Source organism: Silurus aristotelis (assembly GCF_946808225.1).
Source record: "Silurus aristotelis genome assembly, chromosome: 22".
NCBI lineage: Eukaryota > Metazoa > Chordata > Actinopteri > Siluriformes > Siluridae > Silurus > Silurus aristotelis.
Window position 1 is genome coordinate 10,890,702 of NC_139595.1, and position 50,481 is coordinate 10,941,182.

Genomic DNA, 50,481 nt, shown 5'->3' on the forward strand with positions numbered 1-50,481 from the left:
TAATGACAATTCAGTGTTTGTGTATTAGCAGTAAATGGCACATCACATAAAGCAATCGAAATGCAATTATTATTATTGTAATTGGTTATCCTTATCATTTTATCTTTCTGAAATATTCTGTGAATTTCTAAACCCTACTTCCTTCCTTACCTACTCACTTGAAGTGCAGGGGGGAGTTTGTTTGTTTGATACATTTATGAATAGTACTGTATTTGTTTATTTGTTTTATTTATAATATAAAAGATTTTTTATTTTATCGTTATGTCCGGCATGCAATTTTTATCACTCATACATTAAGTTTAAGCATTTAAATATGATTGGCCTGTGATAGGGGTGGGGCTATCTTTGAATTATTCTTTCTGTGATTGGCTACTGAGCAAAGGCGCCGTTTAAACTTAAAAGAAGCCGGTAAAACTAACTCGATGAAGTTTGTTCATAAATACTTTGATTTCAATTTAGTGGTTTTAATTTAAATTTAGTTTAGAGAAGAATTATATCTCCGTGGGAAGTCTCACCAAAGTAAGTTAACGTGCAGCTTTTTTGAACTACCGCCGCATTATTTACATACACCCAGCACAAGAGCATTTGTATAACGTTATAAACAAGTTTATAACACTGTAGCAGTTAGCAATCCGTGAGATTAATTGCTTGATATTATCTTTACTCATTTTCCGTGAACAACAAACTGGACTCTGCCTGTTCAGTTGCGGTCTGTTAAAATTAACATTTTATAACAAACAATGAAACATATTTGTCCATGCTTGTCACGGTCGCTGTTCATTTTGCCTTCTAACGTTAACTTTTTTCTTTTTTTTAATAAATCAGCCTTTTTAAATAGCCCTTCACGGTTTGACAGTTTATATACGTACTGCATTTTATTCCGAATTTTAGCTTTGTTTACAGATATTTTCTAATTGTTTAAGAAACTCCCAGAGACAATTCGTTGTTACTTGTACATGATAAAAACAGATTTTCCACAAAAAGTATTTATAATCTAAACTTAGAAATCAATTTAGAAAAACAGCCCAAAGCTTAATTCCACTATATATATATATATATATATATATATATATATATATATATATATATATATATATATATATATATATATATATGTGTGTGTGTGTGTGTGTGTGTGTGTGTGTGTGTGTGTGTGTGTGTGTGTGTGTGTGTATATATATATATATATATATATATATATATATATATATATATATATATATATATATATATATATATACTGTATATATAAAATCCTCACAATATTCAGACATATGTCTAATATTTGTTTGCCACACCTTTGCATTTTCTTGTTTTATATTGTTGTCATTTTGTGGTTTGTAATTTAAAAAAAATTTACTTAGAAAAATATAATATATATATATAAATTGTATTTGTTACATTGGCTCAGTGTGCCAATATAATTATTATATAATTTTGGTGTGTTTAACAAAATGACAATCAACTGTTAATCTTCTTGTGCCAACTTGCGTGACACATCAGAGTCAAGAAAAGTCCTGAAATAAGTGTGAAATATATGCTTTCTCCTGAATATCCTCCTAAATCGTTGCTTGTTTTTGTAGATAGATCAGATGTAGGGCTGGAGCTGTCCAGAACTTTGTGTCTATGGCCAGAGTTGCACTATTCTTGTCATCTAAAAACTTATGATTGACTCACAGTTTTTTGTCTTGTTCTCTCACAGTTTTAGCTAGAACTGGAAGTATCTGACATGTTGCAGATATCCCAATAAGACATGCTGCATAAATATTTGTGGAGGTTTGTGCTCATTTGGGCCTAAGGGTTAAGGCCTAGGGTGCAGTCACAGGGTTAAGGTCAGAGACCCATAACAAGATACTCGATATCTTTCACTCCAACCCATGTAAACTTCATGAAGCTTGCTTTGTGCACAAAGGGCATAGTTCAAGGGACAATATAATGTCAGTGTCTTTCTATATATATATACAAGTTAATTATGCATTTTAGGTTTAAAAAGCAGTACAATTTCCTCTGTAAAAGCAGAACCTTTGGCAGTACAATCAAAGGGAAAACCAGTAAAGCAATAAAATGTAGAATTATGTATTACAGTAGGCTATAGTGATATAATACAAGGTTTAGACAAACAGTAAAGGCAGACTAACAGACTGTGCCTAAGAAATGAAATGGAAATAATTGTGTACTTTGCATAACCAAAGTTAACCAAACTACAGTGGGTGGGCCACACCTTTAACCTACTGTGTCTAAATGAGTCATTACAGTGAGGAATGTAGAGGTGTGGCAAACCTAACTGTCTACACAGTATGTGTATATTTGTGTGATGAACAGTGGTTGAGATACCAACAGGAGATTACAAAGCACAGTAATCAACTTAAGTCTGTTCTTGTGTAACCAAACTCCTTACAGAGGAACAACATGCTTTTGTGACTGCAAATATATTTGTGAAGCCTCTCCTTTCTTTAGACAACAGCAACTCCAATTTGTGCAGCAATAAAGCCATTGGTCCTTATGTGCAGCACTGTGTTGGCAAAAACAAAAACAACTCACAACAAATATCAAGCATGGCAGTGTAGGGAAGATTATTCGGCTTGTTTGTCACCACAGGACATGGGGTGAAATACAGTCATTTAGACAACAATGAACTCTCATTTAAACAAGTGTATTCTTGAGAATCGAGTTTTACTGAAGGTTTTGTGCTACAGGTACACTCTATGTTCGAATGTTTGTGGATACCTATATTAACAATAATTTTTTTTTTTTTAAATCTCATTCCAGATTTTGTGGTGACATGGCCACAATAATACACAAATGTATTATTAGATGATGTATTTTAAGCTGCATTTTTAGCAACAGCGCCCTCTAGGGTCACAACATACGATGGTCACAGAATCTGGTGTAACACCGGCTGACCCTGTACTCTCAGCCATTTTCAACATCTTCCAGTTATATTATCATCACACTAAACCGCAACTTGAGCAGCCTTACTAATCGATAACGGCATTCATTGACAGCGAATTTCATTGTCGATTATAATAGATTTTATTGTTTAGTTGTTGCAGCCCTGATTGTAGTAAAGGGAAAAAATCCAAGGTCAACTGAAACCACTCCAAACACTGGTGTTGTATTCCAATGTTGAACAAAGAATTCACAGATAATGATTCATTAATGCAATCTGAAAGTAGAAATAAATTAAATTAACATTAGATATTTTGAAGAAGGAGCTACAGTTTTTCTTGCCTTTCTGTGGCCATGAAGGGTTTAGTAAAATTTTACCGCACATTTTTTCTCTTGATTCTTTATACTTATTTGCATAATCGGTGTTGAAGCTTCTATACATTTATAACGTCAAAAGACTGCTATGATTCTCAAAAACAAGTCACCATAACAAATCTTATACAGAGACACAGCATGGCATGCTGTTCAGTAATTGTTGTCAATATGCACAGAATGAGGCTCCACACACATTTTGTGTTCTCTTCACAGAGAGGCCGAGAAGACTGCCCTGGATGCACACACACCCATGGAGACCCTTACACACCCATGCACACATTTGAAAACATCAAAAGTAACTGGGGTTCTGCATGTGTGACTTTACTTATCGCATGGACTGACAACTTCTACAGACCTCATAGAGGACGCCATTGGAAACCAGAGACATCTTTTTTTGGGCAAACTTAGTCTTTGGTATTTTACGGGGATTTTTCTCTGTTGCCGGAATTTCTTGCACATTATCACTTTGTTAATGATGCACTTCAATGGCTAAAAGTGGTTTAGTGGCCAGAATGGAGGGTGAGGAGAATTCAATTCGTCTTTTTTGCTACAGGTACGGACATCAACATAATTTAATATTGCATCAAATCAACATTTATTTTTGTTTCCAAGGGGCAAAAATTATATATATTAAAGCAAATAGGAGTTTCATGCTGTAGAAACGTTCTCATGTCATTTTCTTTATCTATTTTTGTCATAGCTAAAAGCACACACTCACACTGCTGAACTGTTTATAATGTACATTTCAGTGTTTCACAAATGAATTTTATTGCAGGGTAGAAGTATTGGGCTACACACATGACTTCCTCATACAATACCACAACTCCTCTCTCGGCACCCTGTTGTAAGCTTTCTCTAGATCCACAAACACACAATGCCTTTTGACCTTCTCTATACGTCTACATCAACATTATCAAAGCAAAAATTGCATTTGTAGTGCTCGTCCTCTGCATAAAACTATACTGTTGCTTACAGATGTTCACCTCTTCTCTCAGCCTGTCTTCCACTGCTCTTTCCCATAACTTCATGGTGTAACTGATCAACTTAATTCCCCTGTAGTTACTGCAGGTCTGCACGTCTCCCTTATGCTTAAAGATCGGTACCAGCACACTCCTCCATTCCTCAGGCGTTCTCTCATCTTCCAGGGTCTTATTAAACAATCTGGTTAAAAACTCCACAGCCATCTCTCCTAAACATCTCAACACTTCTACCGGGTCATTACATATTCTTGCTGCCGGGTCATTACATATTCATGCTTCTACATATGTCATAGGGTCCTACCAACTTTCCACTCTTCATCCTCTTAATCGTTGCTCTCGCTTCCTCCTTACTAATCCTATTTACTTCCTGCTTCACCATTTTCCACCTCATCCAACCTTCTCTCTCTCCCATTTTCCTCATTCATCAACTGCTCAAAATACTCCCTCCATCTTCTCAACACACTCTCCTCACTAGTCAACACATTTCCTTTATTGCTCTAACTTGCAGCACATCCTTCCCAGCTACCTCTGGCTGTACTTCCCACATCTCCTTGTACTTCTGCCTACTTTTCTCATCTCTCTTTCGATCCCACTCCTGTTCCTCCAACCTTATTCTACTTATTCTTTCCTGCACTTCCTCATTCCACCACCATGTCTCTTTGTTTTCCTTTCTCTTTCCAGATGTCACACCAAGTACCTTTCTAGCTGTCTCCCTTATCGCTTCTACAGCAGTTGTCCATTCACCTCCTCATCACTTCTGTTCCCGTCACTGACATGGCCATTGATGTCTTCCCCAATCACCAATCTTTCTTTTCTAGGTACACTCTCCAAAACTTCATCTAACTCACTTTTTTTTCTCCCCAATCTCACAACCCACTTGTGGAGCATAGGCACTGATGACATTTAAGACACATTTTCAATTTTCAGCTTCATGCTCATCCTATCAGAAACTTTCTTCATCTCCACTACACTCTTACTGTACTCTTCCAACAGGATCACCCCTACACACTTTCTCTCTTCACCCACACCATGTTAGAACAGTTTTACAATGTTCCTGGCCTTACTCCATTTCTATTTGGTCTCCTGAACACAAAACATGTCTACCTTTCTCCTCTCCATCATATCAGATACCTCTCTTTCTTTATCAGTTATTGTACCAACATGTAAAGTACTAACCCTATTCTCCACTCTCCTGGCTTATGCAACCCTAATGGCTGTTTTTTTTTTGTTTGTTTGTTTTTTTGGAATTACTACTTCTACTTTTTTTTTTTGTTGTTTTTTTGGAATTACTACTTCTATTATGATCTTGGGAAGACTGTCAAGTCAAGTTTATTTCTATAGCGCTTTAAACAACGGACATAGTCTCAAAGCAGCTTTACAGAACTGTCATGTGAATCGCTGCTAGCACTATGCATTTTGGATTCACTATTTTTTTTACTGTTTTGCTGTTTTTTTTATTTATGTATATATATATATATATATATATATATATATATATATATATATATATATATATATATATATATATATATATATATATTTTTTTTTTTTTTTTTTTTTTTTTTTCTTGATGAGAAGAGGAACAGACTTCACTGTGATAAAGCAGAGAAGCTACTCTTCATCAAGAAAAACCTGCCACTTTACCACAAGAAGTAGAATGGGCTTGTCTAGTTTTTAAATATTTATTATCCACTTTGCACATCTGCAATTCTTGGTGCATTTGTTGTTGTTGTTAAAGTTCTACAGTTAACATATGGGCTATGGCAGTCTTTGTTTTGATACACTATTATGTTGTAGGCCTACAGTGAAAATATTGTTATCTTTAAGCAGTTGCACTTGTTCTGAATGCACTTTGTTTTTATGAAAGAACATATTTAATTTTACAAACTTTCAGCAGGCCAGAGGGCCTGTACATTATTATTTAATGTACACATGAGTGCATTTAAGTTAAACATTTAAGTTTGAATTTTTATTTATTTTATCCTGTGCATTATTGCAATGTGCTATAAATAAATATTTTCATAATTTGTAATTGATTTATTCTTTGAAACTTTAATATTAAATTACGGAACATATATATATATGTTTTAATTTTGCATGTATTACAGCTCTAAATACTGTTTATTGCAGTACCTAAGTGCTTCCTAATCGCAGATTATAGTGAAAGGATAAACATGATTAGATTATTTTAGAATGCTGAGCATGGCAGTTTCTGTTTTAAGACAACTCTTGTCCTCAAATTAAGAACGATTACAGACAGCTCCTTAAAATGTGAATCAAATATACATTTTCTTATTACTGTTTTAAACAAGTTTTACTTAGTTAGTTTAGTTTACTTAAATTGAGTTTATTGATTTAGACATGGTGTGTTTTGATTATCACCTTAAGATAGTTTAGCCAGTACACTCCCTGTGGAAACTTTCAAAGACTCCTGCAAAACTGTCCAGTGCAGCTCAGACACTACCAAATCTTTTTAGATGTGCATCAGATGGTCTGTGTCTTGTGATTGTGTGAAGGGCAGCAGGTAGGTTGAAAATATTCAGTTTTCATATGTTATATGCCAGCTATACTGCTTAGTTCTTGTCAAATCATAAGGATGGAAGGTTTTAATATTTAAATGATTTGGCAGCACTAGAATAAATGGAGAGCAGACAGGTTTGTTTTCTTTGTGATGTTTTGTAAATAATGTAAATGTAATGTAATGTAAAAAATAGAGCCACCAATATATAAACAGAGATGATAATTGATTGTTTTTTCAGTGGATAATGACTATACTTCGTGGGCCAAATTTAATTTTTTTCCTTAATATGATACCTACACACAATCTAGGTATCATATTAAGGAAAAAAATGAAATCAACAATAATTATTTACATTATATGAACAAAGATACAATACCGTAGGTATTAGTGATCTATGGTGATGCTCATCACCATCAGAATTTACAACAGTTCAACAATATCATATAAAGTTTTCAATCTTTACATATTTGAACCAGACATAAGTATCATTCTGCTTTATTTAACAAAAGACATAAGTTTTTAGGAAAATCTCTAACACTGATGAATAAACATTATTTTATGGAATTAGGCTATTAAATAGCATTGTAAAACTGGTTTTGTCACTACTGTAAAGTTAGTAGTCATATGAGCCACCACAATCATTAAAAATATAGGGAAAAAAAACAGTGATTATAGACAGAGCTACTCTAAGATTATGCCTCAGCCTGTTCTTTTGCTTTGATTTAAGATGGACGACATTAGAGAAGCCCCTTTTGCAAAGATATGTAGTGCTGAATGTTAAGATTTTGATTCAGTGAGTGGTAAGAGACAGATACTATGTCTGATCACATGATTGCTCCACCAGCTAATACTTTTCTTTGCTTGGCAATGTGATGCATGTCCGTTCCTATTCATTGTTCCCCCATCTTGCATAAACATTTTTTTTTTTTTTTTTAGGTGCTTGAACACCTCAGCAAAATAGTCTACTCTTGCAAACCAGATTTCGACAATAATTAGCTGAGCCTTAAAACATTTATTATTCTCCAAAAGTAAGGCAACAATTTCTGTTTGTAAATCCGTGACAACACTTTTCCCTCTGTGAGCAACAAACTTTAATTGTTGCTTAACTATCATTCATTCATTTCTTTGACTGCTTATTTAGAGTTATTGGAGATAAAAGTTCCTGAAACTAAATTTCACAACATAGTATATAGTTCAGTTATCTTCCTATTAATACCACCTAAAAAGAAAAACTGCTTTTTTACTTAAGTTAAAAAAAACCCATTTAACTTACTTTCATTTAAGACTCCAAAAACTTTTTGGTAATCGGTAAACAAAACCAACTAGCCTCATAACTCTTACATAGCAAATTACTTATTGATTTGGCCAATGCCTTAATTCCAATGTTTTGTATAAATCAATTGTATAAGGATTAAAAACAATGGAATCTTGAATGATACATTTGTATCTAATAACTCCCTAACATCCTTTCAAACTAACATATTATTTGCTATTGTAAAGTTAGAGAAAGACTGACTATTATGCAGAATAAAAACAAAATGGCAGATAACCAGATAACAGGATACAGAAATATTCAAACCCAGTTGTAACTCAAAAAAGGTCAACTCAACATGTCCATGTAATTTGTGTTGGCAAGCAAAATAACTAGAAATTATGTAAGGGAGTCCTACCCAATTTTCTTTTCGGCAATAAAACAAAACTTTAATCTATTCCTTTTAATTCCAAACATGTTAGTTGCAAATCTATCATAAATAGTCCTTTAATTAATTATGGTCCAAATCCATCTTTGTGGTTACTGAGTGTAACCTTCCAGCATAACCTCATGAAGCTGTAGGCTGTTCATGTGGAGCCATCCTCAGCTGCACTGAGTGGTCACCTATTGAAAACAACTCTGTGCAGAGGTAGAGGTAGGATGAATCAGGCAGGCCTGGAATGAGGTAACCAATAGGATTACTAGTACCTCAGTAGCATGTATAGGTTGATATTAGGTTGATTATTGTAGTTGGGTCCCTGGTGGTCAGCTCTCACCGCTGCGGCCCGGGTTCGATCCCCGGTCAGGAAACCAACCCCAGCCATTAGGGTTGCACAAGCCAATGCACGCTTAGTGCCGGTCCCAAACCCGGATAAATGGGGAGGGTTGTGTTAGGAAGGGCATCCAGCTTAAAAACATGTGCCAAATCAAACATGCGGATGATCCGCTGTGGCGACCCCTAATGGGAGAAGCCGAAAGAAAGTATTGTAACAATAGTTGGAGACACAGTGGGATCAGAGTGCAAGTAGGGACTCCAGCAACACACTACCTATGACAGACATGATATAGGAGAAAGAGAGATACATTGAAGATTAGGTACCCTTATGGTTAGTACGGACTGCAGCAAGACTATCTACCCCATTTCCTGATCTTATAATGGTTTTCTTTTACTATTCTTTTTTTCAATTCCCCTAATAAATAGCCAATTTGTGTAAGCTTGTCTTGTGTGTAAGCCTTGCTTGTACAGTGGGCACAGTCCATAAAACAAGGGATGGTAAATTATTTTCAATATTTATTTGTATAGCCCTATTTTTAAAAAAAAATTTTCTTTTTTTTTCTTTTTTTTTTGACAAGTAATAAGATTATGTCATGTAGTTTGAACAGACAGTGTTTCCCCCCAAGGCCCACATGTGCTGCTGGTTTATCATGATCTTGTGGTCTTCTTTGCAGGATGAAGGCCTCCTGTCTGGAGCTTGCTTTGGAGGGGGAGCGTCTGTGTAAGAAAGGCGATTACGGTGCAAGTGTTCCATTTTTTGAGGCAGCAATGCAGGTGGGTACAGAAGACCTGTTGGTGCTGAGTGCCATCTATAGTCAGCTAGGCAATGCCTACTTTCACCTGTGTGACTACACCAAGGCTCTGGAGTTCCACCACCATGATTTAACTTTAACCAGGTACATTGTGTATGTTTTAACTTTGCTAGTAATTTTATTTATCTTGCTCATCAGGGACAAACTTACACTTATAAAGAATAATCTTATTCATTTTTATCATCACATTATCTGTGTGAACCTGCTTTGAAACAATATCTATTGTTGAAAGCGTTATACAAATAAAAATGAATTTAATTGAATATTTACATTTGGATACTTACCAAATTAAGTTATGCATATCCTCATGAATAATTATTATCTGATATTTTTTATACTTTGTAGGGTTTTAACACATGAATACACGTGAATATCTTTTGTCAAATTTGTTGCATTACTGCTGTTATGAATAAGTATTATACACCAAGATTCAACAAACATTTCAAACTTAATATATTTACTTATACTCCAATTAAGAACATGCACTTTTAAAAATGTAATAATGCTTTTCCCCTTTGTTTTTACTGCCAAAAATACATTTTATTATTATTATTATTATTATTATTATTATTATTATTATTATTATTATTATTTTATTCCATTTCAGAACAACAGGGGATATCCTTGGCGAAGCCAAAGCCAGTGGAAACCTGGGGAACACACTTAAATTGTTAGGACATTTTGATGAAGCCATAGTCTTCTGCCAGAGGCATCTGGATATCTGCACAGATGTTGGGGACAAAGTTAGTATATTACACCTCCACATAACACTACCATGTTATTATTCTGACTACAAAAATGTGAATGGATTGTGTTTTTACCTCTTTGTTAGTGTGAATGTAGACCAGAGGGGCTTTTAAAATATCCAAGGATCTATCTACATTAAAAATAATAATTTATATATACTTTATAGTGCACCCCCATTTCAGCTATCATTTTAGTATATCTTCTCAATGGACAATACTATAGAAATTAAATTATAGTAAACTGGATATATTTTAGAGTAGTCAATGTGCAGCTTGTATAGCAGTATAGATTTACTGTCTATATAGCTGGCAACAAAAGTGAGTACACCCTGAATGATAACATCATGTAACCATTCAAAGCCACATGTCCTTTTCATCATGTTTTTGTCTGCTTGACAGGACCATACAAATTTGTGTATCTTGTAAAAGAGGAGTTAAAACTTTGGTGCTTTGAGTACAATTCTCTCATACTGACCACTGGATTTTCAACATGGCTTCTCATGGCAAAGATCTCTCTAGGGATTTGAGAATAAGAATTGTTGCTCTCTACAAAGATGACACAGGCTATTTGAAGATTGTTAACACCCTGAAACTGAGTTACAGTACTGTGGCCAGGGTCATACAGAGGTTTCCCAAGATGGGTTCCACTCAGAACAGGCCTCGCAAGGGTCAATCAAGGAAGGTGAGTCCTCGTGCTGTGCGTCATGTGCAGAAGCTGGCTTTGAAGAACAGTGCTGCCAGCTTTGCTTTCGAGGTTTCAGATACTGAGTTGAGATTAAGATAAACCTGTTTGGCTCAGATGGATTACCTGCAGTCAGACATGATGGTGGTAACATCATGGTCTGGGGCTGCATGAGTGCTGCTGGTACTGGGGAGCTGCAGTTCATTGAAGGAAACATGGATACCAACATGTACTGTGACATTCTGAAGCAGAACATGATGCCCTTCAGAACAAGATGCCCTCTGCCAAACGTCAGTTTTCCAACATTAAAAACGACCCTAAAGACACTGCCAAGATGACAACTGCCTTGCTGAAGGTGAAGGTGATGGAGTGGCCATATATGTATCCAGACCTGAACCCTATTGAGCACATGTGGTGCATCCTCAGGTGTAAGGTGGAAAATAGAGCCAGGTGTCTAACATCCAGCAGCTCCGTGATGTCATTATGGAGGAGTGGAAGAGGATCCCAGCAAAAACCTGTGCAGCTTTGGTGAATTGCATGCCTGGGAGGATTAAGGCAGTGCTAGATATCAATGGTGCTCACACAAAATATTGATATTTTGGACACTGTTTTGACATGTTAACTTAGGGTGTTCTCACTTATGTTGCCAATTATTTTGACAATAATGGCTGAATGTTGAGTTATTTTCAGAGGACAGTAAATCTGTACTGTTGTACTGTATACAAGCTGCACATTGACTACACTGAAGTATGTCCAATCTTCATTTCTATAATATTTTCCCATGCAAAGATATAAAATGGTTGCTGAAATGTGAGGGGTATACTCACTTTTGTGAGATACTGTGTGTGTGTGTGTGTGTGTGTGTGTGTGTGTGTGTGTGTGTGTGTGTGTGTGTGTGTGTGTGTGTGTGTAGCCCTTAAAAATGTTTTATGCCTAATTTAACACACAAATATACTTCTAACAAAGTATAAACATAAAAAGTGATAAATTATAAAGAAATCAAAAAAAGAAATTTGTTTGTTATGATTGTACTTGCTGTTGAACTAGACATGCCATATTGCAGACAAAGGTCTCATGTGCGTACACCAAGTTTTTCTACTATTTCTTTATTTCAGTGGTTAGTCTTTCTACAACCTTGTTTTCAGCACTATCACTACACTTCTTGGGACACATGATGCAAAATTTATAGTGAAATAAAACAAAAACACTATAAAAACAGACAAATAGCACAATATTTACACAAGAGAATGATGAGAATACAGTCAGAACAATGTTTATGATGCGACTGAGCATGAATCGTGGGGACAGAGGTGACGAGCGATGAGCAGAATGTGTGAGTGGAACCAAACGCCTCAAAAGAAATGCTCGTCTTCCCAAAATATGCTTGTACTCCTACAAAGATTTTTACAACTAAAACCACTTGTACACCGATATTCTCGTACTACAAGGCACTCATACACCGGGTGTTATATATATAAATCAGGAAGGTTTAAGGCAAATAGATACCTTTGAGCTTGGCAACACATTCTGTGACAGCTGAAATATGATTGAATAGAAATTCCAAAGTAAGCATACACTTTCAGCAGTGCAAACAAGAGAAACACTATGAAATGAAGAGAATAGAATTGGAAAAAATTTAATACATATTAATGGACATAAAGGTATTAAAATGATTCTGTCAATAATTCTGATAGGCCAGCATAGAAGGCCTTGCTGGAGTTGGTGTGCTGCCACTGGGTTATAGAAAACCTCTAGTTGGATGTAGCAGTATCAAATGACCAAACTATGTACACAGCCAGGTTCTGGTAGAGGTTTTTGCTGAAGTGGGTGTGAATTGACAAGTTTGTCTTTGAGCTTAATCATATGGCAGGAGCAGACAGAAACATGATCCTGATCATCCATCCCAAAGAGATTTTGTGTAGATGTTGTTTGGTTCCCAGCTTCACTTGGTGTTCTTAATGCTCTGTGGTGACAAACACAAAGATCAGCAGGTTGAATCAGCCATGAACCACAAAAAATGTAATTGTCCATAACAGACAGTTCCAGTTGCAGTTTATTGTATGGCAGCAACTTGATGTCTAGTCCCATAGGTGAAGGAGGGCAGCCAATGGAAATCTTTGCAAGAAGCACAGCCAACATCAACATCAGCAGCAGATAGGGAATTACAGGTGAAACAGAGAGGCAACAACTTCATCCACATTGTCATCCAGAGCTGAAGCAGCAACATGATCTGCAAGAGAAATGGATAAGAGCAGCCAATTAATCAACAGGAGCATTTTGAGAGATCATTATTAAAGGACATATGAATGTCTTTCAGACCACCTTGCTACACATTGTCCAGCATGGCTAACACCTTTTGTCAGTGTCAGATTTTCTGTCTGTAAAGTGAAATGGGAGGTACACACTTCTTAACGGCCAACACACAAGCTAGTGCTTCCTTTTCCACAGTGGCATATTTATGCTTAACATTAGACACTATGTGGGCCATCAGGACTGACCCAAAAAAGAATGGTTTCCAGACCATAATTCGAAGCACATGTAGAGATGATGGTGTTTGGTGTGGGGGTCAAACAATGCCAAAGCAGGATTGCTTTTTAACAGTCGTTTTACTTCTGTCAAACTTTGTTCAGCTTCCTTTGACCAGCTGAATCCACTCACACCTTGTAGGCATGCATGGACTGAAGCTACAACAGTGGCTTAATCCAGAATACACCTACTGGTTCATGACATAAGTCCAATTAAGGAGTGCAGAGTAGGTGCATCCTTAGGTGCAGGAGTACTGCCTGTACATGTGACACATCAAGAAGAAAATCCTCTGATCAGTATGTGTATATGTGTTCAAATGTAGATGTGAGCTTTATTGCTATCTATTATGTGTGAGTTCAGGTGGGACAGGCCAGAGCTCTGTATAACTTTGGGAATGTGTACCATGCTAAAGGAAAGAGTGCCTGTAGCAATGACTCAGATCCTGGAAACTTTCCAGAGGAGGCCACTGCAGCACTTAATAAAGCAGCCGAGTTCTACAAGTGAGTGTACTGTATGTTTTATACTTATTATTGCTGTATGCTAAAATTAATAGTAATAATAGCAGATTAATTGTATCTATGAGATGGCTTTTTCTAAATGCTGGAGGGTAATGTTTACGAAACAACAGTCATTTCTAAATGTTAATATGCTATTACAGGGAGAATTTGCACATTCTCAAGGAGATGGGAGACCGAGCTGCTCAGGGACGTACTTATGGAAATCTGGGAAACACTCAATATCTGCTCAGCAACTTCTGCAATGCTGTGGCTTCTCACCAACAGGTGCCAGAACCAATTATGACCTGTTCCATTTTTAATTATTGGAATGTATACTGATAAACCAAAATATTATGACAACCTGCTAATACGCTGTTGGGCCTCCTGCAAGATCTCAGTTTATTTTTAGAGTAACTTATCTTTAAAGTTCTGTAAGTCTGATCAGCTGCATTACAAATTTTTTTTATTTATTTCATGCTTAGATGATAATATATAAAATGTGTTCCTGACAATTTACATGTAGTGATGCTCACAGTAATTCATTAAAAATCAATTGGAAAGCAAGTGACCAAAATGTTATTTGTACTTATTTCAGATGGAAATAAAGGTATTTTATAGTTTAAAATGTTTAGCAGAAGTGTCTAGAAAGTTTTAATGATGTCATCCATGAATTTGAGCCAAAAATGCTAAATTGGCTGTGCTCGCTGGAGAAAAGGCAAGGGGGGAATGATAATTTTGTTATGCTTTAGTGCTTTAGTAGGGTAGCATGTACAGAAGAAATCAGGCAATTTCTGTGCATTAAGTCACTGTAGTCTTGTGCGTTCAGACCAGACTAAGGCTAAGACCAGACTAAGGCTTGGATGATTTGTTGCCAATTTGTGGTATGTCCTTCCTCAGACCATTAGCAGTGGGTACGCACCTTTGCTGGTTGGATACACCCTATAAGCCATGGTGTTTAAAAGACCCCCCACCTGGTCATCTGACTATAATTTATTAGCCCTTGTCAAAGTTGTTTAACCGACCATGACATGTGCCACTCTTAACATAGTTTTTATTTGTTTCATTTGTGACTGGTCATAATGTTTTGGCTTCATTGGTGTGTATCAGCAGCTCAATTAATTTTTGGCGAAAATAGGGTAACTAAAATAAACAGAACAAGGATACACTCTAGTTTAGGAATGGATAATATAACTTGAATACTTTCAAATGTGTTTTGTAATAATTGGTAATGAATAAATATTTGTTTCTGCATATCGGTGATTTCTGTGTTTTTCCTATTTCCTCAGAGGCTCCTAATTGCAAAAGAGTTGAATGATCTGGCAGCAGAACGAAGGGCTTACTGTAACCTTGGAAATTCCTACATTTTTCTGGGAGAGCTTGAGAAGGCTGCTGAACATTACAAGTGAATCCACACTTATTTACTTCATTTACCTGTTTATTACCTTTACCCTAACTAGAACTAAATATGTCCCATTTACCTCATTGTTATTGCTATTTAATCGATTTTATGCAAATTATAGATTTTCTTTTTAGCACTATGCTTAATTAATTCTTTAAACATTGCTGTTGTTAGATTTGGCTATATTTGGTTTGGGTGGCTTGCCAATGTATTAGATTCCTCCAGTACGTAAAATAAGTAAGCTTGACAAGAGTGCTTGTTAAGAGAAGAATTTATTGAAGGTAGCAGTGTAACGGGTCTTCAACAGCGATGTTAGCTTGTCGGTCTTCAAAATATCTTCACCTAAGATCTGTCTGTGAGACAGATCTTTATACAAGAGTATAGAACTTTAAGGACTTCCCGTGGAGGATCCTCAATACACAAAACTGAATGTCCTTCATGTGTGTCGTCTGGCCCACACCCATCTCCTGTATGGGCCATCTTGATGAAACCCCCACAGATGCAGCTGATTGTATCTGAGAGGCAGTCACAATGTAAATGTATTTGATTAATGATAAACATAATCTTTCACTGTACATCTCTTATTTATTTATTTTTTGCTAGATAAAACCGACATACTGTTTGCTATAATCATATAAATAGCTGTCCATTACAAACCCTATTTTTAAGCCCTATTTATTTTTGTTCAAGATTTTTCTTATTAGAGCCCAAAGCCTGGAGGATGCTTGGCTTCTTCATCTTTGAAAGACGTATATGCTTGAAAATTGGTCAAACATTAGTACTCCCTCCCAGTTTGAACGGATGCAAAAATCAATATTACACAATCAATCCACTAATTCAATAGGCCCTCCCTACTAGAAACTCTCAAGAACCATGCTGCTTTATTTACCTTGATATTTTCAACTAATTTGCATAATATTCAAGACTTTTTGTGAGCTAAACTTAGGACCTTCACAAATTTGACAATAAACTGCTTAGCAGGACAGAACAATATGTCCACAATACAGCAATCAGTTCTAGTGAGATGGAGTCTACTTTACTTGAAATCCTGAAACTTGAAAGCATACTTAGAACAAAATATTCATGGTGATATTCACCTTCATCCCCTTAATACAAAGGGGCGATACTAAGGTTAGATATCTGGTTTTTTTTTTTTTTTTGACCTGCTTTGTTATAAACATGGTTTAGCAATTTGCAGCAGGCTTTTGATCACACTGTGCTGCAGCGGTTAATTTAAATAGAACTGCACAAACATAAACAAGCATTGCTGTCAAATAATAGGTGCAAGAATAGTTGCATCAAAATTCACATAGTCAAACTTTGGCAAAACAATCCCCTCATACCAAATTACAGACAGATTGCTCTCTTGCTTTCTTCCCCCATTAAGAGGAAACGCTTAAGTGGGCAACCAAATGGAACACCTTGGTAATTTATTAGCATTTGTATCTTTAAATATTTTAATATTGTGTAATTCTAAACTTTACATATACAGTTAGACCTTTCAACTTTTTAATGCTTTACTGTTGCATACATTTTAATATGACTGCCAACTTTAAATACATATTTAGCCCCTTAGTTCTTTCTTCTTGCAGTATTTACTGATTATGTTGTGTTTTTTTGCTATCGTTTTGATATATAATTTTTTTTTTTTGCAGGAAAGCTCTTCAGTTGGCGAGACAGTTAAAGGATCAGGCTGTGGAGGCTCAGGTCTGCTATAGCCTAGGCAACACCTACACTTTACTTCAGGACTATGAGAGAGCAATAGACTATCATCTTAAACACCTCATTATAGCCAAGGACCTTGGCGACAGGTATGTGCAAACACACAAAGACAATCACAGTACACTGCCAGATGATCATATCTGTAAATTGGTTATCTTAACAATGAATACACACATATACACATCTATGAAAATCAACTAATCGCTGCATATACTTTGTGTGCAAGTATGTGTGTATTTACATTTGTATTTACATGCATTAGTGTTGGCGAAGGCCGTTCCTGCTGGAGTTTAGGTAATGCGCACACAGCCCTCGGAAATCATGACCAGGCCATGCACTTTGCAGAGAGACATCGTGAAATCTCTAACAAGGTACACACACATCCAGATCTATTGTGTGCAAGGATTTTTTTTATTTGTATTTTTTTACCGTATTTTTCGGACTATAAGCCGCTACTTTTCCCCCACGTTTTGAACCCCGCGGCTTAAACATTGGCTAATATATAGATTTTTCCTGGGTTTTTCCCGGTTTTACAAACTTCAAGCCAAAAAACTGAGCGACATATTAGACCAATGAAATTTCTGAACGGAAACGAAAAAACGCACCTCACCTGTGTTCTGAGCTGCACGGCATCGGGAGAAAAACTTCCACCTGTGACGCACAACGATAACAAAAGATAAACTCCCCAGAGAAATACCTTACCTTGACCTACGAGTTTAATTCGTTCCGTGGACGAGCTCGTATCTCAATTTGCTCGCACATCAAATCAGTTTTCCATATTAAAAATACTTAAAATGGCATTAATCCGTTCCAACCCTCAAAATGACACCCCGTTTTTATGTTCCATGTTATTAAATTATGAAAATAAATTTCTAAATAGCAAATCTTGTATAAAAACATAATAGAAAGAGTATGTAAAGATATAATAAGGTTTTATTCAGTGTATTTTCCTTGGAGATGAGACGACTTGAGCTAACGAAAACGCCGGTGGGGTGTGTGTGTGTGTGTGTGTGTGTGTGTGTGTGTGTGGAGGGGGGGGGGGGGGGGGTAGAGGCGATAAGCGGAGGCGGAGGGAAAACTCGTTTTTTCCTATCACTCCTGTACACTACGTATCCCTAAACTTTAAAATTTTTAATTTTTCTTCTTTGCTTATCTTAATTTTCGTCACAATCTTCGCTTTCTGGCTTCGCTTCGCCATCTAGCAGTGGCGTCTCGAGCTCGTACCTCAATTTTTTGCTCGCGTAACAAAGCAAAAAAATTGACAGAGTGACCGCTCGTACCTCGGAAAACTCGTACATTAATGCACTCGTAGGTCAAGGTACCACTGTAGTTGTGAAAGGAAGGAGGAAGACAGTGAACAATGACTTACTTGGTAGGCTACTGTTTAGATACAAGCCGTTGTAGCGCGTTGAGTCTGGGTCAAGGGATAGCTCACTAAAACTCCAGTAGCAAAGAAATTGCAGAAATTACAGTAAATAAAAATAAATTGGACCACTTTCTCCTTTGAAAAATCAAGCCTTTGCTGAGATGTTTTTTGAGCTAACACTGATGAATTCAACTTGTAGAAAAATCTGAGGAAGTTTGATTTGAGTTGGACTCCAAAATCTCTCTTCCAAATGTCATGTGGCAAAATTTCATTTAAAATTAAAGTTGGCTGAAAAATTTGAGAAATGACTCAAAATATTGACACGCAAGTAATTTTAGATTTTGAGCAGTTTTAGTTATTATGAATTTTATATATTTGTGGTGATTTTAAACCAAACATTTTTGGAAACCCTTATGGTAGAGATTTTCAGTTATTTAAAAACTTTGGTCAGTTGCCATGCCATGCTGTTGCAGATTCTTAATTAAATATTTTTGCGTTTAATAAATGCTCTGTTTCTGAGAAGCGAGCTGTATAATGAAGTCATTCAGTGGCCAACTTGGGGTGCTTTCAGCATAGTGGACAATAGGACAGGGATCAGAGCACTGTTGCAGGCCACTCAAGATATTCCAATATCTAATCCATATCTTAATTGACCCACTTTGTAATAACAGTGGAAAAGTTGGGTGTCCCACTTCTGGTTTTGTATAGTGTATTTAAAAATTGCTGAGATATGTCCTTACTTTTTGTTTGTCAGATTTATCATTTATCAAAGCTTTTGTGAATTGGTAGGTACAAGATATATTGGATACATTGCAAGATGCTTTTCATTTCCTGTCTGTAGCGTTGCTGTCTAAATAACTCGCATGTTATGAACAAACCATCCGTGTTTTTACATTTCAAACTATACATAACAAAGCTCAGGATGTACATATCATGAAGTGAACAATATTTGGGGGGTATATTACAATATTACCTGCAATATGTGCAATACCACCTGTGTGCAATATTACCTGCAGTACGTGCGTAACCAATTACTAGTGGTCTCTTTTTTCCTTATTTGTATTTATACATTGTGTTATGTATATACTGTATACTATAGCATGTGTCTATTCTTTTATATATTTGCATTTATTTTTTCTTTGCTGCTGGAACAGAGAAATTTCCCCAGTTCTTCTTCTTTCGGCTGCTCATATTAGGGGTCGCCACAGCGGATCATCCGTCTCCACACAACCCTGTCCTCTACATCTTCCTTTTTCACACCAACTACCTGTATGTCTTCCCTCACCACATCCATGAACCTCCTCCTTGGTCTTCCTCTTTTCCTCCTTCCTGGTGGCTCCATCCTCAGCATTCTCCTACCAATATAACTCATGTCCCTCCTCTGCACATGTCCAAACCATCTCAATCTCGCCTCCCTCACCTTGTCACTAAAACGTCCAACATGCGCTGTCCCTCTAATAAACTCATTTTTAATCCTGTCCATCCTTGTCACTCCCAACGAAAACCTTAACATCTTCAGCTCTGCTACCTCCAGCTCCGCCTCCTGCCTTTTACTCAATGCCACTGTCTCTAATCCATACAACATCGCAAGTCTCACCACAGACCTATCAACTTTCCCTTTCATTCTTGCAGATACCCTACTATCACAAATCACTCCTGTCACTCTTCTCCACCCACTCCACCCTGCCTGCACTCTTTTCTTCACTTCCCTAACACGCTCTCCATTACTTTGCACTGTTGACCCCAGGTACCTGAACTCCTTCACCTTCTCCACCTCTTCTCTCTGCAACCGCACCCCTCCACTGCCCTCCCTCTCATTTACGCACATGTACTCTGTCTTACTCCTACTGACTTTCATTCCCCTTCTCTCCAGTGCATACCTCCACCTCTCCAGGCTCTTCTCCGCCTGCTCACTACTCTCACCACAAATCACAATATCATCCGCAAACATCATAGTCCAGGGAGACTCCTGTCTGACCTCGTCCGTCAACCTGTCCATCACCACTGCAAACAGGAAAAGGCTCAGGGCCGATCCTTGATGGAGTCCAACCTTCACCTTGAACCAGTCTGTCATTCCTACTGCACACTTCACTGCTGTCACATGCTGTCATCATACATGTCCTGCACCACCCTCACATACTTCTCTGACACACCTGACTTCCTCATACAATACCACAACTCCTCTCTAGGCATTCTGTCGTACGATTTCTCTAAATCCACAAATCCACAATGCAATTCCTTCTGTCCTTCTATATACTTCTCCAACAACATTCTCAAAGCAAATAAGGCATCTTATATACTGTTGCTCACAGATGGTCACCTCTTCTCTCAGCCTGGCTTCCACTACTCTTTCCCATAACTTCATGGTGTGACTGATCAACTTTATTCCCCTGTAGTTACTGCAGGTCTGCACAGCTCCCTTATGCTTAAAGATCTGTACCAGCAAACTCCTTCTCCATTCCTCAGACATCCTCTCACCTTCCAGAATCTTGTTAAACAATCTGGTTAAAAACTCCACTGCCATCTCTCCTAAACATCTCCATGTCATCTGGTCCAACCGACTTTCCACTCTTCATACTCTTAATCGCTGCTCTCACTTCCTCCTTACTAATCCTATTCACTTCCTGATTCACTAACTCCACATCATCCAACCTTCTCTCTCTCTGATTTTCCTCATTCATCAGCTGCTCAAAATACTCCCTCCACCTTCTCAACACACTCTCCTCACTAGTCAACACATTTCCATCACCATCCTTTATTGCTCTAACTTGCAGCACATCCATATATCACTCCTGCAGTAGTTTCCCAATCATCCAGCACCTCTTCACCACCACCAAGCTCCTGTCTGACCTCTTCCCTGAACCTCACACTACACTCTTCCTCTTTCAGTTTCCACCATCTTATTCTTCTTTCAGTCCTTACTGTCCTCCTCTTCTTCTTCGCCTCCAAACCCATCCTACAGACCATCATCAGATGCTGTCTAGCTACACTGTCCCCTGCCAACACCTTACAGTCTCCAATCTCCTTCAGTTTGCATCTCCTACATAGAACATAATTCACCTGTGTGCACCTGTGTGACCTCTTATAGGTCAAGCTATGATCCTTTTTCTTAAAATACGTATTCACCACTGCCATTTCCATCCTTTTAGCAAAATCTACCACCATCTGCCCTTCCACATTCCTCTCCTTTATGCCATACCTACCCATAACCTCCTCATCACCTCTGTTCCCTTCACCTACATGTCCATTAAAGTCTGCACCAATCACCAATCGTTCATTTCTAGGTAAACCATCCACCACTTCATCTAATTCACTTCAGAATCTTTCCTTCTCCTCCATCTCACAGCCGACTTGTGGAGCATAGGCACTGATGACATTTATCATCATCCGTTCAACTTCCAGCTTCACGATCATCACCCTATCAGAAACTCTCTTCACCTCCACTACACTCTTACTGTACTCTTCCTTCAGAATCACCCCTACCCCATTCCTCTTTCCATCCACACCAATGTTCCTGCCTTACTCCCTTTCTACTTGGTCTCCTGAACACACAACATATCTACCTTTCTCCTCTCCATCATATCAGCTATCTCTCTCCCTTTACCAGTCATAGTGCCAACATTTAAAGTACCAACCTTAACCTCTACTTTCCTACACTTCTCCTTTCCCTGTCGCCGGTGTAGACGTCTTCCACCTCTCCTTCTCCTCCTTCGGCCAACAGTAGCCCAATTTCCACCGGTACCCTGTTGGCCAACGATATCTGTGGCGGTCGTTGTTAGCCCAGGCCTCGACCGATCTGTTATGAAATTCTTAATCGTGACCCGCATATTCGATTTGGCACATGTTTTCCGCTGGATGCCCTTCCTAATGCAACCCTCCCCATTTATCTGGGTTTGGGACCGGCACTAAGAGTGCACTGGCTTGTGCCTCTCTAATGGCTGAGTTGGCAAATTTCCCCACTGTGGGACGAATAATGTTATATCTTATCTTATCTTATCTTATCTTAGTCCTGATCATGTGCCTCAAGCCTATCACATCTCACAGACCAAGAAGCTCTCATCCACAAACCTGAGGCTTAACTGCCAGTCTTAGTCTCAAACAACATTGGGTGGTAAACTCTTAATCTGTCAGTCTGTTTTATTTTAGCTTTTTTTTTAATTATATTTGACTTTCTCACACTAAGACCTGGGTCTCCCCACAGAACATAGCTGTGATGGCTGCTTTTTTTTCTGCTTATGCTTTCTTCCACACTTCACAAGAAACTGGTAAAGGTGGAGGTATAGATGTGTTGTTGACTTGGAGATGGTGCTTCACAACTCTTTTTTCACAATTACATTGTAATCTACTGCCCTCCTGGTCCCCTGTGAGACTTTCTAGAAGAAATGAACACACATCTCAGTCTTTTCCTTTCTGACAGTACTTTCCTTAGAAAGTACTGTCAGAAAGGAAGAGACTGAGATGTGTGTTCATTTCGTTGGAGAGCCTCCCCACTGACAAGCTTCAGTCAGCTTACCGTCTCAGTTTTTTTGCATTTCAAACTGAAATTTAAACCTGCCCTTTCTCTCACAAAGAAGGAAATGTCTTGAACCTAGTCTTCAGCCACCCTCACCAAATATAGACTTCCACGCAATTTTACTTCACATCTCTGATTATCACGTGGTATGCAGCTTCCTCCTCCCTGTTTTACATCAACCATTTACCAATAATACTTTCAATTCACCTAAATAAATTTTTATTTGTATAGTGCATTTACCAATGAATATTATCCCAAAGTAGCTTTACATAGATAAAAAGGTTCTAAGGTTATAGCTTATAAAGAATGTATACGTTCAGTTAAGTTAAGTTTGTGCCTTATATTTATAATTTTATCCCTTTAAAACTCTTTCCCACCTGAGAACCTTCTTCTCACTTTCCTAATCCGTGTACCTCCTCCGTCCTGTATCTTCTAAACCCAGAGTGGTAGTTTCCTGAGGTTTGCTTTAGAGGCTGACGCTTACCAGTATTGGGTTCTTCCGTTTGGCCTTGCCCTCTCATCGTGCACCTTCATGTAGTGTGTGGATGCAGCTCTGGTCCCCCTGAGACTTTAAGGCATCTGCATCCTCAACTATATCAACGACCGGTTGATATTAGCTCGATCATAGCAGTTAGCTGTCTGGCATTGAGATGTCGTTTTCACTCACATGAAGGCACTGGGGTTTTGGCTGGACGCCAAGAAGAGTGTGCTTTCTCCACTACAGAGAACCACTTATCTGGGCGTCATGTGGGATTTAACCACTATGCGTGCGTAGCTTTTCCCTGCCTGCATTGTGTCTATCCTTACAGCCCTCACGAAGGTCAGAGAAGGACAATTGCTTACTGTTAAGCCATTCCAGAGACTGCCCCGGCTTCAGCGTCCAGTGTGAGTCCACTTAGCCACCTGCACATGAGACCCATGGGTTCTCACGGAAGGGCAATCCCCTCCATACTATCAAGGTCACGTGGTGATGCTTACATGCCTTAGATGTTTGGAGAGATCCTGGGTTCCTGCCTCAGGCCATGCTGGGAGTTTCTGGTCGTCCCGTAATGCTTATGACGGATGCGTCATGAGTGGCTGCTCCTCCCAAGGTTTATGAGAAGGACCCCATCTACAATGGAACATCAATTGCCTAGAGAAGCTGGATGTGCATCTAGCATTGAAGCGTTTCCTCCGAGACCTCATAGACCACTACGTGTTGATCCGTTCGGACAACACCTCGGTCACACTCTCCCCTCTGGTTCTCTCTTACTCCTCTAGTCTAGTGGCTGGACAACATGGCTCAGGCATGGCTAAGGCTACGCCTGTATGCTTCCCCCCCCCTTGCGCATTTCATGACGGGGCAATCACTGGGCAGAGACCCTTTAGTGACTCGTATTCTCTGCAGCACCCGGAGGCAACGCAACCATCTGTGCCCGGTACGAGCACTGGACACTTATGTCCACAGGACGAGTCCGTGGAGGAAGATCAGCTGCTCGTCTGCTATGGCCCTCTGAGGAGAGGCCTCCCTGCTAACAAGCAGACCTTAAGCAGATGAATCGTTAATGGTATTGCATCCTCTTGTGTGTCCTCTGATATTCCCCCTTTTTTTGGGGTCAGAGATCACTCGAACCGGAGTGTGGCAGTCTTGAAGGCTTGGTCCTCTGGAGTGTGCCTCCAAGACATCTGCAATGCTGCGGGCTGGTCCACCCTGCTGACCTTTGTCAGGTTTTGGAACCTCAGTGCCACTCCTGGCCCCTTCGTCCTTTCGACCTAGCTGTGCTCATACATACTAGTCAGGGCCTGGTCAGTCTGGCGGTATTGGATACTCGTTCCCAAAGAGTTCCTTGAAGGGAATGTCTTTAGGTTACATACATAACCGTAGTTCAATGAGGGAACGAGACACTGTGTCTCTATGCCACATTGCATCTGCTTTTTATAGCTTCCTGGTCGTGACTTCACCGTGTTGCTGCGCCTTCCATTGGACAGATTACACACGTGATTCAGAGTGTGGAAACCGCGTAAGCGTTCCCAAAGCATCTCGTTTCATCAGGGAACTATCGTTATATACGTAACCTAAAAACGTTCTTTGCTGATGGCACTGCTGGATATTTCCTGATGTTCAAGGAAAGCAAGCATGGTGTGTCTTTTCATGTGCTGTGTGATGTGTCTGCATTTCTCAACATTGCCTGTTTATTTGTGCTTTTTCAAAATAGCTTGAACAGCACTTATTGAAACCCAAGTCTGTTATGAAAACTTTGGTTGGGAGAGACGTTGCTGGTGCTGTGTAACTACCTGTGTGTCTTGTTGTAGACTTTCTTCTACAACCTCACCTTAGTAGGAGAGTTTGGCTCCTCACTCAGTTTTAAGCCTTCTACACAACTGTTTCTGTTTTAGTTGATGACTATTTCAACCTACATATAAAATTAATGCTTATCAGTACCTGCTGGGTATAATTGGTTAATTATACACTCTTATCCTACAAAATCATTTTTCTTCTGCTAGATTACTTTGCTTTTTATAAAAAAAATTTTTTACAGCATTTCTTTACACAAACACGCACACAGACTCAGACAGACAATACTCGATTGAGAATAATAAATTGGCAATAGTCAAAAAGACAATGTTCTTAGCTATAAATCTGATTCAACCTTTACATTCCCTCATCGAATAATAGCCATGGTAAGACAAGTAAAAATGAATTAGCTCAAATGTAGGTTTTTACTTAATTACTTAAATTGTTAGAATATATTTATTGCAGAATACTTATCCATCAGAAGGTTTTCGTTTTGGTTGCCAGCACTATTATTTGATATGACGCTAAGTAACTATAACAAGCCCACATGACTGGACCTGCATGTCTTAACACTTAAAACCGGAAATAATAAAAACATGCTAGTTATGAAAAAAGTGCTTCATTGCTTCAATGTAACTGTGGTTTTTTTTATTTTTATTTTTTTTTATAAATTATTATTATTATTATTATTATTATTATTATTATTATTTTCATATTGAGTATTATTATTCTATTATTATTGGTTATACTTTTATTACAATATTAGTTACAAATTAATTTAGTTGTTCTTCCTAATAAGATTGTAGGCAATTTCATGAATTTTTTCATGATAGAATTACTTCTTAGTTTATAAATTGTATAAACATTTGTGGTTTCTTTTTAGACAGGTGACTGCTGTGGTGAGCTGACTGCTCGTATGAATGTGTCTGATCTCCAGTCTGTCCTCGCTCTCAGTTACAGTACAAACAATTCTGTCTTGTCAGAGAACAAAGAGATTAATTATAATCTGCATGGTAAAGTATCTACTCTGTTAACTACGTACCATAGCATAGTTGTCAATAGTAATGCAATAATGTTATATATTACAAAAAGTATTGTACCAGAAGTACAGCTAGTCCAACAGAGATTTGGTTTGTTTTCTGCAGGAGCAAGACCAAGGATGAGCAGACGTTTCAGCATGGAGAATTTGGAGTTGATGACACTTGCACCGGAAAAGCTTAAAGTGATTATTGCCTTATACACAGCAAGCATCAGATTATATGAAAACACCCCTGGCTAACACACTTTATTAACACATCAAAATAACTTTTAGACATGTTCCGATTCATGTGTTAGACATGTAGATTTGTCATTTGATTTGGGTCTTGTCTTGTGCAGTGTCAGAAGTGGGGCACTGAGGTTCTATGTATGCAGCCAAAGGCTAAGTTCTCCTCTAAATTCTTCTTCATGAATCGTCTACGAGGGAAGAAGAACAGCTCCAGCTCCAGTAAAGTTTTACAGGTCACCAGCAACACTCTAAAGACCTCTCAGAAGCAGCCAACTCAGAAAGTGAGTCTCTGTTGACCACTGTCTATGACTGAGCATTCAAGATTATTCAAACTCTGTGGGTACAGAGATTTTACACAGATTTTTATTCAGTGGTCATTCTACAGCTGGCAAGTCAGAAGTATTGCAGGTCCTTTACTTGACTTAACTGTCAGCTGTCAATTTTACCAATGATACTTTGAATTCAGAATATTAAAATGTTTTATTTGACTCCATGTAGTGTGTAAATGCGGATATGTTGGGCAATGAAAGCTTTCTTGACCTGCTAAGTCGTATCCAAGACAACAGAATGGATGACCAACGTTACTCTACTCAGAAGGTGCTAGGCCACCAGTCCAATACTATTTCTGACCCTTCCTCCTCATGTTCATCTCAACCCACAAATATGAAGAAGTGTAAGTGCAATTTCTATTATAGTTGATTGTTGAATATTTTGACCATGTTAAAACTATTGTAGTTTGAAGGACCGTGGGTGGTTGGGAGAGTTGTTCTTTTTAAAATGGTAAATGTATAAATACAATGCAATAAAATACATTTTTGGGGGGATTTAAGCTACAACATAATGCAAACATATTTTTGTGGAAACCTGCCCATATCACTAATATGTGCTTTTAAATTTCACATTCTTAATCAAGTCTGCCCTCTTCTTTTATCTCCTCACTTCTGTCAAGGGTTTTCATTAGATTTTGAAGCATGACTACCCGTATATGGATTTTTCCATTCAGCCTAAAGAGCATTAGAAATGTTAGTCATATATCCTAATAGATGTCCTTTTTTTATAGGTGCGTTGTCATGCTGGAACATCGTTGGATCTACAATATCCTATAAAGACATTCTATTCAATTATGTGCTTCCTATTTTGTAGCAACAGTTTGGGTAAAGCCTACATATGAGTGTGTTGGTCAGTGGTCCACAGAACTTTTAGTGTATACTTTGTATACTGGCCATCTAGTGTATACTTTATACACTATTTTTACAGTGGCTGTATTTCAGGAGCCAGCATAGGCATTGCAGGTTGTGAATTTCCAGAATTCCAGTAAATAAATCATTCTCGTGCTTGTTTTATTTTCCATAGCCTTTTCGGAATCTGCAGTCTCACAACGCCAGGACGCAGTTTTAGGAATCGTGGCTACTGTTCAAAGTAGGCGGCTAGAGGATCAGAGAGCTGTGGGAAGTGAGCCTGTGTTGTGTAAATTCCAAACAAACCCGAAAAGCAGCAGGCAGACTGTCCTCAGCCAGTTCATGACCAACCAGGATCCATCTGAACCTGATGATCGCTTCTTTGACATGCTGCTCAAGAGCCAGGTGAGATATAGCATATTGTTATTGCCTTTATGCAATTATGCAATTACATACATAATTACTAGTGTATAAAGACGCCACCCAAAAAATGCTATTTTATGTATACAGTACTGTAACTGTATTAACATTTTACTTAATTTTATAAATAATAATTATATTTTTATTAATAAATTTCATTATGTCAACATAAAACTCCATGAAAACAATTCCCTATAAGTTTTTGGTCTATCATGCTATACGCGAGAGACTGGGAAAAGCAGCGAAACAAATTATCTATGTGGCAAACGATAAACTGGGGTGCGAGATTCGAATCACGGTAAAGAATTACTGTATATTCCTTATTTGCAATAGTTGCATTGCCTGCTCAATTGGGTTAATGGCTAAATGTCTGCTCAATTATTAAGGGTTAATGATGTGACTAGTCAGAAAACATTCTATTTTTTTCATTCTGACAAAATAATTGTTGTGTTTTGGCTCATTGGCTATCTGCATTATGAAATTCCTCCCAATAAATTTGAATACATTACTCTGTAAATTGGCAGGCAGTAAGTTTTTGTAGACTTCTAATATTATTTTACTTTTACCACAATGATTTTATGGTGTTATATCAGTGAGCTTCCAACCCAGCCATTAGGTTTTCCGTTACTTTCATGAGCTTCCATGTCCAACAGCTCCAAGCTAATAAACTACTTTTTTTGTGGATTATCTTAGTTTTTTTCTGCAAATTCTAATTTGGTCTTTCATTTCTTACTACTAATGAGTGGTTTGCATCTTGTGATATGACTTCTCTATTTCTGTTCTTACATTTTTCTAACCTTACCTCCACCAAGTGGAGGTTGATGTTTTGGGTTTTTCCTTGACATATGTCAGTAGCATGTTCCAATATTTTTGATCATTTGATAAATGGGTGGGTTCACACGAATTATGTATTTTTTTAAACTGTTTCTAAACTTTTCTAAACCCATGTACATGTGGGGGGAGTCTTCTTTCAGTGTATGGCAATAGATTTCTTAAATGGATAGCGCAGCAACTGTTCCAACATTATTAAGGGTACAATGTCATTGCTTGGTAGTTCATTTGCATGCTGTTGGACAAGTATTGCAGTTTTGTTACAGTTTTGTTAAACTTTAAATAGTTAAACTATGGTTCAATCTTAGTAAAAAATAATTTATATTATAACATATACAGTGAGGAAAATACTGTAAGAGACATAATCTAAAAAAAAAAAAATCCAGACATCACAATATATGATTTTTTAACTATTTATTTGTATGATACAGCTGCAAATAAGTATTTGAACACCTGAGAAAGTCAATGTTAATATTTGGTACAGTAGCCTTTGTTTGCAATTACAGAGGTCAAACGTTTCCTGTAGTTTTTCACCAGGTTTGCACACACACTGCAGGAGGGATTTTGGCCCACTCCTCCACACAGATCTTCTCTAGATCAGTCAGGTTTCTGGTCTGTCGCTGAGAAACACGGAGTTTGAGCTCCCTCCAAAGATTCTCTATTGGGTTTAGGTCTGGAGACTGGCTAGGCAACGCCAGAACCTTGATATGCTTCTTACAGAGCCACTCCTTGGTTATCCTGGCTGTGTGCTTCGGGTCATTGTCATGTTGGAAGACCCAGCCTCGACCCATCTTCAATGCTCTAACTGAGAGAAGGAGGTTGTTCCCCAAAATCTCACAATACATGGCCCTGGTCCTCCTCTCCTTAATACAGTGCAGTCGCCCTGTCCCATGTGCAGAAAAACATCCCCAAAGCATGATGCTACCACCCCCATGCTTCACAGTAGGGATGGTGTTCTTGGGATGGTACTCATCATTCTTCTTTCTCCGAACACGTTTAGTGGAATTATGACCCAAAAGTTATATTTTGGTCTCATCTGACCACATGACTTTCTCCCATGACTCCTCTGGATCATCCAAGTGGTCATTGGCAAACTTAAGACGTGCCTGGACATGTGCTGGTTTAAGCAGGGGAACCTTCCGTGCCATGCATGATTTCAAACCATGACGTCTTAGTGTATTACCAACAGTAACCTTGGAAACGGTGGTCCCAGCTCTTTTCAGGTCATTGACCAGCTCCTCCCGTGTAGTTCTGGGCTGATTTCTCACCTTCCTCAGGATCATTGAGACCCCACGAGGTGAGATCTTGCATGGAGCCCCAGTCCGAGGGAGATTGACAGTCATGTTTAGCTTCTTTCATTTTCTAATGATTGCTCCAACAGTGGACCTTTTTTCACCAAGCTGCTTGGCAATTTCCCCGTAGCCCTTTCCAGCCTTGTGGAGGTGTACAATTTTGTCTCTAGTGTCTTTGGACAGCTCTTTGGTCTTGGCCATGTTAGTAGTTGGATTCTTACTGATTGTACGGGGTGGACAGGTGTCTTTATGCAGCTAACGACCTCAAACAGGTGCATTTAATTTAGGATAATAAATGTAGTGGAGGTGGACATTTTAAAGGCAGACTAACAGGTCTTTGAGGGTCAGAATTCTAGCTGATAGACAGGTGTTCAAATACTTATTTGCAGCTGTATCATACAAATAAATAGTTTAAAAATCATATATTGTGGTTTCTGGATTTTTTTTTTTTAGATTATGTCTTTCACAGTGGACATGCACCTACGATGACAATTTCAGACCCCTCCATGATTTCTAAGTGGGAGAACTTGCAAAATAGCAGGGTGTTCAAATACTTATTTTCCTCACTGTATATGGATGTTTGGAGAAAGTTCTCTCTCAGATGAGGATGGGTTCCCTTTTGAGTCTGGTTTCTTTTCCTTGCCACAGTTACCACCGGCTTGCTCATTAGGGATAAACTTATAAGGAACAAACCTAGAAACACTAACCTTATACATAAAAAATTCATAACCTATTTATTTCTGTAAAATGTAAAAGATGATGTTTACAAATGGCCTGAGAGCTCAATGATTCTAAAATGTCCCTTTTGAGTCCACTTGTATTAAGAACAGCAAAAGCACAGAGGCCATTTGATGTCGGTTCCCTTTCTTGTCCACATTAACAGCATTAAGTATTGTTTTTATAAAAGAAAAACTATGTGAAAACTCCTAAAACTTAACTTAGATACACTTAATTTGTTTAGTGACAGTCACTGTATAGTACTATATGGAATCTGCTTTTATGCTGTCAAGGCAGACAGTGTAGATATCATGTATATCAGTGTAGATTATCAAATATATTTTAAAAAGGAAATTGCGCATAAGTAATTTTTAAATCGTGTTCATTCTGTTACTAGGAAGGCTACTGGAATACTCTGCTTTTCTTATTCTTCCATATTCTTCCTTTCTCTCCCACTCTGTACTTCATTGCATTCTCTTTCTCTTTCTCAGGGTTCTCGTTTAAATGATCAGAGGTGTGCCCCACCTCCTGCCCTGATCCATCAACCTACTGTCCCTGATGAGGACTTCTTAAGTCTCATCATCCGTTCTCAGGCCAAGAGGATTAAAGAACAAAGGGCCGCTTTGCCCTCCATTGACTGAACACTATGCACATTCACAAACACACACTTTCCGCCATTGTACTAAGCACACATACACACCAGTTTTTTTTTTTTTTTTACACTTGTCGCTAACATAGAGTTTGTTTTATGTTTGTTTGCCAATTCCCATGATTTAACCAAGTATGATTAAGGCTAATATTTGCTTTTGTTTGAAACTTGTGACAATTGGATTATATTGCTCTAATTGACAATGGTATGATACCGCTCCCATTCAGGGCTCCCCATATTCCATGCCAAAGATAGTTGTAGTATTATTTGTATTTTTAGAACACCAACTAAGCTCTGACACATTTTAATTTTGTTTTTACTTTCCTGCCTGATGTCCACTAGAAGTTTTAAACAACATGATATGCAAGTTATGCTAGTGTTAAAGCATTGCTAACCCTAACCATGATGCACATGTTTATTTCTATGCTGATTATGTTGATCCTCCACTGATCACTCCACTTATCCCCATGAGGACTGTTTTTTGGAATTTGGGATTTTTTTTTTAAATACCACTTGCGACGGACTTCCACAGCACATGAAGCTGTTGCAGTGACACAGGTAGACTTTAGTATTTAAAGTTAGCTCAACAGAAATGCTTATATTTGACAAGAATGTTCTTAGTTTTTACTATGTTTGTTTTTTTATTGAACATAAAAGCACAGTTTACAGTTTTTACAGTTCTTTTTTAAACATAAGTAGTACATGAATAAGAGAGTTATGTTAATAGATGCATTTATATAATAGCAATTATGGCATTGATTAGTTGTCTCAAAAATGGTTGGAATTAGGTCTTTGTACATATTAACGTGTACATCTGGCATTTCAGTTGCGTAAAAAAATGCTTACTGCTCACATATTGAATATTATCTAGCTGTGTACCGTAATTTCCGCACCCTTATATAAGCCGCACCCACTGAATTTTACAAATATTTTAATTTTTTACATAAATAAGCTGCATATGTCTATTGATGTGTTTGCATAACCTAATGAATATTTGAAAGAGCGTTATCGTTTTTCAAAAGATTCGTTAGTTTATTTAACACGTCTTTTAAAACCGGATATCGCAAATGTGACAAACCGCGGTTTTGCTAACCACTTAGCACTTAGGTTTTTTGCGTCTGGCCATTTTTTGTACAGTGTGGGCGATTCAGAGCATGTGGGAAAGGCAACTGTGTGTAGAGCCGTTCGTACAGTATGTCTGGTACATAAACAGTTCTTACCCACATTTGTACAGTTCCCTGGCCATAAACCTATGCTTGTTATTAAAGATGAATTCCACAGAGTGGCAGGTTTGTCCTTTGTAGTAAAATCTATGATGCATATTTAATATTTAGTCATATTATTTATATCTATACATGTATTCATTATGCGCACACACACTTCATACTTCCATAACTTTGTTTCAGGGTTTCCAAATGTAATTGGGTGCATTGATGGCACTCATTCCTATTAAAGCTCCACCAATAAATGAGGGAGACTATGTTAATAGGAAATCTATTCATAGTATCAATGTGCAGGTAACAACTTAATTTTTTCCCTTCTTAAAATCATTAAAGTCATTACTTTTTCCACTAACTAGGTAATATGTGAGGCAACCCAAATCATTACCAATGTCGAGGCAAAATGGCCAGGATGTGTGCATGATGCCAGAATTTTCCATGAGTCATCATTATATAATATCATTATATATAGACATTTCAGCAGGGTATGTTTTGCTTTATACAATTGTTTTTTTTTCCTTTTTACTATATTTGTGTTGTACACTTCAATCATTACAGAACAGTACAATGGTTACTTGCTGGGGGACAGAGGATACCCTTGTCTGCCCTATTTAATAACACCCCACCCTGAACCTGAGCCTGGACCACAGACACGGTTTAACCTGGCTCACAGCCGAACACGGGCCAAGGTGGAGATGACTATAGGGATCCTCAAATCTCGGTTTCAGTGTCTGCGTGGGCTCCGGGTTAGTCCAGAGAGGGCATGCGACATTATAGTAGCTTGTATTGTGCTTCACAATATTGCCACTATAAGAGGAGAGAGCCACCCTCCTTGTATTGAGGAAGATGGCCCAGAGGAACACCTACAGATTTTAGAGGCCAACAGAGACAGAAGACTTGAGACAGGATCTGTCAAAATTACTTTTATTAATTTTTTTGCACTGGTCTGCCAGGCAATTTATTTCTTTATTTCCTGAAAAACAATAAAAGTTAAATGTTTTTTTATATTGCTTTACACATACATACACACACACTCTCACTCACACATCACTTTTAACATGCAACAGATTAATATTCAGTTCTCGCCTTAAGGCGATGCTCCAGTAATTCAATTTCAAGTGCTGCTTTTTTAATGAGGAGCCTTTTCTCTTCCATTTGAAGCTGTATAAGGTCCATCTCCATGTCACTTTTTCTTATTTGTTTTTGAAGATGGACCTTATACAGCTCCTTTGCTGGCAACTAGGAAGGTGGAAAAAATTTAATGAATGAGATTGTTTGGTCAGACAATGAAATTCAAATATGGACACCTGGACACAAATTCTTCCCCTGCTTAGATTGTGTGCTGAGGTTGAAGGACCCTCATCTGTGGGCAAATCCCTAGGTATGTACTGTGAAAGGACAATGACAGTTTGTTACTCTAATGCAAAAAGGTGCCATACATTATAGTGGTATGCATCATACCTCAGTGGATCTACCAGCATTGTCCACTTCTGTCACAGCAGATGTGGTCTCTTCATTGTTATCATCATCTTCATCCTACAGGAGAAATATTTAAGTATACATTATCTGGCAAAAAAAAAAAATAATACCTAAAAGCAACTAAAGGTACCTGACAACAAATCACAACTGTGAAAGACTGTTCTTTCTGGAGGGTCCAATAATACAATACGTCCATCAGTATCTATAAGAACACACAACCCATTAAATTCTCAATATTATCAAAGAAAATAATACATGAAAAGAGTAACATGTCAGACTAAGATCACAGTAGCCTATACATCATATGCAGTTAAATAAAATAAGCCTACATAAAAATTAATCTTGTTCAAAAAGCCTTTAAGTGACAGCGATAGTAACTTATTAGGACAAAAAATGAAAACAAATCAGAGGTAAACTTACATTTCACCATTTTTTCCACCATCACTTGTGGTGCATGGTGTGTGCGATGAACTGCCCCCTGGAATGCCAGCAACCACTGGTCGCCCTTTATTAAGGGACAGAGCCAGCTTCTCAGATGGGGTGAGGGGAGGTGGTGGTAGGCCCCCGCCAGTTAGACGGGCTTCAGTCTTCTTTCTATTAGCTACATGACAGAATGAATATACTAAATCCTGTTATAATAATAGTTCAGTAATTGTGTAATCAAATATTACCTGTTTGCAGAATGTTTTTGTGTTTCATTTTGAATTGGCTTAAAGTTATTTTGGCTCCAGAAGGATTACACCGAAATATACATTATTTTTTTAAACTAAAGAAATAAATGGCAGGAAAAGTAAATGCTTTCATAGTGATATAACAATCAAAAGGATGTATAAGTCATACTTTATTATTTTGCATTATAATAAAACGGGAGCCAATACCAAATTTGTAATTTAATACACCTCACGCATTTACTCTGTCCGTTATTTTTTGCCAAGCCAACTCTCTTGCTTTAGCCGATGCAGCTGTATTGCTTCTTTTTAATATTATTGGCTTAAACTCCTCATAAGCGTGCATTAAAACCTCCAACGCTGCCTCTGTGAAATACGCCGCTCTCTTTTTTTCGCTTTGAGTTTCCATGGTGACTCGTGAAATCGGGGATCCATTGAAAATGTCTTTATACATGCACCGTGCACATGCATTAACTCTGGGTAACCAGTTGGAGGTTGATTAAACTAACTCTTCTCAGGTGTTTTGGAACCGACATACTCATTGTATGCCTGCTTGGGGTAAATCAACCCAGAGGTTATGATTTATCAAATGGTAAGTTAACCAAGCTTTCTGGAATATCCCCCAGACGTCTCACACCATCATGCAGCTCTTCATAAACTCTCCCTCGGTAAATAACCGGCTGTTGATGTGCCTCTGGTTTCTCCTCTTCACTTTGTGATTTTGCTCTGGTGAAAAACATCTGCTGAAATGTCAGATTCTTCTTTAACTCTTTTACTTTCTGTATCTTCTGCTCTGCATTCAGGTTTTTCAGCTCCTCCTAATGTTTTGTCTCATAGTGGCGTCTTAGATTCAATTACTTAATTACAGCCACATTTGCTCCACTAATAAGAACTTATTAGTTCAAACTTACACTCAAAGAACATATTTATGGGGGGCGCTATCGAGCTTGTCATGGAGTAGGACGTGGTGTTAGGGGGCTCCGGTGGATTAATGTTGTAATTGTTATTATTTCGAGCTTTTCGCTTTTATTTTTGCTCTCAATCACTTGGTTTACCCTTCTTGTTTGTGTATTTGAATCTAGAGGTAATTATGATGTCTGGTAAAACTTCTAAGACCCGTAGCACAACTCAGTCGCAACTGCGGCCTGGTGCAACAGTTGCGGCCTCGCCTTCTCGTGATTCACCCCTGTGTGAAGGGCCCATTGTTTCACAGGCAGCTTCTAAGGCTGATATTGACTCATTAAAGTCAGAGCTGCTGTCCTCTCTGAGGTCCGAAATCATCGAGGTATTTAAGGCCGAACTACGTGCGTTGGAACGTACATTGGGAAACAATTTGCTGACAATAAAGTCGGAGCTGCAGGCGGTGAAGGCACAGCTGTCCAGCAATAGAGCTGCGAATGAGGCTGCGGTGCGGGAACTAAAGGGCACCGTGGTTGAAATCACTTTCTGTTTGCACCGATGATATCGCTGTAATGCAACGTGACATACACCGTCTTACTGCTGAGTACAATAAGCTGGAGACCAAATGTGAAGATCTGGAAGCTAGATCGCGGCGCAATAATGTCCGGATAATTGGTGTTCCTGAAGGGCCCAATAGCTCCACTACCGCGAATGTTGCCGTGCTGCTGAAGGAGGCACTGAGTCTGGAGAAGGAGCCGGTTCTGGACAGGTCACATCGCACTTTACAGCCCGTACCAAAACCTGGTAAACGACCACGAGCCATTGTGGCCAGATTTCACTATTATAGCGAATGTCTGGATGTCTTGCGGCGTGCCAAAGAACTGCAGCGAATTCAGTTTCAGGGTCTGAACATTTCTATTTTTCCAGACCATACGGTAAAAACCGCAAAAGCACGGGCTGCCTTTAACGATGTGCGGCGGCAGCTCCGTGGCATTAAAGGTGTGCAGTACGGGTTATTTTATCCAGCGCGGCTACGTATCACACACAACGGTGTTGGGAAAGATTTTCTTTCACCTGACGAGGCCAGCGAGTATATAAAAACTTTCCAAAGTGTGTCTAAAGTGTAAACATATTTTTTGTCGCGGTTGGTCGTGATGTTTGCTCCTAGTTTTTCATGTCACTGCACTATTCACAGACTCCGCGTGGTGATGCTGGTCTTTAACTTTTTATTTATTTATTATTATTTTTTGTTTGTTTGTTTGCTTTTTTTTAAGTGTTATTTTTACGGAAATCAAAGTGTGAGTGATCCTGAAAACTTAATGTTTGTTTCATGAACGCTTGGTTGATTTATGTTAGGAACTTATTTTCCTCTAGAAACTTTGTTTATATGCTTATGTAGACCGGGAATAAGCAGCAGTGAACTAGATATAGTTGCGCGTAATTTATGTTGTTTAATCTGCTGGAGCCTTCTCTTTGTTAAGGATGAGCTTGTTCTCCGTGTCGTTAGCACATTTATTTGTGTGGGCGGCAATGGGTTTCTTTTTTGGTAGTTTATGTTGCTGTCCCCTGAGGTTATTGTTAAGATGGGGACTCTACTTGTGTGTTGGGTTTGTGTTTGAGTGTCTGATGCGCGCGCACGGGGATGGGGATCCCCCTGGCTTCACAGGTCCTGTTTTCTTTTTTTGTGTGTAGTTGTTTTTGGATGAATGGCTGACAATAATACAGACTCACGTTTAGCTGGCAGTGGTGCACCTGTCCGGTTCCTTAGCTGGAATATTAGGGGTATGGGTAATCCTATTAAACGGTCTAGGGTTTTTACCCACCTGAAACGCTTACGCGCCGACATAGTATTTTTACAGGAAACACACCTCGGAGTCAGAGATCATCATAGTCTTCACCGTCCTTGGGTGGGTCACACTTTCCACTCCAATTTCAATTCTAAGGCACGAGGGGTGGCAATCCTAGTAAATAGAAGCATACAGTTTTCACCTACCCATACAATTGCAGATAGGAATGGCAGGTATGTCATTGTGGCTGGTACGCTGATGCAGACCAAGGTTCTGCTGGTTAATATTTACGCTCCAAACTTTGATGATCCTGATTTTGCGAATAGGTTACTTGGCAGTCTTCCCGTTATAAATACCCATTTGCTAATTTTTGGTGGTGATTTGAATTGTGTTTTGAACCCTGTTTTGGATCGTTCTAGTTCTCGTTCTGTATCCCAATCTGCAATGTCTAAATCATTCTCCGATTTCACGTCACAAAACGGCTTGGTAGACCCATGGAGATGTCGCAATCGCGGGTTAAATTTTTTTTTCATTTTTCTCCCCGGTGCATCATTCATATTCCAGAATTGATTTTTTTTTATTTTTATTGATAGCCGTCTTAATCGCTCCGTTGTATCTACAGATTATTTGGGCATTGTGATCTCTGATCATGCTCCTCTTGCGTTGGATATCCAATTCTTAACCCTTAGACCTACACAATCTCCCTGGCGGTTTAATTCGCATCTCCTAGCAGACAAGGATTTCTGTGCGTCTATTTTTAAAGCTATTGATGAATTCTTGTTGTTTAATCGTCTTGACTCTACTCCATGTTAATTATTATGGGAGAATGTGAAAGCTTATCTCAGGGGGCAAATCATTTCATACTCTGCTTTCACATATCGGGAGCACAGAGCTAAACTCAGGGAAATTTCATCGGCTATCAGCCAACTCGATCAGAGCTACGCGTCCAACCCGTCTCCAGAGCTATACAAACAACGTGTTGAGTTGCAGGCAGAATTCGATCTCCTTTCCACTAGGGAAACTGAATGCATGTTATTACGAACTCGTGGATCGTATTATGAATATGGTGACAAACCAAGCAGATTGTTGGCTCATCAGCTGAGACGGCAGGCTGCATCGCGCCTAATACCGCAGATTAATAATGACTCAAATGTCACCGTTACCGATCCCATAGAGGTCAATGCAGTATTTAAGTCATATTACTCTGCTCTTTATAAATCTGAATGCCTTACTGATGGTAAGAGACTGGGTGATTTCCTTCAAGGTGTCGATCTTCCTGTTGTTGATACGGTCTCTGTAAGGGACTTGGACTCTCCACTATCTCTTGACGAAGTCAGAGCTTCAATAAGGGCGATGCAGTCTAATAAAGCCCCAGGCCCAGATGGTTTTCCAGTTGAGTTTTTAAAGAGGTTAGTCGATAAATTGGCGCCGCTGCTCCTTGGTGTGTTCAATGAATCTCTGGGTCGGGGTGTGCTACCGCCTACTTTTAATCAGGCCTCAATAGCCCTTCTCTTGAAGGGCAAGGATCCCAACCTGTGCGGATCATTATAGACCGCTGTCGCTGCTGAATGCCGACGTGAAAGTGCTGGCGAAAGTGATCGCATACCGGGTAGAAAAAGTACTACCACATATCATATTAATGGAGCAGACTGGATTTATAAAAAGGCGACACTAATTTTTTAACACTCTAAACTTTTCAACATAATTTACTCTAAGCAGTCATCTCCTTTGCCTGAGGTGGTAGTCTCATTGGATGCTGAGAAAGTGTTTGATAGAGTCGAGTGGGAATACCTGTTTGCAATAATGAAGAAATTTGGGTTTGGTGATACATTTGTCTCCTGGATCCGACTCCTTTATAAATCTCCGCAAGCCAGTGTTCGTACAAATATTATTAGCTCTGATTATTTCAGTCTCCGGTGTAGAACCCGGCAGGGGTGCCCACTGTCACCACTGCTATTCGCCCTTGCCATTGAGCCGTTATCCATTAAACTTAGATCCTCATTAGCCTTTAAGGGTATAACTCGCAAGGGGGCGGAATATAAGGTGTCCTTATATGCTGATGATTTGTTGTTATGTGACTGATCCTGCAGCCTCTGTTCCTGTCATTTTATCCATCTTGGGTGATTTTGGCTCTTTCTCGGGATACAAATTGAATTTCCATAAGAGTGAGTGTTATCCGGTAAACAATACTGCTCTACAACTTCAGCGTCTGAATCTGCCATTCAAATTCAACTGTTCAGGCTTTAAATACCTTGGTATCACGGTTACCCGTTCCATATCCAGACTTTTTCATGCCAATCTCGCTCCGCTTGTGGCGGACATGAAGTCGGATTTTCAAAGGTGGAGCAGTCTACCTCTGTCTTTAACAGGAAAAATCAATGCAGTTAAAATGAATGTTCTGAGCAAGTTTCTTTATTTTTTTCAATCGCTTCCACTATTTTTACCAAAGTATTTTTTTGATTCTTTAGATTAATTATCAATTATCTTAATTCAGGGTGGGAGTGTGGGGAACTGGAAACAGTGAGACACAGTCTTTAGAAGTGGCCTGCATATGAAAGGGACAGGTTCCAGTTAATTCAGGAATTAGAGTCGATAGGAGTGGGCGATGGTTCTCTGAAGGTACTGTTGGGATGCGAGTATGGGCAATCAAGATCTCTAGAACTGTTAAGTACCTTAAAAATACAGGGACTATAGACAGAATTTAAGTATTTATTTATTTAAAACTTTTTTTTTCTCTCCCCATAGTCTGTGTTCGCTCCACACCCCAGATCAGTAGGTGGCGGTAATGCACCTTTCGTTGGTCTGCCAAACCGCCATAAAACATCACAAGAAGAAGAATTCAGGGTGGGAGTTGTAGGAGTGTTGGTTGTGGAGTTAGTGGAGTCTGAGAGCTATTGTGGTGAATGCACATGAGCAGGTGCGCCAACTTTGTATATAGTTTTCTTTATTTTCCTCGTAATTGTCTTTGTTTTGTTTATTTTTTTCCACTTTTCTTCTCGGGGGATTTGTATATACTTTGGACTTTGCAATTGAGCACATTGTAAATAAACACCACTTTACACGGAACATCACAGCGAGTATTGCCATAATTTGGGTAGAAGGCGAACCCGTAAGGCCTCTCTACCACAATATATTTTTTTGTTTTCTTTATCAAGCCTGTTGCCTTGCTGTGTTTCTCCGTTCAATTCTCATTTGTAGACATTTACATTTGAGGCTTTTAGCAGATACCCTTATCGTCGACGTACAAAAATTGCTTTGAGTCTCAATGAATAAATCTGGTACACTGGTATGCAAGATTACAAACTTAATATAAATATAACTCTTGAATTCTACAAAGCAAACCTGGAAAGTGCTAATTCAAGTATTTCAGGAAGAGATAGGTCTTCAATCGTTGCTTGAAGATAGCCAGGAACTCCGCTATACGGACATCTAGGGGAAGTTCATTCCATACCTTGGTGCCAGAACAGAGAAGAGCATTTGTCTACAACACAACAACTACAACAGTGAATTTATCTGTCTTCAGACATGATTTACTGCCGCTTTACTACGTTAAAAGACTTATCAATGTTTGTATATTTGATTTATGCATATATGATTTAATTATTTTACAAAATAATCAATTAATTATATTTTATATATGCTTATCTTTACAACTAAAAAAAATATCTGTGTAAGATGATATTTTTTAAACAAAAATGGTCAAAACAGTGTTATTATATTTTATAGTGATTATTTGGTTCATGAATGTAAACTTGCCATCTGCAATTATTAAAAACATAATTGTTGAATTTATCATTATTGAATTTAAGTATGCTTCGCCTTGCATACTTAAATTCAATTCATTTCAATTCATTTTTATTTGTATAGTGCTTTTAGCAATTTACACAGATAATGTGGTGATAAAAAATACACTTTTTTTTTTTAAACATAAAAATTTGTGTGTTTTATCGAGTAATAAAATAATCATTAGTTGAAGCCCTAGTTTAATCTAATGTTTACTAATGTTTTTTTTTTAACAGAAACGTGTCTGCCTCTGTTGCTGTCTCTACCATGCATTCACTCAAAAGCTACTATTCAGAGAAAGACTTGCAGGCCTTTGCTAATTTGAAGGCCGGTTACTAGTATAATTGTCAGGATTGATGGAAAAGTGGCAGCTGATATATTCTTTGAAAACCTCAATAGTTTCTTGGCAAATAAGACACAGCCTTTGATCAGACTTTTGTGGAAAATAATTTAGCTGCCCACTCCTTATTAAAACACGTTTTTTGTGCATCCTTGTTAAAGTAGTGTGAAACAACTACTAAAAATGTGTGAAACAACGTTGTTTTAAACTGATTCTATTAACAAGAGAATTGGTTTGGTGCACTTTCCCAGTTTATTCGTGTGAAACTAAGATGTGGCTGATTAATTGATAAGTGACTGAATAAGCAGCTGACAGATAGCAATTATGTAAGCAATCATGGAGCAGAATTGTAAAAAATATTAAAACAAGTAGTGAAATTTATGAGACAATGGGCTTGCCGAAAAGTTTTCACTTTTATATGGAAAACAACCTTAATTCACCCATAGGGTGATTGCGGGTTTTTGAAAATATCCTACTTCAACTCCAAAACTACACACATAGACATGTATCTTGTCCAAAATGTTTGTTTGAGCAGTCACTATATAAACCTTGCATGAAATATTGTCTTTATATTGATTGATTGAATTGATTGACGGTCATTAAAATAATATATTCATGGAAATTCATAACACTATAATGCAATGACATTTAAATTATCCCATTTTGATTTACAGAAGCACGATGTCCCAGCTTCACAACAGTTTCTGACAGTGTATCAGCTAACTTTCTGTAAATTCAAAAACATTTTAATAATTTACTGCTTAAATACATAGTTAGCCTGCTCACTTAGTCACATTACATAGAACTTTTCAGCTATTTAATGTTTTACAAATTGCAATTAACTGCTATAATTTATGAATAAACAATTACTTATTTTTTTCCCAGCAGCCATATAATTCCAGTTTTTTGTAGTGTTTTCAGGGCATAGTGGCAAGCTTAAAAAAAAAACCATAAAAATAAATTTTAAAAAAAAGACAAAAACTATTTAACATCTAAATGCAGAAAAAAAAAAAAAAAAAAAAAAAAAAAAAAATCACTAACTCTGGTACCATTGACTGATATATTAATTACCAATCTAACCAGTCTCATAGCACATTCAAAGTAGGACATGCATGAGATCATTAACAAACTTTTCTATATGTTCCTTTTGCTATTGCAATTATTAGTTAATAAAGAAAAGTCCTGTTTCAAACCTAACATCAAGGTACCATGTAGGATGTTATTAGCACATTTATGTATTTTGAGAGTAGTTTGAAATGGGACACACTACAAAACAGGAATGGTTTGAAGTACAGCACCTTTCAAAGGTTTGGATACACCTTCTACGCCAGTGGGTTTTATTATTATTTAAAACATTTTTGCATTAATACTGAAGACATTCAACCTATTAAAGAACAAGCATAAAATTAGGAAATTGAAATTAACCAGAATATGTTCATATTTTTTTTATTGTTCAGAGTAGGCACACTTTGCTTTGATAAGCTCCCAGAGATGTTGAGTTCTTGTTGTCTGATTTTCTTTCATTCTCCAATCCAACTCATCCCAAACCATTTCAGCTGGATCTAGGTTGGGTGATTGTGGAGGCCAGGTCATCTGAATTAGCACTCCATCACTCTCCTTCTTGAACAAATAGCTCTTACATAACCTAGAGGTGTGTTTGTGGTCATTGTCTTGTTGGAAAACAAATGGTCTTAAATATATCAAGAATGCAGTAAATTAACTTTTAACAAGGTGCACCTGTGAATTGATAACTATTTTAGGTGGTTACATGCTGAATCTAATGAGAGAATGCCATGAGTGTGCCAAGCTGTCATCAAAGCTAATCTAAAATATAAAAAACATTCTGGTTTGTTTGACAGTTTTCAGTTTACTATATAATTTCATGTGTTCTTTCATTGTGTCAATATTTTAAGAATTTACAGAGTGCCTTAACCCAGATTCCACACCAAGCTATATCAAAATGAGCTCAGCCGCAAAATGGCTTAAATTTAGCAAAAGTAGTTATGTAGTTTAATGTAGAATTTCAGTTGGATCAATCCTAATCATAGTTTTAATTTAATCAGTGAGGCAACAAGCCATCAAGGACTATCTCTAACCAAAAGGTGTACAAGACCATGATTATCATTTAAACAATACCCTAATCCGACCTGCTGGGGGGCCAGCACCAGCAAAGGTGTAAATACCGGTGACTACGACCTGCTGAACTTTGGCTCAATAGTAGTATCACCCAGTCATGTGTTCCTTTACTAATTTCCTACACTTAATTTACATTTAATGGCTAAATCCCTTATAAAATGTCTAGGCAGAATTTGTCCTGCATTGTTTTTTACTCTAATGAAATTTACAGTATTAATGTACAGTGTTGAATATAATCAAATAAAGAAAAAAAACACTGAAGGTGTGTCCACACTTTTGACTGGTACTGTACATTATTAAGAGTTCAAGATGTTTACCTGGTGTCCATATTCCCCAGATCTCAATCCAATTTAAAGTACAGTACTCTAGATCGTGTCAAGAACAGATACAACACAAAATAGGATTGTGTAACAGAACGCATTTTATTTCTTCCTTCTTATATATATTCCCTCTTATCCCTGATATAAAGACTCTCCTTAAAGAGAAGAAGAGGGTGTTTAAATCAGGAAACAATGAAGAGCTGAAAACTGTCCAGAGAGAACTGAGAAAGAAGATCAGGGAAGGAAAAGCATGCTACAAGAGGAAGATGGAAGATCAGCTGCAGCAGAACAATGTCAGCGGTGTGGGGAAGGGGCTCAAAACCATCACTGGTCATAAGGAGTCCAGTTTTCAGGCTGAGGGTGACCAGAAGTGGGTGAATGATCTCAATCTATTCTTTAACAGATTCGATTAGCCACCCCCTGCCCCTCCCCCCCTTCTGCAATCCCCCCTCTCTGCTTCCACAGCAAGCAGCTCTAGCCCCACCTCTCTCTGCACAGCTATCAGCTCACAGACAATACACAACACACCTAACTCCCCCACCCCCTGCCGATTTCCTCCAGTCAACACTCCATCCAATACACACTGCCCCTTACAGAAGCCCAGGTGAGAATGGAGCTCAGGAAGATCAAAGCGAGGAAGGCCGCAGGCCCAGACGGCATCAGCTCCAGGCTACTTAAGACCTGTGCGGACCAGCTGTGCGGCATATTGCTGTACATGTTTGACCTGAGCCTGAAGCTGGGAAAGGTGCCACAGATATGGAAAACATCCTGCGTGGTGCCTGTTCCAAAGACGTCGCGCCCAAAAGACTTCGGAGACTATCGACCAGTAGCACTGACCTCGCATCTGATAAACATTGGAGAGGCTGGTGCTCACTCATCTCTGACCTCTGGTGAGCCCATCAATGGATCCACTTCAGTTTGCCTACCAACCTGGCATTGGAGTGGAAGACGCAGTCATCTTTCTCCTAAATCGGGCTATTTCACACCTGGAAAAGGCTGGGAGCACTGAGAGTCATGATTTTTGACTTCTCTAGTGCTTTTAACAACATCCAACCTGCGCTTCTGAGGGATAAGATGGTGTACATGGGAGTGGACCATCATCTGTCTGCCTGGATACTGGACTACCTCACAGACCGACCACAGTATGTGAGGACTCGTGACTGTGAGTCTGACATGATTGTCTGCAACACTGGAGCCCCGCAGGAAACGGTTCTAGCCCCGTTTCTATTCACCATCTACACTGCAGACTTTATGTTCAGCTCAGCAACCTGTGACCTACAGAAGTTCTCTGATGACTCTGCCATCGTCGGTCTGATCAGGGATGATGATGACAGGAAGTACAGAGGACTTATACAGAACTTTGTGGACTGGTGCCAACGGAGCTGCCTCCAGATAAATGTGGGGACAATGAAAGAACTGGTGGTGGATTTCCGTAGGCACAAACAAACTTTATCACCAGTGAACATTCAGGGAAAGGACATTGTGAGAGTGGACTCTTACAAACACCTAAACAACAAACTGGACTGGACAGACAACACAGGCAATTTACAAGAAAGGGCAGAGCAGACTCTTTCTGCTGAGGAGACTAAGGTCTTTTGGAGTGCAAGGAGAGCTACTGAAGACCTTTTTTGACTCTGTGGTAGCCTCAGCCATATTCTATGGCGTGGTCTGCTGGGGCAGCAGCATCTCTACTGCAGACAGGAAGAGACTAGACAAGCTGATCAGGAAGGCCAGCTCAGTCATGGGGATTCCCCTGGACACTGTACAGGAGGTGGGAGAAAGGAGGATGGTAGCAAAACTATCATCATTGCTGCAGAACGCCTCTTACCCCCTGTATGTAACCGTTACATCGCTGAGCAGCTCCTTCAGTGACAGACTGTTACATCCTAAGTGTCTGAAGGAGCGTTACAGAAGGTCTTTTCTCCCTGCTGCTATTAGACTTTACAACCAAAGCTGTTCCCAGTAAAACCAGTCACCAAAATACAACACTGTTATTACTTTTCAAGCTGTGCAATAACATTACCTGTGTGCAATATTACATGAATCATGTGCAATATTACTCGCAATTACGTGCAATACCAGCTTGAAATATTACCTTAAATGCGTACTTTTTTTCTCCCCCTATTTGTATTTATACATTGTACTGTGTATGTACTGTTTTTTCTTTGTATATTCTTTTTTATATATTTGCATTTATTTTTATTTCTTTGTTTTGCTGCTGTAACAGAAATTTCCCCACTGTGGGACAAATAAAGGTTTATCTTATCTTATCTTATCTTATCTTATCTCTCCTATATCTTCTCTGTATGTGTTTCTCACCTAACCCCCAAAACCCTGCCTACTCCTTCAGAGCATCGACGTTAAAAGGCTTTACAACATTTAAGAACTCTACAAGTTCTTCTCTTCATCAGATCTTTTTTACTCTTGAGCACCAATGAACCTTTTGCCAGTTCACCAGTTGTACTTTCCTTGTACTGTTTTTGGTAGGCACTTACCACTTCATAGTGGTAAATGAAGACTTAAAGATCTTGAAGACCAAGATGGCGGCAGGGCAGTAGCTCACAGCGGCCACACTGGATCCGAAATGGTGCTACTAACTGCTCCAAAACCCTCCATCTGGCCCTAATCCACCTGGACAATAAAGACTCATATGTATGAATGCAGTTCATAGACTTCAGTTCAGCATTCAACACAATCATCCCCAACACCTGATTGAGAAGCTGAGCCTACTGCTCCTGAAAACCCCCTCTGCAACTGGATCCTTGACTTTCTGACTTGGAGACCTCAGTCAGTCCGAATCAGGAACAGCATCTCCAGCACCACCACATTGAGCACTGGGGCCCCTCAGGGCTGTGCTCATAGCCCACCGCTGTTAACTCTGCTGACCCACAACTGTGTAGACATTTACACCTCATGCTGTATCTGCAAAGCCAACAGCATTGTGGACGACCCAACACACACACTTTTTTACTCTCCTTCGGAAGTGGTTCCGAAGCATTCGGGCCTCACATTCAGACATATTTTTCCCCTCAAGCCATTAGGCTTTTCAACTGAACTGAACTAAAACTCACACGCGCGCGCACACACACTCAACCTTGTGTTACTGAGCTGCTACAAATCTGAACTCAAACACGCACTCATACTCATTTCACACATCCATGTCGTTAGTACCACCAATATTTTATTATTTTGTTAATACATAACTGTGTGCCCACTTTGTCCTGGCTTGCATCTGGATGGGGTTCTCTTCAATTGTATTCCACTTTGTGCAGCTGGGGATTGTTTCACGTCAACGGCCTAGAAATTCAATAAAGTACGGAGCAACACAGGAACTTTGAGAATGGATTTCGACTGTACTTAATGTCAACAGTCTGCTACAATGACTCAGGACTACAGGTTGCATTTGATCACATATGACTGTACACCTCATCATTGTTTAGCTGTAATAAATGGACATTTGGTGCACCCAGATGAGGATGGGTTCCCTTTTGATTTTAGTTCCTCTCAAGGTTTCTTACTTATGCCATCTCAGGGAGTTTTTCTTTGCCACAGTTGCCACCATCTTGCTCATTAGGGATAAACTAACAATTATAAAGAATAATCTTTTATTCTTTATTACTGCATTATCTGTGTAAAGCTGCTTTAAAACAATATCCATTGTTAAAAGTGCTATACAAATAAAAATGAATTGAATTGATTCTGAATGCTCAGTATATTGACATACATAAAATTAAGCATTTGTACAAATGTTGAGAAATTTATTGTTGACTCCTGTTTGTTCCTGTTTATATGCAACAAACTAGATAAAATAATTGGACAGTGAATGACTAAGTTTTGCGGACAGATTTTACATTTCTGGCTCTAAAAAAACTTTAAATAATTCCAGACTGCCTCACACCCACAGTTAAAAAGAAGGTGAAAGATTAATGATTTGGGGTAGCTTTGGTACATGGAATGTTGGAGACTGAACCAACATGGCTACCATTACATACTTTAGTGCCATGCAATTTAATCTGGACTGTGGCGAGTTTTGGCATGTAAAAGTACAGATACTCATGTTTTAATATACTCTTGTAAAAGTTGAAGTACTGACTATCCTTTTTCTTTTAAGTTAAAGTAAAGAAGTTTGGGCTCTGTCATGTACTTAAGTAAAAATTAGTCATTACTACTACCTGCTTTAGTGTCACGCTAGTAACTGGACCTCAAATTATATTAATATTAATGTTGTCAATTAAAATATTTAATCGTTATTAATTGCATGATTGACATAAGTTAACACATTTTTTTTACATTTATTTCTGTTCTAAATGTGCCTTAAATTAATACTTTTAATTTTTTTTATACTTTAGTCAACAATATTGATGCTTTATGCAAATGTATTATTAGTGAAACTATACTCAACATAGAGCATGAAGACAAAATATTCTGGTAAATGTTTTAAAGTAATTATGTTTTTTTTTTTATTGAATATATCATCAGGACACCAAACGGAACCTTTGCTATGTTTCCACATGGACAGTTAATGAGGTGATACTGGAAGTAGAAAGTACAGATATTCGTGCAAAAATGTAATGAGTGAAAGGAAGAAGTTGTCCGAAAAAGAATTAATGTATTAAAGTAATGATACTAGAAAAATGTAATTAATGAAGTATTTGTACTTGGTTTCTTCCCACCACTGATTGGCTAATTGGAACCAACTTCACCATACAAGACAATGACACAAAGCATACACCCAATCTCTGTATTACTTAGAAAGTAAACAGTTGGCTGGAGTTTTATCTAACATGGAATGGCCTGCCCAGTCACCAGACCTAAATCCTACTGAAATTCTCTTGAATGAACTGGATTGCAAGGTCAGAAAAAATATCCAACTAGCTAAAAACACACATACAAACATACAAAATTTTGTATGTTTTAGAAGAGAAACTTACTGCCTGGATGCCAGTGGAGTGTGTAAGACAAAAGCTGATCACAGTCACCCAGCACACAAACTGTTCAACAAACTGCCATCAAGGCAGGCGGTTTCGGAGCATTAATTCCAGAACCTATAGGCTAAAGAATATTTTTCCGGATCAGAATCATCAACAAGCTGAATACAGTCTCAACACAGACTACAACTGCCAACTGACAGTTATACATTTCATACATACTTGCATATCTGTTTAACACACTTTAATTCTCAGAACTTTTAATACCATTGCACTCAGTACTATTGCACCTTAATTGCACACTACATACCTTTGCGATTTTTTTTGAACATCTACTGTAAGAAAACGGAAAAATTATCTTAAAACAGTACCATACTGAAGAAAGTTTTCATGTGCAGTTTGCTGTTACACATAAAATAGAGTTGCATTCTGGGAGTTTTGTTGGAATCAACAAAAGATTCGCACATACATTTCTGTAGCAAGTGGAACAGACATGGAGCCAACTTTTTGAGGATTATCCATCTAAATCCTGTACTTCAGGAACAAATTTCATGGTAAGGTTAATTACATAACATTACATTATCTGTCTGTTAACTTCATATTAGCCACTAAAGAAACATTAACGTTAGCTTACAGTTTAAAATAAAAGTATTATAATGCATTTTTTGGATATCCTAATATTAAATCTCTATGTAAAATGAGACAGATTAGTTCTTGTGAGCGGAAGTGATCTGATTGGCTATAGTCCTGATCTGTTATTGGTAGGATGTTAAATGCAATTGTGTGGCCAATAGTATTGTACCAGTGTTTGTTCTGTTATTATTGATCTTGAAGGAGGTTTGTGGGGCAAAACTCCATCTAATTAAAAGAAAAATGAATATGAAGCTAGACTGTGCAACATTTATTTCACCCTATATTCAAATCTATTTTCAATGCACAGCACCTCACAGCTACCCTTGGAGTGCATTACCCAGCCCTACTTTCTATAATAGCAGACCTTATTTTTACTAAAAAACCCCAGACTATTGTGGCTTTCAGGTGATTCAAAGGAATCAACCCAGACAGAGGGACCAAGGCCAGCTGTAGTATGGTAGTCTCCAAAAGGACAGGGAGAGTTTTCAGAAGTGGTATTTCACAATCAACCCCATTGTGTCCACTATTTTGAAGAACCTCATGAACTTTAAGTGGAATTTCATTGGTTAGTGAGCGCTCTCTACACAGAATCGTAGATTAAAC

The 50,481-nt window shown here is 38.3% G+C and overlaps 1 protein-coding gene and 2 long non-coding RNA genes across 8 annotated transcripts; 2 read left to right on the forward strand and 1 right to left on the reverse strand.

Annotated features, from left to right (window-relative positions):
- Positions 1-352: 352 nt before the first annotated feature.
- Positions 353-32,355, forward strand: LOC310717535 (G-protein-signaling modulator 2-like). 6 transcript variants are annotated; one of them, XM_083525736.1, is made up of 16 exons: positions 353-519; positions 3,478-3,817; positions 9,467-9,688; positions 10,212-10,347; positions 13,919-14,058; positions 14,217-14,340; positions 15,342-15,457; positions 17,110-17,265; positions 17,439-17,547; positions 26,214-26,343; positions 26,476-26,552; positions 26,708-26,830; positions 26,867-26,878; positions 27,096-27,270; positions 27,951-28,180; positions 31,527-32,355. In XM_083525736.1, exons 2-16 carry the CDS (start codon positions 3,750-3,752, stop codon positions 31,674-31,676), a joined length of 1,968 nt encoding a protein of 655 aa, XP_083381862.1. In that variant the 5' UTR covers positions 353-519; positions 3,478-3,749; the 3' UTR covers positions 31,677-32,355. The 6 variants fall into 6 exon arrangements, with proteins under 6 accessions (XP_083381862.1, XP_083381863.1, XP_083381859.1 ...); XM_083525737.1 differs by having other exon boundaries at positions 26,714-26,830; XM_083525733.1 differs by having other exon boundaries at positions 26,708-26,878.
- A 770-nt stretch (positions 32,356-33,125) lies between these two features.
- Positions 33,126-33,900, forward strand: LOC310717846. Its single transcript, XR_014530975.1, has 2 exons — positions 33,126-33,201; positions 33,463-33,900. It is a non-coding gene; the product is annotated as an uncharacterized lncRNA (long non-coding RNA).
- A 90-nt stretch (positions 33,901-33,990) lies between these two features.
- LOC310717796 lies at positions 33,991-35,017 on the reverse strand. Its single transcript, XR_014530920.1, has 4 exons — positions 34,804-35,017; positions 34,532-34,585; positions 34,366-34,433; positions 33,991-34,292 (listed from the first exon to the last, which is right to left on the reverse strand). It is a non-coding gene; the product is annotated as an uncharacterized lncRNA (long non-coding RNA).
- Between the last annotated feature and the right edge of the window lie 15,464 nt (positions 35,018-50,481).

Coding starts and splice junctions, on each gene's coding strand:
- LOC310717535 (XM_083525733.1), top strand. CDS start 3,750: ATGGCTAAAAGTGGTTTAGTGGCCAGAATGGAGGGTGAGGAGAATTCA. Junction 9,689..10,211: donor CATGATTTAACTTTAACCAG/GTACATTGTGTA, acceptor ATTCCATTTCAG/AACAACAGGGGATATCCTTG. Junction 17,548..26,213: donor ATCGTGAAATCTCTAACAAG/GTACACACACAT, acceptor GTTTCTTTTTAG/ACAGGTGACTGCTGTGGTGA.